This window comes from Cricetulus griseus, chromosome 3 (genome assembly GCF_003668045.3).
Source record: "Cricetulus griseus strain 17A/GY chromosome 3, alternate assembly CriGri-PICRH-1.0, whole genome shotgun sequence".
Classification (NCBI taxonomy): Eukaryota; Metazoa; Chordata; class Mammalia; order Rodentia; family Cricetidae; genus Cricetulus; species Cricetulus griseus.
The window spans coordinates 234,615,682-234,687,770 of record NC_048596.1 but is presented as its reverse complement, the minus strand read 5'-3'; positions in this window follow the sequence as shown (position 1 = coordinate 234,687,770).

Below are 72,089 nucleotides of genomic sequence, written 5' to 3'. Positions count from 1 at the left end.
ATGTTTAAACCATTTTTAAATCTTATTATGGAATTATAAATCTATAATTATAAATTCTATAGTAAATTTCTAGAGCTCTCCAATCTGAACAAAAGAAACAAATTTGCACAGGTTCTGGCTTATATGACCTGAGAGATGACTCACCTTGTCTCTGCCTCCTCTGGTCCTGTCCCTCCCTTCCAGTTCTGGGATAGTGGCTAGCGTCCTTCCCTTTGCTTTGATTCCCTAATGGTTGCTCTTCCTGCATGGTTCATAGTGGTATTAATTGGCTTCTCAGTTTGCAGCTTTCTTCCTCTGCCCCACTGAGCAGCTACCAAAATCTCTAAAGAACTGCACTATACATAAATTTCTGTTATTTGTATTGTTTTCATATCATAATTATCACAACAACTCTTAGTTGGAAATATATATATATATATATATATATTGGAAAAATATATATATATGTATACTCATTGTCCATTCGTACTAAAGAGAAAACTTTCTCTTTCTTTGGGTCCCAGTTTCTAGAAAAATAGAAGCATAATAAATGCCTTATAAATATTTGCTGATCAAACAAATGATTACTGAACCACATAGTTGCTATTCAAATAAGACAGAATAAACATTTCACTCCAGACCAGAATTAGTGAATTCTGTTTCTTGTGTCAGGTTATCTAATCTGGAACTAAGGCCATCTACCAACTTCATATGTTGTTTCTCGGTATTTAGATTTTAGGTTTCTTGAGACCATCTCTTTCAAGAATATTATAGAAGAATCTGTTAATTTCTGTTTTCTGCTCAGAGTATTAAGGACTGTTTCATTCTTGTTAGCTGTGAAATGTGCACAAATTATTTGCCTTCCCTAAACTTTAATTTCCTATAAACAATGATAATAACAATTATCTACAGAAGTAAGTACCTGGCACCCAAAGCCTCTCTGGGAACATTTGCTACTGTTTTTTTATTATGTACCAGTCTCTTCTGGTACTAATAACTGATGAGTTATAACCACTTTGGGGGGCACTGTTGAAATGCTAGATCTTCCCTGAGGCTTTTACTAATGTGATCATTTGCCTTTTTCTTTCATAATATTGTATTATTCCTTTAGTTAAAAAAAAACACCCAAGTACTGGATTATTTTATTTGATTTTAAGACACAGACCAGAGAATAATCATGACCTTTTATGCTTTGTTGCCTAGTAATGAAAATATAGAGAGTACTTAAAAACATTATCAATACATTAAATAATTGTGATTTCTTTATATCATCAGTTTCTTTACCTTTCCTCACAAAACTCATCTAAGACGTTCTTTCTTGCTCTCAGACTACAAGTGTGTATTTGCAAGATGTTCATCTACAGATAAAAACAAGGACCCCTGATATTAACTTCTTTATTGTTCTCTATTTCAGCCACCAAGACCTCTCTATTTGCTTCTATTTTTCTCTCTATGTAGAACACAATGTAGGTACTCAGTTTTAAAGCTTGGTCCTTTCCCATGCTTGGTTTAGTGGAGTAAATTAGCACCAAATATATTTGATTCATGTATACATACATATGAATTTAGTTCACTCAGTTAGTAAACATGGGCCAGTGTATAACTGAAAGAGCAATGAGCAATGTATACATAGAAGCCCTAAGTAAATCCACTGTCTTCCAATTCCTATTGGTCTTAACCTAAAAATACACTATTGCTTCAATTGTCTTTGTGTTAAGGGTTCACCTGTCCTAGGTTTATCTGGTTACAATAAAACAACTTGAGAAGGAAAGGGTTTGTTTCAGTTTATAAGTCACAGTCTGCCATTGAAGAAAGTCAAGTAGGAGCTCAAAGCAGAAAAACACTGCTTGCGGCCTCTTCCTCAGGTTCATCCTTACCTATTTTTCTCATACAACCCAAGAGCACCTGCCCAGGGAATGATGCCAACCAAAATTGGATGAAATAATAACTCCTCTACCAAATAACATTCATGGAAAACCACTACAGACATGCTCATGGGCCAATGTGATATGGGCAATCCCTTAATTGACATTTACTTCTGAGGTAACTCAAGGCTGTATCAAGTTGGCAAACAAAGCTAACTACGACATGAATGTTGAGGGCATCCCTTTTCTTTCACTCTTTAGCCTTCAATGATCCTACTTTCATCTTGTATGTACCAAACTGTACTTATACCAAAAGATCACACACACACAAGCACGAGAGCATGCGCACGCGCGCGCGCGCGCGCGCGCGCACACACACACACACACACACACACACACACACACACAAACACAGGAGACACAGAGACACAAAAATACACATACACAGAAATATATATACAAGGAGAGACAAGAGAAATAAAGAGAAAAAGAGGGAGAGTGACTAACTCAAATTAAAATCAAAGATTAAAAGAAAGTTTTCAATCAGAAAACACCACAACCAAATCACACATAGAGTGAAGCAAAGATATTGATACTGATAAGAGTGTTGATAACTATGAATCCATTATTGGATATATTAAAAACTGGAAGACAGTGAAGCAAACTCTTAAAGGAATTGGAAGAAAAAATTAATTAGCTTAATATTTTTGCTACGTTCATAGTGTAAAGTCAAAAGCACAACTGAGACTTTTTCAGAACAAGAAAACGGAATTTATTCATATCAGAACAGGCTGTAAGGCAGATGGAAGAAAATCCTTCAGGAGAAAGAGCATGGTGGTCTTGGGAGGTCTTCTATATCCTGGAAAGAGGAGCATCACAAAGAGTCACTAGGAATAAATCCAAGATCTTTCCTGCCATGAAGTATACATAAATACCTGCTGTTGAAGGTAAAAATATAAACAAGTTGTGAGCATTGTAACGTTCTTTTATAAGAAAAGTCTATAAATAGATGATAAAACCACAAAAGACAATGTGCTGATTAATTCTGGGTGTTGATGTATGGGTTGACCTAGAATCTTGAAGAAAGTGTTGTTTGATGTTTGTCTATGGGCATATGCATGGATAAAAAGGGTCTCCACGTCTGTGAGTGGTCACTGAGGTGTGTCTGTGAGGATGTGAACAGATAAGAAGGGTCTCCCTGTCCTGTGAGTGGTCAACTTTCAGGGGTTGTTAGGGTGGGGGACTTAGAAGGAATATAGAAGGTTAACTGACCTCTCTTCTGAGTATTGAGATTGATGACTTTTATTCTCTCTTTGATACTAGTACTTTAAATCTCTTGGCCTTTGGACTCCAAGATTTATCCCATATTCTTCCTTAGGGTTCTTGGGATTTGTAGTTTGGATTGAGAGTTACACCATTGGCTTTCTGCAGCCTTTTAGGGTGAGTTTTCAGCCTGTTCACAGCCCCATCATTGGACTGTGAACTACTGTGATTTCATGAGCCAGTTCTCCTAACAAATTCCTTCACTTAAATGAACATAGATGTCTTTCTTATTCTGTCTCTGTTAGAAACTGACTAATCTAAGCAGGGGAGGAAAATAGATGTCTACTCTTATAACACTGTTATCAGAAAATATGTCACTTTGTAGAAGTTTTATAAGTGAATTGAAAGGTGTACACAATAAATAGTTAAGCAAATGCTAATATGTCACAACTAAGAATGAGACTCAAAGCCAAAAGAACATATGAAATAGTATCATAAAAATGAATAGTGAATCCAAATGATATGGATAAAACATGAAATGTTGGAGGAAGAATATGTGTAACAAAATAGGAAACAAATGCTGGAAAAGCATAAATAACCTCAACCGTGCCAGTGCTCAGACAGAATGCAAATGGTCCACACACTCCATGCTGCTACTCACACAGAATGTCAAGGACATATATCCTCCAATGTTCTACACGTTCCATATCAATATTCACAGAAACTGTACATGGTCATATGCCATAATTGTCTACACACTTTATACTGATACTCACATAAAATATAAACTGTCTACAAACTCCATATCGGTACTCACATGGAATGTAAATATACTACACTCCAACTAAAATAGAATTTTTTGTAGAATAAAAGATCATCTATGCCACCTAGATTAAGTCCATTATATAGTGTGTCCCATAAGTGATTAAAGATAAGTGATAGAAAAAGAGATGAGTAAACCTAAATCCAAAGTAAAATTTGAATGTCTATAGGAATAGCAGATAAGATATGCTTCTGAGGAAAAGAATATAAGTCAATGCATTGAAAAAATCTTAAAAATAGCAAATGTGCATACAACAATATAGTTTCAAAATTCATAAAGCAAAATTTGATGGATCTGAAAAGAGAAATGGAAAAATAATCCATAATTATATTGAGACCCCAGTAACCCTTTCTTGATAATCAATCGAATAGATGGAAAAGTGACAAGGCCATAGAAATAGTGACCAAAATTTTCGACCAACCTTACCAGAATATACACCTTTTCAAATAAATATACTTGCAACATGTGAGAAAGGGTAACATACAATACATGTCCAAAAGAATCCTTCAGATGAAATTTCACTAAGAAAGTGTCCTCAACTGAGAAAAAATAATTTATTCCTGGTCACTTATTATACAATGTATTCAAACATTTACCTTAGCAGCTCTCCCTACCAACACTTCCATGGTGATATTGATTTTTTTCTACTTTCTTTTCACTGCCCTCAGTCCAGCATGCCATCCAATCCCTCTAGCGTCTCTTGAAATTTTCCAGTGACTGAGCTATACAATTTTGCCTGCTGGGGTCTGCTAGACTAAGATTGACTTGGAAAGGCTCTGCCTCATTTCTTTCTTTCTTTTTTAACCTTTTGGATCCAATTTTTTAAATTTAAATTAGAAACAAGCTTCTTTCTGACTCATTTCTTTTCATAGAAAAAGCAATGGTAGTTGGCCAGTCTTGTTAGAACTCTCAGCGGTGTTTGGCTGACACTATTACCTTCCTTCCTTGAGACAGATTTTGCTTACCTGGCTGATGAGACACCACTTGTGAGCTTTGAGCTTTGCCGTAACTGTTGGCTCCAGTTCTTTTTAGTTTTTATTTTTTAATTTTATTTTATGCACATTTGTGTTTTGCCTGCCTGTATGTCTATGTGAGGGTGTTGGATCCTGGAATTACTGTTCTGAGCTGTCATGTGGATACTACAAGCTGAACCTGGTCCTCTGGAAGAACAGTCAGTGTTCTTAAGCAATGAGCCATCTCTCAAGCCCTAAAGCACCTGCAGTATCATGCTTCTGAGTATGACAACCTTTTCCCTAAATTTAACTGGCTGGAAGAAATGAAGACATGCTAAAAAGGCACTTGTGTCTCTCAATCTGGCCTTCAGACTGTTGAAACACAGACACCCCCCCCAAATGGGAATTCCCCCAGGAATCTCATGCTGGGAGAAGAAAATGGTATCTGACAAAGGGGAAGCTTGTCTCCAGGAACTTGTCTTCACACAGTTCTAACAATTTGTCAGACCTCATTACTGGGTGACACTGAAGCCCCAACAAGGATGGGTTAATGGACAAGACCACACCTTGACCAGGACTACTGAAATGTGAACTCCCTTGGCCTTCTATTTAAAAATCAGGACCCTAGAAATGGACTTGGGGCATTTACAGAGTCTCTTTGTCCATCTCCCCATTGTGGCTGCACTGACTAAATCTCATCTTTCAGTTTTCCAATATTCATTTGGCTTTTTAGTTGGCTTTTTAAGGACGAATAACTGAACTTGGCTTGAAGCACAAACTGTGATGCCCATTATTAATAACACCTAGTGCTCAATTCTTTGAGTATTTTTAATTGTGTTCATTTTCAGCATTTTGCCATCTCTTCCAGTTCTGTGGCTCTGCAAATTGTCCATGTTTTGCCAAACCCCACATTTATATCTTCAGCAGTCTTCTCCCTGAACCACAGCCTTGTGGGTCTATCTGCCCCCTCAGGATTTCAAATTACATGCTTAAGAAGCATCCCAGGTCTTGCCTGTCCTGATGTGAACTCTGAGTCTTCCCTGCTTCCATATCTTCTTCTGACAGTCTTTCACATCTCAGCTGACTAATTCCAGACCTCCAGGCAATTCAAGAAGCATCCCCTAGAGTCACTTCAGACTCTCTGATGCAACCAGTCCATTAGCTGACCCTCTGACCTCCTTGGGCTGTACCCCAAACCCATCCACCTCCCACTTCCACCTCCCTTACTACCCTGGGGCCACCCTTTAGCTCTTCCCTGGATTCTCAAAGCTTCCCAGCTCTCTCAAAGCTATTGACCCAGTTTTCTTCAGGCTGCTCTCACACAGCCTCTAAAGCTATCCTGCTTCTCCAAGCCTTCCCCTGGCTTCACCATCCATTCAAACCAAATTCAAACATCCTAAAGGCATATAGGGTGGGATCTCAGGGTGCTATACCACATTGCAAACCTATTTACCTACTTCTTCCTTGCTTGTACTTGGATCCAGTCACTATTGTTCAAATATGGCAAAATATCTTTAATTCTTACTCTTGCCCCTGACAAGGACACTCTTCTCTTTGTTATCCATTAAGCTGTAGCATGTCTTGAATCAAACACCCTGCTAGTAATGCCTACTAACCTTCTGTAAGAAGGTGGGTTTTGTATTGATGCTGTACCTCCCTTCCATCTAGTTATTTTTCCCCATACAACTTTCACTTTACAGTATCTAATACACTGGAGTCATTTCTCTAATGTTCCCCTCCCTCATGACAGCCTAATAGAGTTGAGGCTATTTTCTTTGCTTTCTGTTCTTCTCTGGGCATCCAAAGTGCTGCTAAAAGCACACAATGAAGATATCAATAGAAATCATAAAATTATGAGACAAGTGGAGAAATATATATACCTATATCTTGCTGTATTCTGAAGTAGATAACTAGTGTGGGAAACATTGAAAAGCAACACTCAGAGAAATAGGACAGAGTTAAAATGAGGAAAGGGACAGTGAAGATGAATGGGAAGGACAAAAGTAATACACAATAATTCTCTTGTCTGGTATCCCCAGCTGATGTAGGGAAGGGGAATTGTTTTGGACAGCTTATGCTATACTATTTTTCAGCACAAGCGTTTTATTTTCTCATTCATTTTCAAGTTCCAGCCTGTCCACTTTCTTTACGTTTGTAAATAATAATGGTCCAGGCCTTAGCTGGCTGCTGCCAGCTATGGTGACCTCTGTTCCACTCTTATTTTGCTGTTTGACCTGCCTTGCCTTGCTCAAAAGACATTCAGATTTAAGTCTGTTAAACAAGTCAAAATAATACACCAGTCTCACTCAGAAGAGACTGCATATTGTTCCCTGGGAATAAGAGAAAAAAGCACTTAGATATTAGCAGAGACATAATTTGTTTTTTAACTTTTATATATAGTTTTGCTTTAGTCAAGTCAGGCTAGGAATATTTTTAAATATTTTTTGCTCACCACACTGAAGGGCAGTGAGGGATCTAACACAATGGGTGAGGGAATCTCCTGTACCATTTCGTTGTGGTTTGGAGACTTACATTATGAACACAAGGCTGCTGCAGATCTCTTCCATCATCTGCACTGACAGTCACTGAAAATTCTATCATTTCCTACCTGTCACTTTGTGACATAAGCAGACATGAGTAGTTCATCAACAGCCATCTCTTAACTGGAGTTTGCTTTCTCAAGGAGCTAATGATCCAGCAGAAAGACCAAAATGACATCCAGGAGTGTTCTGAGCATGTCCACAGAGCAGAGATTCAGAGCATAGGGATCATAGTGTAACCCACACATGAGTGGGCATGGAAGTGGCTGCCTTTGACTTGTAAGATGATAGCACTTCACTTCTTTCTGCTGAGTATGCAGTAAGAGACAGATCCATCCTGTTGAGAAAACAACAGGAAACAACATGTTGAGTGTTTTTTTTCTTCTAATATGGTGTGCTGCTTAGTTTTAATTGTCAAGTTGACATAACCTAAAATCACCTGAGAATCTAAATAAGGGACTGTGTATCACTCAGGTTGACCTGTGTCATCATTTCTTTGAGCAAGTGTCTTGATTATATTAATTGGTGTAGGAAAACCCAGCCCACTGTGGGTAGCATTATTCCCTAAATTTGAGTCATGGACTGCACAAAAGTAGAGAAAGTGATTATAGTACAAGTATGCATTAATTTATTTATATTTGCTTTTGACTTCGGATTTGAAGTGACTGCCTATTTCAAGTTCTTACCTAGACTTCTTCATTAGATTGGACTATAATTTGGAATTGTGAGTTAAAACAAACATTTTCTTCCTTAAATTAATCTTGTTCAGGCTTTTTAAAAAAAAATCACAGCAATGGAAAAGAACACACAGATACCAAAAACAAACAAGCAAAAAACAAACCTCTGGTCATCTAAAGTTCGTGATAACCGTGTGTACCAACTAACTACCTTTAACTGGCACCATTCCTACTCAATGAAGTATGATATGCAAATTTAAACTAGGTTTAGCAGAGTTAAAGACAAAATGAGATTAAAAGAATCAAGGTGACAGAAAGAAACAAATATTCTATAGTGCTGAGAAATGATGAGGTTTCATAGAAGGTGCTGATGCTCAGAAGGAGGACTCACCTAATGGACTGGCCTTCTGATGGTCACTACATAGCTTCCAATATTGTGGAAGTAGGGTCTGTGGTTTGGAAAACTCCAAGGAATTTGCAGGACACGAGGCTCTGTTTAATGCTTGATTTCTCATTACTTAGTTTTCACTTCGTCGGCTTTAAGTAGTATCTAACTGCATGACTGGATGGAGACACCCCAGAAACAATTGCCCACTACTGATACAGAGTGAGTCCTTATACTTCCAGTGACTGTAAATCTTTCTGCTATGAATTTCAGGACACAATCTTTGCTCTCAGATCCCTTCCCATCTCTTGTCTCCACTGCATCTCACAAAGGAATTTCCATTACCTATGATCCCTTATCCTCTGGCTCATGGCAAGCTTCAGTCATAGGAAATATGACTGGGCGAAAGAAAAGGTCCATGGATGGAGTATCACCCTGCCTTTCCTACCCCCAACCTTTGTGTTATCTTCTCAGACATATAATTGAATAGGATCCTCCTTGCAATCACTCTAAATCCCTCCCATGCCATTACTCCACAGAAGAACCATATGGATGTCCTTGGCATTTTCCTGTCTCCTATGGATCTTATGTTCAGGTTAACAAAACCTCATTGCACACCCTGGTCTTTCTGTGCAATAGCTTCATACTATAACTAGACTCTGAGTCACTCTACTGTTTGTCTTTGCCCTGGCAGATTCTCCATCATTTATATAAACAACTTCTGGTATTAAATGTAGTAAGGTTAATGCCCCAAAGTTGTGTCTGGGTACAAGTGGATTTATAGGCTGCCCATCAAGCTGTATCCCTTTCATCCTCTTTCTTGGCTCATTTTGTTAGACTGCAGAGCACTACACACCATTGTTTTCTCAATCAAGAAAATTGTATACTTGGTAAGCTGTAATCTTTGGTTCTGTAGCTTTTTTTTTCTTCTTCTAACTTCCTTTTTTTTAAAAAAAATCTTCATGTGTATTCTGTAAGAAGCTTGTGAGAGACAAAAATCTGAAAAGGAATGCTGGCCTGGAGCTACCTTGACCTGGATATAGAACAGAGTTGCACATGTGGCATTAATCAGACTTGTCTCTTTTCCCACAATTTTCATTCTTAATTTTAATTAACATTGCTAGGAATTCTACCCTAGAAGGATCATTCTTATGCTTTGCATGCTGCCGTACTGTTTCATAAATATAAACTGTGGCAGGTGGATTCCAGATTCCATCAATTCCATTCTGACCTTCCCATATGTACCCAGGGACCTGCCCCATGACCTCTGTCCTGTGACCTCTGCCCTGTAGCCTCAGCTTGTATTACCATGCTCTCCTTATTCAGGCTGGTATCTGGTCTGTGTTCTGAATCTCTTTAGCATTCTTTTTTTTCCTTTTTTAAAAATTTAAATTAGAAACAAATTTGTTTTACATGTCAATCCCAGTTCCATGTCCCTCCCCTTCTCCCCTGCCCCCCACCAACCCATTATCCCATCCCCTTTCTGCTCCCCAGGGAGGGTGAGGCCTTCCATGGGGTATCTTCAAAGACTGTCATGTAATTTAGAGCAGGGCCTATTCCCTCCCCTATGTGTCTAGGCTGAGAGAAGATCCCTCTGTGTGGAATGGGCTCCCAAAGTCCATTCGTATACTTGGGATAAATACTGATCCGCTACCAGAGGTCCCATAGATTGCCCAGGCCTCCTAACTGACACCCACATTCAGGGGGTCTGGATCAGTCCTATGCTGGCTTCCCAACTATCAGTCTAGGGTTCATGAGTTCCCCCTTGTTCAGGTAGGCTTTTACATTTATTTATCGGTTGGATATATGTGTGTATGGGTACATGTGTGCTAGAGCACACTTGTGGAGGCCAAAAGTTCAGAGGACAACTTTCAGGAATCAGTTCTCCTGTTCCTCTATATGGATTCAAGTGTTTGAACACGGGTTGACAGACATGGCAGCAAGTGGCTTTATGCACTCAGAAAAGAACTTTGTTTCTGAGCTGGTGTTATAGCCAACTGTCAGTCACAGGTGTGAGTCTTTGGAACCAAATGTGGGTCCTCTGGAAGAGCAGCAAGTATCCCTAACTCCTGAAGTATCTCTCCATCCCCCCAGTGCACTCTGAGCTTCATTTTCAAAGTTTCACCAATGGGTTAAACCAAAGTTTACCAGTCTGGTTTGAGGCAGAAGATTTCAGTGGGGAACTTTTCGAAGATTGGACCTCAGTAGAGGAAGTTGGCCCCTGTGGTGGGCTGTGAGGTTTATAGTCAGGCTTCACATGTGCTCCCTTCTTCCTGTGCAGTGGTGATGTGAGGCAGTGAGGAGTCCCAACTACACACATTTCTGTCATGAGAGCTCCTTGCTACCATGCTTTCTAGGTCACAGTGGACCAAATCCCTCAAACTTTAAGCTAAGGGTAAACTTTCCTCACTAAAATCGTGTCTTCTCAAGCATCAGTACAGTAAGGAGAAAAAGAACAAATCCATCAGTGAATGGCTCTAGGAAAATACAGCAGACATGCAGATATAAAGACTACCGAGGGACCACAGAGATGTGTCCTCTGGTGAGATGAGATTGCTTCACAACAGACTAGAGATATACCAAGGGCAATTGGATCCCATGTGTTGTAACTAAAATGCTATCATGTGGATTTTGTGCTTTTAGTGAGGCATGCACTAACAGCATCATTAGGCAGAATCCTGTTTAAGGCATCACAGAGATGACAGTGTCTCAGAAGGATTCCTGCATAGATTTGGACTAAATTCACTGCTGGGACTGGGGAGATGCTTAGTTAGTGAAGTGCCCACTGTTCATGCATGAGGAACTGAGATTGCATTCTTAGCACACAGGAAAAACAAAGGCTCGTAGAGTCACTCATATCTGCAACCCTAACACAGGGAGGCAGAGACAAAATCTCCAGAGTGCCCTGGCCAACTACTCTAGGCAGTTGGGGAGTGCTGGATTCAGTGAATGACCCTGTCTGGAAGGATAAGGTGGAGAACCATTGAAACAGGCACTATTAACTTCTGGCTTCCCCATACAGCCATGTGCATTGAAAAGCTAAACACACACACACACACACACACACACACACACACACACACACACACACACACACACACACACACCAAACAATGCAAAAATGTAATTGAATACTTCAGCAGCCTGTATGGGCAGGAATAACAGCCTGCCCATATTCATGTTGGAATATAAAATTGGCAAGTAGTCATGACAAAGACTGGGGTGGGGCAAGGTGGGATGTTGAAAAAGCACTGAGCTGGTACTTGAACATTCTCTGAAAACTTCAGCTGTCTTTAGCTAAGTGACAAATACCCCTAGACAAATGAAAGATTAAACAAGACCATTGTTCTGGACCACTAATGGGAAAGGAAAAGAAATCTAAAGTTTGAAAGTCTGATACAAGAAACTACAAAGTAAATACAACTCCTTTCAATCAATCTCATTGAAATATAAAAGTACAACAACAAAAAAAAAACTCTCTGGAAAAATATCTCTTCTTTATAAACAACTTCATTCCCTTTCACAAATGATAAGTCTATAACTAATCCAATTTGCAAAGAAAGAAATCTAGCTTCAAAAGATAATTGAATTTGTGCTATTATGGTCACAGCACTAATCTTGTTTTTCTTAAAGGTGTGATTAGCAGTAGGGAAATGAGGAGACAAAATTGAATTTTGGCTCAGGGAATATATAAAAAGTTGAGTCATAAAACTGGTGTGTTGTCCAGCATCACATTGCAGAAGAAACTTCAGAAAGTCACGAGGAGATCTTTTAGAATTTCTTTCTTTCTTCCTTTCTTCCTTTCTTTCTTTCTTTTTTCTTTTTCTTTCTTTTTTTTTTTTAGATTGATACCTATTATGTTTGGGTAGAAAACTTAGCTTTTCCTCTTTTTGCCACTGATGATTTAACCTAGGCCTTTGCATGAAAGGAAAGCACTATATCACAGATCTAACAGATTTAACCCCCCCCCCGCCCTTCTTCTACTTTTAGACACAGGTTTTCTATACTTTTTTGTTTTGTTTTGTTTTCTGAGACAGGGTTTCTCTGTGTAGACCTACCTTTCCTGGAACTAGCTTTTTTATACCAGGCAGGCCTTGAACTCTACCTGACTCTGCCTCCCGAGTGCTGAGATTAAAGGCATATGTCGTGTCTGCCTGGCTAGACACAGGTTTTCATTAAGTTGCCCAGGCTGGTCTCTGACTTTCTCTACAGCCCAGATAGGCCTTTGTGATCTTCCTACTTCAGTCTCTTGAGAATCTGGCATTATAGTCCACCCCCAGGCCCAGCTTAAAAAGTTCTGTTTTCAAACCTGAAATAAACTTATTAAATAAATTGTATTTATATTGATAAAGAAGAACTACTTTCATAGCATGTTTTATTTTACCAACTCCAGATATATATAAAGTGAAGATGTATCTAAAAATAAAAGTGACCCATTTCAAATTGCCCAAATGTGTTTTAAAAAGAAAACTCACAAGAGAGTACGCTATAAGTATTTCAAGATTATACCATGTTAAATTATTTTACTTCTCGTACAAAATACATATGATTTTTAATGTCTATCACTGACAATGGAGTTCACAAAATGCATAGTTGAACCTATAAATATTTGTAATATATTAAGTACGTATAATGACAAATTTGTACTAGGAGCTGGAGAGATGTCTCAGTGGTTAAGAGCACCACTCAGGTTCAGTTCCCAGCACCCAGCACCCAGCACAGTGGCTCCCTCAACTAACCATAATTCTAGTCCCAGGGGATTCAATGCCCGAAAGAATGAGGAATGTGTGTGGGTTGCAGACATACATGCAAGCAACACCCTTATATACATAAAATAATAATAAATATACTCAAGAATAATATAGTAAAATATGGGCATTTTAGTTTTTAGAAGTCTATATAAAAGGGGACCTGCTGTCCTCTGAAGATCTGACTAGAAGACTACCACAGTGCATAATTTTGTTTCAGATCCCTTGGGAGCATATTTCTGTGAAGCAGCTGTCCTCATTCCCAGCTTCCTTCTTCAGTGTCACAGTTTGGGTTAATGCACTACATCTTACTATCACTTCACAAACCAGTCTTCCCCTCAAGTACAGAGCGTGAGATTCCCATGCTTCTGTCAAGCTAGTGAAGAACATCCAGGAGAGCATGGTCCTTCCTCAGTTCCCATTCCCAGCATACCCTTCTATGAAGAGATTTAAAACCATTTATCCTTGAGCCAGCTAAGGATGTGCCATTGTTGGTAAAGGTGCCTGATGGGGAATGTACTTCTGTGTATGTTTATCTTATTGATTGTTGAATAAAATACTGTTTGGCCAATGACAGCAAGTTAGGCAGGACTAGGAGTCAAAGAGGATTCTGGGAAATTTGGTAGAGAAGTGGTGATCCAGGCCAGAAGTGACATAGCAAGGAGACTCATATTTAGCAAGGAGAAACAGGAAGTGTCCTCTTTTCCCCTCGGCTCTTCCTCCAGAGGCGTCATGTGAGCCACCAGCAAGGAGGGATGCCAATAAGGCATCCGATAAGTCTTATAAAATATATAGATTTATAATAAATAAGACTGAGCTAGCAGATGAGAATCCTAGTCATTGGCCAAGCAGCTTTGATCCTAATACAAGTTTCTGTGTATTAATTTGGACCCTAACTCAGGCAGGCGGCTAGCATAAAGCACACATGTGGCGGCGGGGCTCGGCGGCTTTTGGAGGAAAGATTTATTGTTAACAGGTGCCTGCTATCAAAGCTAGCCATCTGAGTTCTACAAGTTAATCTGCACACTTGTGCTGTAGTATTATTCAGATGTGTGCATATACACGCACATGTGAGGCCTGTGTATAAGTGCATACACACAGTAATAAAAATAAAGTTTGGACATAAAAAGACTGCTGTGGTATTTAGGAGACCCCTGTGATTGGGAAAATAGTGGATTTGACACAGGCAGGGCTATAAACCTCCCAGCATCCCTTCTTCCCAGTCTCTTGCCTCAGACTGTCCCATTTGTTTAGGAATATACGTTCTGTATGTGTGACAACTTATAGACTTCGTTGTCCTTGAAGATAATTGCAAACTGGCTGGTAACACCATATAACCACTTCAGGAGCTTCTGGAAATTTTCTTTTAACGAAACATGATTCCACTTAGGTGTGCTTTTTCTCTCTTTACCTCATTGCCCAAAATTCAGTGTGACACTGAAAATGAGTTTGAAGTCACAAGCAGAGGGACACTAGTCATCTGAGGATAAATCCTCAGAAAGTCTTCAGGTGACCCAGCAGACCTGAGCAGTCTCTCTCTGAACTACTTGCTCTACAGAACCAAACAAAATACAAACAAACAAACAATGTTGTCTTGTTGGAGGGCATACATATGCACCTGTGGACAGAGGCCAACTGTCCACTTCAGGTGTCTTCCTTACTATTCTTTCACTTTATCTTTCGAGACCAGGTTACCATTGAACCAGCTGCTCATTAATTGGCTAGTCTAATGACCTATGAATGAAAGGGATCTGTCTGTCACTGACTACCCCACCTCCACCAAAGTGATGGGATTGTAGATGCATATAATTATACCAAGCTTTTTGCAAGGTTATCTGGGAACAAATGCCAGGTGTTCGTGATTCACAGTAGGCACTTTCCCAACTGAGCTGTCTTCCCAGCACCAAGATTATCTTTCAAAAATGACTTTTAGCTAGTTTTGGGTTTTTTGTAGCTGAATCCAGTCTTTACTATGGGGATTTCAGTCTGTCCTACCTAATTGTATACAGTTATAAGTGCTCATTTTAATCCAGCCTAGAGAGTATGAACATTTTGACTTATAATAGGATGGAAATGCTAGAATTTTGTCACTATTATAAGGCTTTATTTTTATAGATGCACTGATCATTGTACATTCATCAGTGCTATAAACAGAAGCATTAAGGGAAAATTAGGAAAAACTGGAAAACTTACCTTTTACTATCAGCAGTTTATTGCTTTACATTTTAATGGCTACTAAATTATATGTTGTATAGATTTTTTTAACCATACATTATCCTGAAAGAATAAAGTATGAGACATTTGAACAGCCAAAATAAGCACAATTTAAATAAAGGGGAATAGTAGACTACTATAACTTAAAACATTGAAATCCAGCAACTTATCACACACCACTTGACTGTAGAACCTCAGTAAGAGCAACTGGAGACTGTTCTCCATGACCTCTTGGCCATCTACAGAATTCACTGTGAGACACAGAGTAGGAAATGTAGGTTTCATGTGAAAATCTGTTTCTATTTCTTCATTTGCTTCAGAAATGCTTCTTAACACTCCCAGAACATGCATTAAGATGTCTGCCATGGTGGTATGCATTTGCAACCCAGAGCTGGAGAAAAAGAGAGAGAAAGATCCCTGTGAGTCACTGGACAATCACCTTAACTGCAATCAAAAGTTCTAAGCTAATGAGAGATACCTTGTCTTAAAACAAATGAAGGAAGTAATTAAGTTGGATGCTGTGGTAGCTTAAGTGTAATTGTAATAAGTTCATAAAGAGTGGCACTATAAGGAGGTGTGGCCTTGTTGGAGTAGGTATGGCCTTGATGGAGGAAGTACGTCACTGTGAAGGCGGCCTTTGAGATTTCATATATGCCCAAGGCCTGACCAGTGTCTCGGTTTACTTCCTCTCACCTGCAGATTAAGATTTAACTTCTCCAGTCTCAGCTCCTTTTCCAGCACCATGACTGCCTGCATGCTACCATGTCCTGCCATGATGATAACACACTAAACCTCTGAAACTGTCATGCACTCAATTAAAATGTTTTCCTTTATAAGAGTTGCAGTGGCCATGATGTCTCTTCACAGCAACAGAAACCCTAACTAACACAGATGGTAAAAATGAAGAATGTCATGCAAAGTTGACCTCTGGCCTCCACACACTCACATATTTGCATACAAATAAAATAATTAGTGTAAAAAATAGACTTCTTTCAATCCAGAACTATTGTGAATGAATATTGAATTCCTATCTCAGTTGACAAAGCTATGAAAGATTAATATCACCAAGCATGGTTAAATTGGAAACAAATACACATAAATAAAACACATATACTCCTGTAACCAAACCACAAATTGATCTTAGGTTTTGTTCACCATAAATCAAACAAAACAAGTGAAACTATAATGACTCCTATTAAATCTGTATACATGTGCTTGAATCTTAGGTAATAAGATATTGACTGAATTTTTATAGTTGCTAAGTAACAAAAGAAAGGCAATTCCAACTCACCTTAAAGATTCTCAACACTGGATGAATGCCAATATCTTTAAAATAAAAAGTATTTAATGCTGTAGGGTACTAACCTTTTGGTTCCTTTTTCTTAAGCTTTAGTTTTGTTTTTATTTGTATATCTGTGTGTAGCTATGCCCACACTTAAATACAGTACCCAAGGATGCAGAAAGGGCATGGATCCCCTGAAGCTGAAATTACAGGTGGTTGTGAGCTGCCTGATACGGGGGCAGGAAACTAAATCTGGGTCCTCTGCAAGAACATCAAACATTCTTAACCAGTGAACCATCTCTCTAACCCCAAACTTTTAGTTTTAGATTGTATTATGATTAGAAAATTAACTTTTCTCCTTTTCTGGTCCTTCTTTCTCAATATGGAACTTTTTTTTTACATTAATCTCTTTCTCTTACATGAAAGCACACAAATACACATACACACACACACAAATACGCACACACATATATACATATATGTACACACATATCTATATATACATCCCTATATATGTATATACTCAGACACATTAAAGGTGTTTTTAACATGAAAATTTTGTCTGTCTTAGCTTTGGAAAGATTTTAAGAACAACAGTAACAATAGCTTTGTGAGAAAAAGTTGTCTTACCAATTATGTAAATGATTTTATTATGGTATTCAAAAATATTATTCATTATTAAATTTGATTTAATATTTTCTGGGTTGACAAGATAATTAAATATGTAAAAATGCTTGCCATATACATCTGATGACTTGAGTTCAATCTATGGAACTCACATCATGAACAGAAAGAACTGACTACTTCCACAGTTATTCTTTGGCCTCTGTATGTGACCTGTGGCATGTACACACACACACACACACACACACACACACACACACACACACACACGTAATAAATTTTTTTAAATCCTTTCTGTATTCAATGTGAGTATTTTTTCTCATTTTTTTTAACATGGAGAATCTTAGAACTTAAAACATTTGTGCCACAAAACTCAGCTCCATCATTAACTTCGGAAACATTCCAACACCATATTTAGAACAAGGCCTCTTGGATTCAACACTCTCATCACTAAATCCCTTACCTGTTTATACTGTCTCTTTAAAAGCCGTAAATCTCACAAAGATATGTTTTGTATTAGAAAAAATATTAAGGAAAGATAATAGTATGTCCACTCTCACACTGTCCCAAATGTATTTCGAGGAGCTAGGGCTAGTGTTGTATCTCCTGGTGAATCAATAGCACAAATACCTCTGGTGCTCTGTGGGCCCTGCAGACCTTGGTCAAACAGATGAACAATTACCATATTTACAGTGGGGAACAAAGAGCTCTGCATGGGGGCAGTGAAGCTGCTTTTAACTCAACTCGTTTGTTTGTTTTTTACAGAGTGCTTATGTCAAAGAAGTTTCTGGCCAGGAGAAAATACACCTGAACATTTTGGTTTTATTTCCTTGTGTTTTTAATCTTTGGTTTTGTATGAGGTTAGATTTTTTTTGTTTGTTTAAGCATTATGATTTTTAATGGAGGGAAAAGTATGTTTGTTTTCCAGGAACACGTTTTCATTCTATAATGAAACAGAAAGAACTGAAGACTGGGTTGCTTTAAAACATCAGTTGAGCGCTTTGCTCTGCTGAACATGTCTCTCCATGCCTTCACCTAGAAACTTAGGGCACAGCTGCTGTCTGAAGTCCAGAGTATATGTTTACTCTCACTCTCCTTGTCTTGACTTACCCTGCATACTTTAGGGGTAGTTAAGGCAGACACAAAGAGCAAGGTTTTCCTGGGTGCCCTGACTCCTCCTCTAGAATAGGGAGTGACGCCCTTTTATGAAATAGTTTAACTCTTTCCTGCCCCTAGTGAACTGCAGGAATGAAAACATGGTGCACTTAAACCAAATACAACTGACCATCTCTGCCTTGCCTGCCCATTGAATGGTAGCTCAGCAATCAAGAGCAACTTTCCAGTCTTCAAATCTGTGGTCAGTGCCTCTTCTGTCTTTTCCTTCCTCAGACTTCTGCATAGATTTATCCTTTCCTTGATAGCATTCTCTAAAACGTCTCTGCCCTGTCAACCACTCTTTCTCCTGATGTCACTAGGCAACAGCATTCCCAGGGTTCTGTATACCTTCTATCTTCTTAGGTCTTCCCTCCCTAAATGACATTCTTCCCACAAAATGCCAACAGTCTCCTGTGTGACAATGACTCTGGGACCTTGATCAAGCCTGGCCTGACTACTCCAGTGCTCAAAGACCACTTTACCATCTGCACACTAGTCCCTGTTCCTAATGTCCTAGCCAGATTCAACTTCATCACTGTCCTTGCAACGGCTCTTTAAAGTCTGTTCCCCACATTCTTCCACAACACAGAAGAAATTGATCTCAGAGGGCTTGATTCGGTCCAATGCTGTTTCCGAAGCTTTATGACTAGGGTCACCATGCTCTCACTATGTCAGGTCAACTGTTTCTGAGGGTTTCTGCAGCTTCTTTGCTCATCCCTCCTTCCTCTCCACAGTTGGATTCCAGGGGTATGGCTCAGTGCTCAGCTGTGGGTGCCTGTTTCTGCTTTGAACAGGAATTGATGAAGGCTCTAGGAATGGTAACCAAGTTAGACACCAATCTCATTATAGGGGAAGGGCATCAATGGCATTTTCTCCACCACTGCTTGGATTCTTAGCTGGGGTCATTCCTATGGATCCCCTAATATTTCCCCTGTCTGTGCCAGACCTCTCTCCATACCTGTATTGTCTCCTTCTATCAAGGCATCTCCTTTCTTGCCCTCCTTTATTCCTCCCCTCTCTCAGGCCTTGTGTTCTCATCTCCCCTCCCCTTCTTCCTTTCCCACCTCCTTCTTCTCCACCCACGCCCCATGATTCCACTTTGTTCAGGGGTTCTGCTTTTCTGACCACCCACCAAGGAGAGGAGAGTAACATAGTTATTTAAAACCAAAAGCTTTTTAATTCTTGGTTTAACAATAGCTAAATTATTATGAGAGATTGCACAACTTTATGATGTATAACTGCTTTTATAAAAATCCAGGCAGAAAAATCCTAAAACTATGCTTCTCTTATGTACTACTGAATTGTAACCAATATGGTGTTGCTTAAGACAATTTGATAAACATGTGGGTTTTTAATATTGAAGATAGACAGGTGGAGATTGCTCAGATGGTGAACACTGCTGCACCAACCTGAGTTCCTAACTTAAAACCCAGGACCCACTTAAAAAGCCAGATACAGATACATATGTAATTCCAGCATGCCTATGGCAAAATGGGAGACAGAAACAGGAAAGTCAGCACAAGAGGCAGCTCTCAGAGAAAGCAGTAAGGCAGAAACAAGAGAGAAAATGCTGTCTCAGCAAAGTGGATGGATTGAACAACTCCAGAAAGTTGCCCTTTGACCTCAATATGCATAGCTTGGCGTATGGGTTCCTACTCTCTCTCTCTCTCTCTCTCTCTCTCTCTCTCTCTCTCTCTCTCTCTCTCTATCACACACACACTCACACACACACACACACACACTCACACACTACAATAATAATAATAATTTAAGAAATTAAGAGTGTTATAAATGTTGAAAGTATTTATATGGCAATAATTCTCTTCACTTTCTATAGATAACTAAAAGTTTGTTTTCCAACCAAATTGTTACAAAATATTCAGCATCCTGAGGGATATTTACATACCTTCATTATATGACATACAAAATTCAAACATGTCTACAGTAATGTAATACAACACATTTGTTTCAAGTTTCACTAAGAACATAGTATCTAAAAAGATAAGCAAGGGGTCTAGTTCTTAAGAGAAAGTTACTAGATGATTACATTTATTATCAAGAATTTTGTTTCATATAATGTAGTCCACAATCCTTACAATGTACTGCATGATGCATTACTAATCAGAGTTCTTCCTTATGAGTCATAAATTTATTTTGATATTTCAAGTGTCCTAATTTTTTATAGCTAAGCTTTTTAAAAAGAAAATAACATGGCAGCAATGCATTTTCATGTTTCTCTCTCCAAAACAGTGGTCAACTTGGTCTTGGTTGAAGAAGAATTGAGCACTGATGACATGTTACTGGTATCTTTTGATTTACAGTAAAAGGAAGAAAACACAAGAGTAAGAGTAACTCACAGGAGAGATAGCAAGGGGCCTCATTCTTTGGCAAAGCAACTAACACCTGCTAAAGAAGGAGAATTAGCCTTGCCCAGAAATACTTCCCCTGAGTGGTTATCCAATACTATGTGTTCAAGCCTGAAATCATATGCATACAAGCAATACTAAATATAAATACTTATATATTTGTGTGAATATACATGTTACGATAATATTTAAAGAAAAAGAAACCATGGTGTTGGAGGGTCACATGAGAAATCCTAGCACTGAAAAGATGAGAATTAAAAGCAATTTCCCAGCTCTAGATGGCGCTCAAGAGTCTCCACCCACGTTCACATTCCTCCCCTCTCTAAGCAAAACAGTCACTGATTCAAACCAAACCGAAAGGTGTTATGTGTGAGCACCTCCAAGGAGAGCCTGTGGAGTTATAAATATCCAGTAGATGGGAATCCGCTCAAAGCACTTCTTATAGGATCTCTGCTCTGGGCACCATCCTGTCTAAAGCTTACCTCCTTTATGATTCTGTCTTCTTTCAGGTTGTTGCTATTTCCTCTGTGAATGTGTGGGGAGGAGTATTTCTTTCGTATATGGAGCCATGCAATACTTGTTTAGACTTTGTTTTGAGTAGGCATGTCTTTGGGTTAATATTACTTGCTGTTTAAAGATTTGTTTTATGTGTGAGTGTTTTGCTAAAATATATGTATGTATATCATATGCACGCCTGGGGCCTGTAGGGAAAAGGGGTGTATTGGAGCCCCTAGAACTGCAGGAACTGTAGTGATAGAAGATTGTAAGCTGCCACTTAAGTGCCAGAATTGAACTTGGTACTCTGGAAGGGTACCTTAACTTCTGAAGTATCCCACACATGCACAAAGGACTGACATGCTATGAATATGTCAAGGATCGGTTTGTGCATTCACAGCTTGCTATTGGGAAACAGTGGAAACTTCAGGAAATGGGCTTAGCAGGTGGTCCTTAGGTCACTGGGGAAATGTCAGCGAGGCCTTGTCTCTTCTTCCTATGCAATTCTGCTTCTTGGATCATGATGCAATCAGTTAGCTCTACTATGTTCTCTGACTTTCATGTGCTCCTCTGAGTGGCAGAGACCCATCACAAAAGGTTAGTGGATCCTAGACAGGAACCTCCCCTAAACATGAGTCAAAATAGACCTTTTTCCTTCATAAGTAAGAAGTGCAGGTACTTTGTTATAGTGACAGAATGTTAACTAATATGGCAACTAAAATCTGTTTTAAAATATTCCCACTTGTTCACGAAAAGAACAAGAATGAAATTTAATAGAATCTGGTAGAAAGTAACCATGGAGAAAACAAGATTGGATTCCAGATGTTAAAGAGATGAAAGCCAGGAGGGAGTATTACTGATTTTTTTTCTTAATTTGAAATAAATATTTTCAATAAATTCATTTATTTATTTATGAATCAATACTATCTATTTATTTGAATATCTCAAAACTTGAGGTATTCCAGGCAGTGCAGTTTGATTTTAATTAGACTAGACTCCTCATGTTCGTGCAATGTGATCCCCATTTTGTCACATGAGCTGTAGAGAATGAATGGAAGAGCCTTAAATAGTCTCCAATTTCTGATTCTCTATGTCCTTGAGTACTTTCCCTGCTATAACTGAGGACCCCAGCAGTTTCCATGCCTGAGCAGAGACTCACACCCAAATTTCTAAATCTCCTTAGCTAAACTTTAAAGAGGTTTTCCATGTCGGCACCATAAGAACAATCCAGACTCTAGTAAAATAAATCTAGAGATCCAATTTATCTCATGCCATACCAGCTCTCTCCATTGCAGGACCACTCCTCGTTGCCTGATATGAATGTGCATCCTAGAAGGAAAGAAACCTTCATGTTGGTACCAGAATCCATCACAAAAGATTGCCAATGAGCACTTGGTTATCAGTGAGCCTCTGTTGAGTTCAAAGTCTGTATTCCATAACCTGGAGGATCCATATAAGAAGCTCCAAAAAGAATGAATTAAAAATGCTCATAGTCTAGTATGAATTTTATGTTATAAATACCCATTTTTATGGAGTTTGTTTCCTTACCTCCAAAGAAACATCTGCTGATTTTATGAATTTCGTTTTAGCAAAAAAGACCCCTACATTTCCATACAGATAATTTTACTCTTGTACAATGTACAATGATCAATGCAAAGAAAAACAAAGCATTTCCCTCTGAACACTTCAACAACTATGAGTTGCCATGCTGTTTTCTGAATGAGACTCATCATGTGTCTGGCAACAGGAAATGAAGTAATGATATGTGGGTGTGATGGATTGAGTGTTCCCTCTAAAGCCAAGGTTGAAATTGAATCCTCAGTGTAGCAATGTTAAGAGGGGAACTTTACGAGATTATGAGGTCATCAGGGAGTACACTCATGAATAAATTAAAGCCATTAAGTGGGAGTAATGGGAGTGGGCTTCTGATACAAGAGTAGAGTGACCCAATTTTCTCTGTGTCACCAGCATTCCTTTTCACTGTAGGCCTTCCTCCTCGTGCCTCACTGTTTCCCAAGCTGTACGAAACAGGTGTGCTCTTTATAAATTACTCAGTCTCTGAGTATTCTGCTCTCTAAAGAAAAAAGTGAGACATTTCTGATTTGTCAGATAAAATATAATTGACTTCCTTTCCTATTGTATGTTATTTACTTGATGTCATTCAGTCATTTATTTCCTATGGACTCATCACCTTTGACTGGAAAACTTTCCATTGTACTTGTTAGCTGAAAAGGTTGAGACTTTATTTAAAAATGATAAAATGTTTTAAATATGACACTTGGACTTATGAATCTATAATGACATCTCCCTTGTTTTCATAAATCTTCCTCCTTGTAGAGAATTTACCCCATAATGAATTAAGAGTCACTAAAGACATCTAGTTTTCCTCTTTAAAATTAAACCTAGGTGTAAGGATAAACTTTCAGCTACAGGATGGAATAGAAAGATTCAACTGTAAGTAATGTCTGAGTGGACAAGCTCATTTCCTTAAATTACTGCTCTTAGCTCCATAAGAGAAAGCATAGCCTTTTGACATGCAATTTAAGCATTACATCTTTGCCCATCAAAGGCCATTTGTTTGATGCTTAGAATAAAGTGAGCAGGGAATTACTTTCACTTTAAATAACTGTCCCACACAGTACTGACCTGATAACTCAGTTACTGAAAGCCACAGGTCTGCGCTATTAACAATTAACTAAGGTAAGCTGGGTTTGTGACAAGCGATAAGAATGACCTTGTTTAATAATCTAGTTCACAGATGAGCAATGAAGTCAAAGCAGCTTTATGCCTCCAATTAGACCTAAATGTTCACACAGAAAATGAGAGTCTTCATCAACTTTCTTCTAATATTTGCAGACAATCTTATTATTCTCTGGAAGTCTAGTTGTAAGGAAGTTTAGTTTGTGTGCTTGGACTCACAAAATGGAATCATTTGAAGTACTTCCTTTTAAGGGAAGGGAGGCTCCTTTGAAATTTCAGGAACACCATCAAAAATTTCAAATCATATCTATGAGATTTGGTCTTCAAATGACTTTTTCACATTCCACACTAAGCATTCAGTTGATCATTTCCAACCAGCTATGATACTTATTTTTACTAACATTGAAGCAGAATGAAATCCATAAATATTACAGTATTTTTGCAAACTGAACTGTCCATACTGATGTTTTCTTTCCTTTAATTCTTCTTCTTATTGGTCTGTGTTCAGTAATTATTCATATATAAATCATTTAGTTATTTTGACCTATAGTACAAAAATTTAACTGCCAAAATAAACATAAATGGAACAATGCATGGGTGGATTGAGAAATAGAAATATTAGTACATAGTCTTTCCCTGAAACATAAGCAACTAGAAAGGACACTAACTCAATATGGACTATCCATAAACCAGGAAATATGTTAATGGTGCTTATGAAGGACTCATGGGCAGGTAGGTAGGTACACAAAATCCATGACAGTACCCAATGAGTCCTTGAGACACTACAAAAATCGGATTTCTCTATTGTAAGATTCTCCTAAATACTTAAGATGCACAGAGTACTTCCTTTGTCCTTCACATGAGTGGACCGAGAAAGGGGATTCCCAGCCTTTACTACAAGTAGAGCTGTGTTTAGAGGAGTTGTACCCAGAAACATAGTTGAGAGAATGATGAGCTGTAGATTTACATTTGAGAACAATCAATATTTTAGCAGTAATTAAGCTTGTGGGACTGTATAAGAAAGATTGATCTTGGAAATAAGGAGGGGAGGAAGTGAATTTGTAAAGGAACGCCACATGTGACAGGACAGGCAGAGTGTTATATTTAGACCATTGTGCATGTCATTGACTCGGATTTTTTCAATTAGGAGACTAGAGATCACACAGTTCAACTACCACCCTTCATAGCAAAGCAATTAAGCACTGAGGAATTAGATGGCTTATTTAAAATTTCCCAGCTTGTTTCCTGCCGCTCATCAAAATGAAGAGAAAATACATTTAAAACAAGAAGCATTGCCTTAAACAAAAGCAGCAATTTCTGGCCATGGGACATTAAAAATGTTAAAAATAATTTCTTAATATAGACAATGAAGGAACTCTCTTGGGCCCCTTCCTTCCTGTGATTTTTCTTAATGAGGAAGGAACTTTCGGGGTTGACAAAGAATCCTTGCTGGAAGCAGACACAAGAGCATGTTCCATGAAAAGGAGAAAAAGGAAGGAGGGGGATCTCAGTGGTTCAGAGTTTTATGAACCCATTCCATTTTCTGCTTGGGTATATCTTATGTGGAAAGGAGGGAGTTGTTCAATTACTTTCTTTGACTCCTGAACAATCCTGGCCATCTTAAACAGCAGGGATGTTTTTCTCTGCAAGTAAAAGAGTGTAAACCATATATATATGGTTTCAAAGGTCAGGGAGATGATTCAGGGGTTAAGAGCACTGGCTGGACTTCCAGAGGACCCAAGTTCAATTCCCAGCACCCATATGGTACCTTACAATTGTCTGTAACTCTAGTAACATTATTTTCTGTCCTCCACAGGCAACAGGCACACATGTATTATGGATATTCATACAAGCAGAATGCCCAATATTCTTTAAAAAATCAAAATTGGCCAGCCTCATAATTCAAATAGACCAGAAAACATTGACAATTGGTGTTTTAATAGAGTGGCTTGAATTTTTCTTTCTTGACTAAAAGTTACCAGTGTTTGCTCATATAGAACAGGCCAGTGCCCCTTTGATTACTGCACAACTGTACCTTTGATCTGTTCTCATCTGCTTCCTAATTAAATGTAAATATTATTTCAAAATATAAGGCAGTGGACTAGGTGTCTCTACATATCTACTTCATTGGTCAGGTGCCACAATGATAATTAAATAGAAACCCTTGTAAAAGGGGAAGAACCCAAATATTCCCTTCCAGTTCTTATCAAGAGACCAAAGTGAGATAGTTTATTTGAGCACCATTTGCAAACAATGGCACTCTGTTAAATGGTATGAGTTATTATCATCATACTCATATAGATTACCAGCACTGCTGTAATTATTAACATGACATTGCACCAAACACTGTGATTAATAGAAGAAAAATCAACAGCTGGAGAGGCTCAGTGGCATAAATATTTATTATGCAAGTATGAGGACTTAAGTTCATATCACCAGGACCAATGCACAAAGCTAGATATTGTGGTGGATGCTAATAATCCCAGTTCTGAGAGTTAAAGACAGAAGAAATAGTGGGGGCTCACAAGCCAGTCAGTCTGGCCAATCAGTGAGCTCCAGGTTCAGTGAGAGAGATCTAGTCTCAAAAGTAAGGTAGACAGTGACTGAGAGAGAGATATCTCAGTGTCAATCTTACTTTCACAAGCACTCTCTTTCTCTTTTCTCTCATTCTCTCTAGTGCATGCATGCATGAGCATTTGTGTGCACAAGGGCACACATGCACACACACACACACACACACACAGAGAGAGAGAGAGAGAGAGAGAGAGAGAGAGAGAGAGAGAGAGAGAGAGAAGCATAATTAGGAAGAGCATTGAAAAAGCAATGAGGCAAAAATATTACCATATAGTAATTATTCAAAATATTATCTAATCAAGTGTAAAATTCCTATAAAATTTCAAAAGAAATGCAGATGGAGATGAGTACAGAAAAGGATGGGATAACACATCTTGAAAGTAATGTGAGAAGTGACTGCTAAATTAATTCTAAAGAGGATAGACATGGAACCCTAGTTTGGCAGAGAATACAGCCTACATAAGTTCATAGTGGCAACACTAACATGCCAACAGTCATGAGCAAGGGGTGATAAGCCTACTACTAGAGATAATGAGGTGAACTTTAATCTGAGGGTAGGTAATTATTTTGATTATATTCCCCAAGACATGTTCCCACATGTAAATCATCCACATGTCTCAACTTCATTACACTGATACCCATTGTATCATCTTTCCACTAAACAGTGGAAAGAAGCTGCTCATGGGAGAAAAGGCTTATTTATGCTCTTAGATCCATCATTTTTTCTATGTTCTTGTATTCAGTATGTCAGTATTTTATTGAGTATTTTTGCATCAATGTTCATGAGGGAGATTGGTCTATAATTCCAATTATAGACCAATGGAAGTGTTTGGAAGTGTTCCTTCTGATTCTATTGTTTGGAACAATTTGAGAAGCATCAGTATTAGCTCTTCTTTGAAATTCTGATAGAATTCTGAACTGAAGCCATCTGGCCCTGGGCTTTTGGGGGATGGGAGACTGATTTACGTTTACATGGATCTAAGTTTTGTTACATCAACTATTATGAACATATATAAAGTAGGTAGTTTGGTGTCTAATTGGCATTCCAAGAAGAGAGAAGACTGGAGAACTCATGAGGTGTTAGATTTGGGATGCTAAATGATCCCTGCTCCCTTTGTGTTTGACACTTGGTCCCAAGACAGTGGTTTTGTTTTGAAAGGATGTAGGAGCTTTAGGATGGGAGACATTAGTCACTGGGGGCAGGATTTGAGAGCAGGCACTAGCCAGCCCAGCTTCCAGTCCTATCTTTGCTCTATCCCCCACAGTATGAGCAAGAATAAAATTATCCACCGGGCTGACTCACAGGGCTCTGTATTCTAGAAATGGCTTGCTGCCTCTCCACTACAGTGCACCTTTCTAAGAAGATGTATTCTCTACAGTCACACAAGTATAGGCACATAGCAAGCTTCTGTTCCTATGAACCTGCATACCAAACAAGAGGAGCCTCCAGAGCCGTGGTCAGTCTACAGACCACAAGGTTTGATAAGATGAGCAGAACCAATCCTTTACAGTTTAAAAGAGGGAACTGTTTGTAAATGTAATCAGTTAAGTGGCATTTTCGAGAATGGGGCAGCTAGTATTTGTGAGCTAAAGACAAAGAAAGATAATTAAAACATATGTCCTGAGACATTGAGAGTTCCCAGGAAAACTTCTAGTAGAGTGCTAGAAAAAGAGGAAGAAGACACCCCCATACATACAACTTCTCACTTTAGTCTCCTCTCCATTAGACACTGAAAACAAAATCTATTGTTGCTGCAAGAGACTGGGATGGACAAAGTTTTCCTGCACCTGAGAGAATTATTACACCATAAGTCCAATTTCACCCAGCGTTTCCTATGAGCTCAACTGAGAGCAACCATGGAGGTTGAGTGCCTGAGTTCTAGGGATGGCCTATAGAGTTCATACAATTTTGTATCTAGTCAAAGGCTTTCAAGACACTTTATCTACTTCCAATTAGAAGCATATTTTATTATGTTTTTATGGGGAAAGTATGATACCAAAATAATAAAATATGATTCTAATAAATGTTCCAGGACACATGTTTATGTTGGAATCTGAAGGCCTACTTGCTGCCTGGAGCCTTGCAGAGGATTGTGTTGTGACTCCGAAGTATAGCACTGGTTGAATATGCGTGAGACTCTGTACAGCGAAAATATATAAAATTCACTATTGGTAACATTATAACCATCAAAGAAAAGCATTAAAATATGCTTTCCATTAATTTGTTGGTTTTCTATACTTAGAAAAATATGTTCCAAGGGCCCACTCCAAACTCATGGTCACACATATGCCCTGGTAAAGCTCAATGGTTCAAAAACAAAACAAAACAAAATAAATGATTGTGAGAAAAGAAATTTTAGGAGGTGGCTTTAAGGGATGTATATAATGAGAAATACATACATCTATATGCAGAAATTATCAAAGACTAAATTTAATATGCTGTTAAAATATTTTTGTTCCTTTCTCTAATGTTAGCTATATGGGAGGAGAAAGAAGAGATCTTTTAAGTACAAATAATTGGGACCTAAAGGGATGGTTCAGCTGTTAAGAGTACTTGATTCTGTTATAGAGGACCCTGGTTTGGCATCTAGCACCCACATTAGGAAGTTCACAACCATCTGTAACACCAGCTCCTGGAAACCAGATGCCCTCTTGTCCTGACCTGCAGGACATCAACCTGGAGCAAGAGAGTCAGGGGTAGGGAATGGGAACAAGAGACACAGAAAGAAGACCACAAGACAGGATTCTGATCAAGTGGCAAACTTTATTTTTCCCAGGCTAGCTTATATAGTTAGTAGAGCAGGGTAGAGGGAGGGGTAGAATGGGTTGTTTGTGCACCAGGTGTTAGTGTAGGCAGGATATTAGGGAGCCACAAAAAGGATGTTTGGCAGAGTAAAGAGTTTATGAGTAAGAGGTCCAGGAAGGGTTGCCTAGGTGACTGGGCCTGTGGGTGGAGGACTGGGTCAAGTTGTTTCTTTTCTTGAGCTGAGGTTCTAAGGAGCTGCTATGTAAAGGTTAATATACAACTATGTGGCCGGCCAAGAATGGCCTAGGATCTCATGCCAAGCCCTGAGATCTTTGGCTCCTAACACCCTCTCTGGCCTCTAAAGGTACACATACTCATACATATACACATGATTAGGTACATATACATAATGAAAAATAAATATAAATGATCATGTTTTGCTAAAAATAGTAATATTACTAAAAATAAGAGCATTGGTGAAATATTGACTCTATATAAGTTTCTTTAAATAAGTAGTCAGAATAATATGTGATGATTTTGAACATTTATGTTATAGAGGTTATAATTAAATTATGGTTTATGATTTATTCATTCAAATAGTTTTTATAATACATCAGCAACTTGAGAAGCAGCACCCTTCCACACATATGAACTCATGCATTTATTTGAACTTTGAAGCAAGTTATAAATCCTCACTGAATCTTGCCAGGGGTAACTTCAGTTTCTTTTTCTAAAACCATACTTTCTAGGTTAAAAGAAAATAAAAAACCCAATCCAAACAGCAATATTAGGTGAATTAGTATCAGACATCTGTCCACACTTGACTAATGACTATATTTGCCATTCCTTGCAATTAGTTGTTTGTGTTTATTTAAGTTCCCCTTACTAAAACTTGTAACTCTATCTCTTTATTACAAAATCAACACCACACTTTGTGTTCTGTCAATGGTGAAAATTATTATTTATAATTTTGCTCAAAAGTCTTCTAAACATATGAGTCCAGTGATTCCATTTAACCAGTTTTATAAAACCAGTTTGCTTTTATAGAAAAAAATTTAAAGAGTAGTGAAGAAAGTTATTTGGAATTAACTGAATTTCTGTTTTGATTTATTAAGTTACTTTTGCTTCTATTTTTATTTACATTTTAAAACATGCTGTAGATGGAAATATGCATTGACCACATATGCATAGAATCTAAATATATTTTTCCTTTTGAATAAATTTGTTCAAGTTACCAGTGTGGTTCAGCTTTTATTCTCATATACTGGGTTCAATATTGAAGATGTGACTTTTCAATTTTGTGTTCCCAGTGAATACATACCAGCTCAGATATCAACACTTTGTGAACCAACTATCCAAGGTCATACAAACTGCCGCCAAGTCAGGAAAGAAAACCTTATCAGAGTACATCAGGAAGGCGAGCAAAGGTGAACTTATGTAACAGGGGGCAGATGCTTACAAATAATAGATCTTCCAACTGAGGTCTAGATGAGATAAGAAAAGCACCCTGTTCAGCACTTTTTGCTTAGAAGTCTTCCATGATCATTCCCTTCTCTTTACATCCAAGAGATACACAACCTTCCACCTAGATGATCCAGGAAAGAAGTCTGTGGGCTGCATGAAGGACTTTGAGGCTGGATTAACTTATGAATAATAGAGATGGCAGGGAACTGGCAGGTGTTACTGACTCTCCCATTGTAACCCTATGCATGTGTCTGTATCTTGCTGAGAAATGGTTAATCAAACTGGTGACTTGACTGGATTTAGAATCACCTTGTGGGTTTCACCAGCCTGGTCTGGACCCCTGTGCTCGTCCTTCTCTGAATCTGGGTTTCAGTTCAGTTCCGTGATTAGTTGTGGGTGTCTGCTTCTACATCCACCAGCTGCTGGATGAAGGCTATAGGATGGCATATAATTTAGTCATCAATCTCATTATCAGGGGAGGGCATTTAAGGTAGCCTCTCCTCTGTTGCTTAGATTGTTAGCTGGTGTCATCTTTGTAGATCTCCAGATATTTCCGTAGTGCCTGATTTCTCTGTAAACCAAAAATGTCTCCCTCCATTATGATTTCTCCATTCTTGTTATCATCTATTCATCCCCTGACTCAACCTTTCTGCTCCCTCATGTCCTCTTCATCCCTCCTCTTCTCCCCTTCTCATTCCCCTAGCTCCCTCACCCCCTCTTCCCGCGCTCCCACTTTGCTCAGCATATCTTGACCCTTTCCCCTTCTCCAGGGACCCACAGAAACAGCTGAACTGAACATCGGGGAACTCTTACACCCCAGACTGATAGCTGGAACACCAGCATGGGACTGATCCAGATCCCAGGAACATAGGTTTCTGTGAGGAAACCTCGGAAATCTACGGGACCTCCTGTAGAAGTTCAGTACTTATCCCTAGCATAGGTGTGGACTTTGGGAGCCCATTCCATATAGAGGAATACTCCCTGAGCCAACCCACACGGGGGTGGGCCTAGGCCCTATTCCAAAGGATACAATAGACACTGATGACACCTTATGGAAGGCCTCATCATACAGGGGGAGCAGAAAAGATATGTGATAGGGTTTTAGTTGGGGTGGTGGTGGTAGGGGAGGACAGGTAAGAGAAGGGAACTGGGATTGTCATGTAAATCAATCCTGTTTCTAATTCAAATAAAAGAAGTTGAAAAATAAAAATAAATAGAATCACCTTGGAGATTAAATCACTGCTCTTGGTAATGTCTGTGCATGTGTTTCCAGAGAATTAACCAATAAGAAAAGATTTACACGATATTGAAAGAGGGACACATTATGGGATTAACAAGAAACCTAGCACTAGGTAAATTCCCAGGATAACCCCAGATAAAAATCTAAGCAGCAGTGGAGAGGGTGCCTGTAATCAAATTGAGGATGACTGTAATTGTCAGCATAGAACCTTCAACCAGTAACTGTTGGAAGCAGATACAGAGATCCACAACTAACCACTAGGCCAAGCTCCCAGAGTCTAATTGGAGAGAGGGAGGAGGAATAATATAAGTAAAAGAATCGAGATTGCCAGGCGTTGGTGGCACACACCTTTAATCCCAGCACTCAGGAGGCAAAGGCAGGCAGATCTCTGTGAATTCGAGGCCAGCCTGGTCTCCAGAGCGAGTGCCAGGATAGGCTCCAAAGCTACACAGAGAAATCCTGTCTCAAAAACCCACTCCCCCAAAAAGGAAGAAGAATCAAGACAATATTTGGGAAACCAACAGAAACAGCTGACCCAAGCTAGTAGGAACTCACTGACTCCAGACTGACAGCTGGGGAACCTGAATGTAGGTGACAGTAGATAGCTTGGGCAGTTTGTGGGACCACTGGCAATGGAACCAAGATCTATATCCCCTAGTGCATGAACTGGATTTTGTGAGCCCATTTCCTAAGGAGAGACACCTTGATCAGCCTAGTCAGAGCAGGGAGAGCCTTGCTCCTGCCTCAAAGTACTGATAGGACAGACTTGGTAGACTCTCTCTGTGAGGGCTTACACTCTCTGAGGAGCAGATGAGGAGTGGAGTAAGGGGTGGTGGTGGTGTGGCTGCTGAGGAGGAGAAGGAGGAACTGGGATTGGTATGTAAAATTAAAAAAAAAGTGTTAGAAAAAAAAGATTTATAGTCAGCCTGGTGATATATGCTTTTAATCCCAGTACTTGGGAGGCAGAGGTAAGCAGATCTCTTGAGTTAGAGGCCAGCCTGGTTTATAGAGCTAGGTGCAGGACAGCCAGGGCTATACAAGAAAACCATGTCTTAAAAAAAAAAAGAAAGGAAGAAAAAGAAAGGAAGGAAGCAAGAAAACAAGGAAGGATTTATTTGCAGTACCATTTCATGACTGGATCCTCAGAATAATAAGGGGGGGTAGGAAAACCAAACAGAGCCCTAGCCCTGCTCTCATTTTCTTGACTGGCCATGATGTTGAGAGGTTGACATAGATAGTTCTTCTTTGTCACCCTGTCCTCACCCTGGTAAACTGGCACCTCTGAGATGCTGTGTTAAAAGAAAACTTCCTCCCATGTTTCTGTGTTTCTATCAGGTGTTTGGTGACAATCAATCAAAAGTATCCCCTGCCCTTGAACACACTGCTGGTATATATACTACTTTCCAGATGTTTGCAACACCAAAGTCACAGCATTATATTGTGAGGCCAGACCAAGAGGTCTAAAGGGAAGGCAACATTCCACTTGGCTCCAGCAAGACATACATTTGTTCTTAGATTATTATTTTAACTTCTCTGCCTGTTGGAGGGGAAGTTGGGTGACATTTTATTTATTTTAAGTTGCCTTTTTATTTTTTTGAGAATGACAAAAAAGAGAATGTTTTTGTGAATAGTATTTTTTAGAGGCTGGTTTCTACCAGATGAAACTTTTTCATATTTTTGAATAATTCCTTATGTAAAATGGATTATTTATCTTTGCAATACAGCTACTGTATGTATTTATTAACCACTAGTTTCAGCATTTATCTATTTGCTAGGCTATCCCAGTAGTAAACATTATCCCATAAAAGCACAATGTTTCACCAAAGCCAAATGATAAGAATTAAATCTTGAGGTCCCAGAACTCAAGGTCTACACTGGATGTTATGGAAACTAAATATCATTCATAAACTCTGTATCTTTAGATCTCCAAAATATTGTATAATTGTAAATGCAGAGGAACAAGACAGAAGAAGATAACTTCTGATAGGACAAGATGAAGAACACCCAGAGAGAGCATGAGTCTTAACAAGAGAATGGCAAGAACTTCTACCCATGGCATTAGAACTTGGCATCCAAAGCAAGGAGCATGGATGAAGTCAAAGAGGATGGGGTTGCATAAGAACTCACTGGCATTGTTGGCCTAAAAAGATGACTTAGCTGTTAGGAGCAGTTAGCTGTTGCAAAGAACTAGAGTTTGGTCCCCAACACCCACACTGAGCAGCTCACAATTCCTCATAACTTCAGCTCCAGGGGTCCAACATCCTCTCTGACCTATATTGGCATTACACTCATGTAAGCAGACCCACATGCAGACACAGATATCTGCCAATAATTAATAAAAATATATAAATAAGATGAAAACAAATCACTGTGATGCCACAGTTTTTTATGACATCATGGGGAACTGGTCTGACTGAGGAAGAAAGTTTGCACTTTATCCAGGGTTTATAAGGGCATCCTGGAGGGGAATCTTGGATTGACACACCTTATTAGATGCTCTATAAACTACAAGGAGGCACCAACCACAGGCAATTGAAAACTCTGTAGGCTACTTCTATATTCTAGGAAAGACTAATCTGATGGAATCTTGAACAACTTGATTAGGGAAGGATAAAGGGCAGGTAAATTAAGAGAACATTCTGAAGACCAAACTGAAAGGCTTATAAGTGAACCTCTTGCAGAGTGTAGGAATAAGGCTAGTTCAATGTCTAAAGAACCAGGTAAACAAGACGTCATTCTCCAAGACAGTAAACACCATGGGAAATATTAAGAAGAATGAAAAATGAGAAACAAACATGGGTTTAGTTTGGAGTGGACATGTTAAGTTTCAAACACCATTAGATCTTTGTAAACAGAATCCTAATGGAATCTGAGTTTGGGGTTGAGATTGAGATAAAGGATAATAATTAGCTGGGAGGAGATGATGGGACATAGGAAGACAGTAGCCTCAGCACTTCTCCAGTAGCAAGTGACCTTATTTATTTTCATTGCACAATCTGTAATGAGCTAACCATAGGTTTGACTTATGAGCAGGAAAATATGACACATATTCCACTTCTGGATTTCCAGTTAGAATCAAACAGAATAGATGGAGCAGCTGGCACAATTCTGGTCTTGCTTAAACAGTTTTTGGTGCAACTGTAGCTTGTAGAAATACTTCCTCTGTTCTGTATCACTTTCAGTTGGGTTGATACTATGTCCCAACTGAAGAACAATTCCATGGATTAGAAAGTTCTGCAGCTTGCCACGAATTTCTGACCCACATGATTCATGAGCTACAATCTTCAAGTGATGACTAACTGGACTCTGAATGACATAATATAGTACAGAAATCTGAGGAAGATTCCAGAAGGATTGCAGTGTATTTTACAAAACCAAATATACCCAACCTTCCAAACAGACTGTGAAACATTTCTTTTCTTTTAATTTTTTATTTAAATTAAAAACAAGATTGTTTTACATGTCAATCCCCATTCCCTCTCCTTCCCCTCCTCCCCTGCCCCCCACTAACAACCTACCTATCCAATACCATTTCTGCTCCCCAGGGAGAGTGAAGCCTTCCATTGGGGGTATCTTCAGAGTCTGTCATATCCTTTGGGATAGGGTCTAGGCCCTCACTCGTTTGTCTAGGCTGAGGGAGTATCCCTTTATGTGAAATGGGATCCCAAAGTCCATTCGTATACTAGGGATAAGTACTGATCTACTACAAGAGGCCCCATATATTTCTGAGGCCTCCTCACTGACACCCACATTTATGAGGTCTGGCTCAGTTCCATGCTGGTTTCCCAGTGATCAGTCTGGGGGCCAAGAGCTCCTAATGGGCAGAGTGCTGATCAATAGTAAGTAAGTGCTACAACTAGAATTACCAAAAAGAAATCACTATAATCTTGTTAGAGTGGCATAAAAGAAAACACACACTAAGCCACGCCTAACCCAACCGAAGAAGTATAGAAACCTACATCAGGCTACAAGTTGGGCTGGGGAACAAAAGAATGTCCCTTTCATATTAGCAACAAAAGACATAAGAAGATAGACACTGTCAAGTAGAGTCCACAACAGGATGATATGTCAACTGTTGATTTCTGAGAAAACTCTGATGCTATCAGCTCTCAGGGAACAAAACACTTGTTCACTTGCTTACTGTTAACTAATTAATTTAATGCCCTAATAGACAGCTATTGTGGATTTACTGCTGATTAGATACTGTCCAGGACACTAAGGATGGAACAATCCTCAGGAAATACACACATGCTTGCAGTTTTGTAACCCCTGTCTATTTCCATTGGCATATATTCATCATAACTAGTATATAGAAAATCTCCTTCATGACTATCATGTATTCTGACCTTACTTACTCCTGCCCATTCCTTCCTTTCCTCTCGTGTTATTATACTTTCTATTTTCATATATGATGTGCATACACACACACATACACACACACACACACACACACACACATATATATATATTGTGTATCTATATATAATTCTAGTACCCATAAATGAGAGAAAATATGCAATAATTTGTCTTCCTATTTATGATTCATTTCATTTAATAAAATGATCTCAAGCTTTTTTCCACAAATAACATAACTTTGTTCTTCTTTATAAATAAGTGAAACTCCATTGTGTCTCTATACCATATGCATCTACTCCTTTATTGGTGTACTCACAGGTTCAATTTATAAATTCTCTCTTATTAAAACTGCTACAGCAAAGATAAACTTGAAGGTATCACTGCAGTATGCTGCCTTGGAGTTTGTTGGGCGAACAACTAAAAGTGCTACAGATGAATCATATCATAGCTTTATTTTTAGTTTTTGTTGTTGTTTTTAAAAAACATCCATACTGATTTCCATAGTGGCTGGGCCAATTTACATCCCCACTAGAAGTTTCTAAGTTGAAACCCTTATGGTAATGAGAAGAGACAAGTAATATACAGAACAAGTACAGGCATCACATAATACGTTAGAGGAATTAGTGCTGTGGAGAAATCAGAGCAGGCAAGGCTGAAATGATGAAGCTGGGCTAAAGAGAAATTACTTTTGGGAATATAAGAGTTGTAGGTCTTGTTGAGCAGAAGATGTTTAATCAAAGACTTGAAGCAGGAGATGAAGCATGCAAAGCGTTCTAACAGATTTTCTTGTTATTATTTTCTTCTTTTGTTATTTTAGGCTATTTTTATTTGCTGAATACATATTGTTGGAAAACATTATCATCTCATTCCTATGAGATGAAATGAAAGGAGACCATTGTGATGTCATATGGCAAAGACCATGGCTATCGTATAGACACAGTTGACCCTGACATAGGTTTTGGATGTTTAAGTTGGATTCGGTTTGAAAAGTCTCAGATTAGGGGGAGGTACATCTGAGGTTGCTTACAAACTTATGAGGCAATGTTGGACAGAGGCACCGTTGAAATATCTTGGGGGCTGGAAAATAGGTAAAATGGCAACCCAAATACCAGTGGAAATGACACCTAACCTACTTCTCAGGAATGTGCTCCTGGGGCCTTGAGGCAGAGTTCTCAATAGTAGCAGCTGAGCAGACAGAGACAACAATGTAGTTCCAGCTGCTTCCTCAGAATCAATTCAGGAATTTTGATCTAGGGTATCTCTTCAGGGAACTTAACTTAAGGATTTATTTATAGAATCCAGATCCATAAAGTTGTTGTATTAGGTGAAAGAAAATATAATGTGTCCATATGATTTCAAGAAGAATGTCTTTTTAGTTCTAGCTCCTTTCAAAGCATGGATCATACCCCACCTTACACAAGTCTGGGAGACCACTGTGTTTTTTAAATAGCACCGTTTTGTGTTATAACGCCCCCTTTCTTTTATTTTCTCATGGCATTTAGGCTTTTTGCTTAACTTACAAATAAAAAGACATAAAAAAGATTCAAGTCAACCATGAACATATTTTTTTCTTTTTCTGCATTACTGGTAAAGATTGAAAGATAAATTAAGAAAAACTAACATGATCTCTATTGACTAAGGAAGGAGAGATATTCAGAACATTTTATGTTATGAAGAGTTCAGCCTTCATGATCAAATTCATACTCTAAGTATTTTGGAATCGGTAAAAGCCAAACACAATCTCTGAAAGTTGACATCATTTTTATAATGCTCCTATGTTAGCTCTCTGTTGTTATAACCAGTTAGACAACTAATTTATAAACATAAAAGTTTACTTTAGCTCACAGTTCTAGGGACTTCCATTCGTGCCAAGAAGGCCCATTCCTTTTACCTCTGCTGGCATGCCAGGAGTTCATAGACATGGGACTGCATGAGAGAGCAATTTGTTTGCCTGGTAACCAGAAGCTTAAAAGAAGAAAAAAAAAAGGTCCAGGAATCCATAATCAACTTCAAGGGTAAATCTTCAGGTACTTAAGGATATTATACTATGTTCCATCTTGTTAAAGTCCCATTGCCTCAGAAAAATGCCACCTAGGGACCAAGCTTTTCATAATTTCCCACTGGAGACCATCCCAAGTCCAAACTATTGTATTCTTCTCTGGTCTCAAAAGTTGCAGTCCATCTCACAATTCAAAATGCAATTTAATTCATCATTAATATTCTCCAAAGATGAAAGTCTTCTAGCACCACTTGAAACTCAGAACCCCAAATCTGAGCCAAAATTGAAGGCAAATTTATCTGTAGAATCTTACAATTTTAAGCCTTATATATGATGGCTGGACAGTTAGAGGGGCAAACATTCCCAATGAAAAGGAGTGGTAGAGGGGCTGGAGAGATGCCCTCTGTTTAAGTGAACTGCCTGTGTTCTTGCAGAGGACCTGGGTTTTGTTCTCAGAACCCTCATGGTAACCATTCACAACTGTCTGTAACTACAATTCCAGAGGATTCAATGCTCTCTTATAGTCTCTACATCTTCTGGCCTCTGTAGGCACCAGGCATACATGTGATGTACATAGGTGCATGCAAGCAAATATTGATACACGTAAAAATAAATATGTTTTTAAAATAATAGAAGAGGAAAATAATAAATAATTCATCCTAAGCAAGAATAAAACATAATAAGGCAAATATTAACCCCTAAATAATTATGTCCAGAATCCAGGGTGCATTATAACAACATGGTGTCTCTCAAGGCCTTGGGAAGCTCAGTTGTTTTGGGTTTGCTGGCTGCAGCCTACGTGGTCCACATGCCTTGCAGAGAAGGAGTTTGCCCACTGTTTTCAGTTTCCTTCAGGTGTTACATGCTGCTGATATCTCCATCTTCATGTGGTCTCCACTGAAGCTCTAGTTTCACTTCCATAGTTCCACATACGACCTTGTGAGTGAGTGCAACTCTACTGCTAGTGGTTTTGAAATCTCTTCAGAGGCCTCTAGGATTCTTTCATTCTGTAAGCATCATAGAGACAATGTCAAAGGCTCCCACCAAAGCTAACTACTTTACTATTAGTTATAACAGCCTCTGAGCCTCTTGGCAGCTGAATACAGAGAAACAAGTCCAAATATTTAGGCAAAGCTGGGTGCATAAGACACCCTTCTACTCTCCTCTCTTCCAAGTGGACATTCCCTAGAATGTTTTTTAAGCAAATATATATGTGATATATATACTTATATATGTGATATATATATATATATATATATATATATATATATATATATATATATAATATTTGTGTGTGTATTTCCCTCATTGCTGTGTCCAAAATATCTGACAGGAAGGAATTTAAGAGACTGGAGAGAGGCACTTTCTGTACAAGCACTTTCTTCATATCATGAAGACCTGAGTTTGGATCTCTAGCCAACTAAGAGGTTATGTCTTTAATCACAACACTAGGTAGATCCCTATAACCCATTGGCTATCCAAGTGCAGCCAAATCAATCAGCTCTTGGTTCATTGAGAGACCCTGTCTCTGAAAAGTATGGTGGCAATTGATTGGAGAAGACTCCTGAAATCAACTTCTTTCTTTCAGAGCAGGCACATGAAGACACATACATGTGATAAGCACAGATACAAACACCCACACAAACATGTACATATGCTAACAGGAAGGAAGGAGGGAGGGAGGGAGGGAGGGAGGGAGGGAGGGAGGGAGGGAGGGAGGGAGAGAGGGAGAGGAGATAGAAAAGGAAGCAAAGGGAAGGAGAGGAAAGGAAAGAGAGGAGAGGAGAGGAGAGGAGAGGACAGGAGGGGAGGGGAAGGGGAGGGGAAGGGAGGTGAGGGGAGGGGAAGGGAGGGGAGAGGAGGGGAGGGGAGAGGATCAGAAGCTAAGGGAAGAGAAGGGAAGGGAAGGGAAGGGAAGAACTTCAGTAGGCAAAGGCTTATTTAGACTTACAGCTCCATGGGGTACAGTCCACCACAGGAGAGGAGGTATGGCAGCAGGAGCCATTTGGTCATGTTGCATAGACAATTGGGAAGCAGAGAGAGAACAGGAAGTGGGGCCAGTCTATAAAATCCTCCCCCAACTTCTTTCAGTGATGAATCACCCTTTTATAGGCCATATAATCTTCCCAAACAGCCCTGTCTCCAGCAGGGCAACCAAAGTGTTCAAACACATAAACCTTTTGGAACATTTCGCATCAAGACCACAAGAATCTCCAAGCTTGTGATGCTGTGCTTTGGTACCAACATTCAAATTTCAAACCTTAGCAGCACACATTTAAAGAAGGAAACAGTTCCCAAATGCATCCTTGATTAGCAAAATCAAAACCAGGATTTGCTGCCACTTAAGCTGTTTAAACTCAACTCCATGCTACATTAGCACCATACAGACAACACAACTTAAAGCAGCACCCCTATTTCATAGAGTATTTACCAGTAAATCAGAGGCAAGGGCAGTATCTAATAAAACAGGTTTAATAAAACATTCCAAGTGACTCTGATACAGGGAGGTCTCTGAGTTAGTCCTTAAAAGCTATGACATGGAAGGAATTATCTTAGTGGGCAGCAAGGGGTAACAGAATACTCGCTGATCTGGGCTTCATAAATTACAGAATCTCCAGATTGTTAATTCCTTTAAGAACTGTGAATAGCCCCTTCCTGCAATGGACTGTGCAGGGAGGAGGAGCTTGACCCTGCCTCAACTTATTATGCCAGGTTTTTTGACTCCCCATGGGAGACCGTACCCTCTCTGAAGAGTGAATAGGGATGGGGGGATGGGGGGGGAACAGGAGGAGGAGAGGGATGGAGTACTGTGGTTGGTATGCAAAATAAATTTTAAAAATTTTAAAAAAAGAAAGATGCATCTGATGGGGTATGTCCTCCATATGATGTGACTATGTGTTTCTCTTATTGGTTGATGAATTAAGCTGTTTCAGCCAATGGACAGGCGGAATTGGACAGGAAGAATTTAGCTAGGTGGGAATTCCAAACAAAGAAGCAGGAAGAAGGAAACAGAGTGAGGATGACATATAGCCACCAGGGAGCAAGATGTCAGAACATCACCTAGGTAAGCCACACTTATGTGGAAATATTTATATTAATAGTAATGGGTTAATATTTAAGAGAGAGTTAGCCAATAAGAAACCTAAGTCATTGGCCAATTATTTATAAATATATATTAAGTCTGTGATTGGTTATTTCATAAGTGGCTGAGGGGACCCATTGGGCAGAGAGAAATTGGTCCAGTGGGACCTAGATAGATGCAGAAAGTCTCCCCTCTACATAAATCTCTCTTACAAAGTCTTCCTTGGGCCCACTGAAGTCCTATGGGTCTCTTCCAGACCAACCTCAAAGGTAGAAATATTCTTTATCTCTTCCATGAATTTATATCCTGCTTCAAACTTCATGTTGTCTATACTTCCCTATGACTCCATTTTTGAATCCAAGATTTCCTGGTAAGGCAACATCACTACACTCTAGTGTCTTACAGCTAGAATATTCCCTCTATTAATCAATGACATCAATAACTTCATTGTCTAAAGAGAGACATCTTGTGTACATCCTCCACCAAAGAAAACAATAAATTCCATTCTTTGTCTTTTTTCTCTAGTGTTTCCCTAGCTAGCTTGTCTTTTCTATCTTTGGGTATAATAAAATAGAAATGAGTAACTAGAATACCTACAATGTCTAGGTGTTTGTTGCTTCTTTGCTGCCAGGACACCTCATGCACACTTCTGCATTCATTTTATTGCCTCTCTGTTGTTGCCAGTCTTTCTCAGCTCCTAACAGACACTCTGGTAGCTGCTACAAAGTGCTTCAAGAGATCTTCCCAGCATCCTCAGTTGGCTCAATAATGTCAGTTGTGAACTCTGCTCATGTGTCTATTGTTGTAATTAGTACATGTTCGAAGTTTGCCTGTGTAAGTTACACATTAAACTACAAACACTATGATGATCTAAGCAGGGTGTTTCAGAGTGTCTTTTATTGTCCCACCAGACAGTGAAATGCCACATCAAAGAACAACCATGTGCTATATATAAAAATCCTCCCTTCTGATAGTAAAAAGATGGTCCTTAAAGATGTGGTCCTTAAAGCCGAGGAGGAGCTCCCCTGCCCAAAAGCAAGGGCAAAAACTGATCTAAAAGTGAATAGGATTTTGAGAGGCAACGAAAATTATATGTGCTGCCTCAGAATGGTGAAGAGAAGCCCAGGCTGCCAAAGGATCATGGAAGGATTTTGTGTGACCACATGTATTTTGTGTTTGCTACAAAAGGAAGTAGCAATGAGTCTTTGAATGATAAGGAAAATGGATAAGAACCTTGATTGTTTTTAGCGCTGACTATATTTAAGAAATTGGTCTGGAGGCAGGTACAATATACATAGTCTCTATTAAATCATCAAGGTATTTAAATATTTAGTAGAACAACAACAAAAAACCTCATCCAGGAATTTCAGCAAGAAAGATTAGACACCATCATAGCAAGAAGAGTTGAACAAAATTAAATTAAATTAAAGAGGCCAACAAATGCCTCTTCCTAGATTCATCAGAGAAATTAGGTCATAGGGCAACCACCATTCTGAAAACTGGAGAAAAGGGTGACTACAAAGTGTCTCACCTACCTGTTAGAACACTTGAGCAGAACTTCCAAGAGGCAGGTCAGCACCAAGAAGATATGAACTATAGAGGATCAGATCATGATCCTCATGAGCCACTGTGGACAGCTTGAGAATTAAGAAGAGGGAGGCCTCAGGCATGGGTGGCTTGACACTATAAGCTTGAGCTCCAGCAGCTCAGACAAATTTTCACAATGAACCCTGGGGAAAATGTCCCCTCCTTCCTTCAGCAGGTGGAGGGAAATGGATATATTGGTGACACACCAGAACACAGTGTTCTTAACCACGTTTGCCCTCGGGGAAAACAAGTACCCAGAGTCTCCTCAGATGCAGTTTATCAGCATTTGCCTGGCCTGGGAGAAATGGATTATCTAACTCCCAGCAGCTGTAGACTTCCTCATGGAGAAGAGAAAGAGTTGCCTGGTCTGGGAGAAAGAGATTACCTAACTCCCCAGCATCTGTAGCATTTTCCTCAGGGAGAAGAGAAAGGCTTCACTGAAACTCCTCTCTGTCACTTTGACCTACCCCAGAGAAAAGACAAACCTGCAAATGACAGTCCCAGTCCAGGGACAAGGCTCAGTAGAGGCAGAGGCTGAATTGATCAGGGTTCTCTAGAGTAGTGAAGCCAATACTGTGAATCTATATTAGAAAGCAGTTTGTTAGACTGATTTAACCAATACAGTTTGGGTAGTCCAACAATGGTAGTCTCACACTGGAGAGACTGGGAAGCTGATTGCTGCTCAATTCAAGAGGCTGGCTCCCTGGGACTTACTTGCCAGCCAGTCTAACCTAATTGCCCAGCTCTGGGCCACTGACCGAAACATGCATACATCTGCATACACACACACACACACACACACACACACACACACACACACACACACACACACAAAATTGGGAAGATAAGAATTTAAACAAAGAATAGGATATATATATATATATATATTATATATATATATATATATATATGTGAAAATACATTCAAAGTGCTTGATCTCTGATCTCCATGTGCTTGCATACACAAGTACATATACACTTACACAAACATGCATACTTAATACCCACAAACATGCATACAAATGTGAACACACACATGAGTACACACACACACACACATACACACACACACACACACACACACACACACACAATTGGAAAGATAAGAATGTAAAGAACAGAAGCAATAAATAGAAAACAGTAGCAAGTGTAGTAGATAGTAATACAAATATATCCAACTATAACTGAACTGAGTGTGTTCACTCAATCCTTATATAAAATTTTCATAGATGCATATACTGTACTCTGATTATCATCACCCCTTGGATGCTCTTATTCCTCTCTCCACTCTCATGATTCTCATCTTCTCTAACAATCCCCTCTACTTCTATATCCATCTATGGAAGCAAAAAAGGTTATCAACATTGTCAACAGTATTAATAGATATTATGTATGTAACTTTTATTTTTCAATTCCCTTATATTTGTTTGCTAGGTATAATATTTATACCCTCAAATGCATACTCTAAGAAATAGAAAATAAACTCAAAATAAAGAACATTAGAAGATACCCAAACTCTTCAAAGGTGTCACGATTATAAATGTAAAAGAAAGACTAACCCTTCCTAGTTCCACAATCTCTCAAGGCTTGTGAGAAGTAAAGACAATGACAGGATTTAGAATCCTTAATCAAAAAGAAAAAATTATATAAAGGGCTGTACTGGGACATCCTTGAGATTTCAATAAGGTGTTGACATATCTTGGTCTAGAGGGGGACCTTTCTGAGACTGCATGGGGTATGCACATGAACACTTTTCAAGCATTGAAGCACAAATCCTGCAACTCACCTCAGAGTCAGGGCTCAGGAAGAGAATAAAGCAAACAGAAAATGCTGCTTGTGGCCAAGTGGCATGGAGAGGCCACAGAATTTTTTAATCATTCCTACAATACTTCTGCATATTGGAATAAAGATTTTTTAAGACATTCAGACAATTATTGAAAAAATAGATCACAGTTATGGACAAAAGTCATTTGAATGTTGAGTAGAGGAAGTTAAACAATAAAGAACATATATTGTGAGACAGCCTTCATATAAATTCTGAAAAAGTGAAACTATAGTGACATAAATAAGAACAATGTTTTCTGGTTGCAGTGGGGACTTGCAGGAAGGGGACATGGAGGAACCACAGGGATGTAAAAGGGTCATTGCAGTTGGCAGAGATGCCAGTGAGGCCTGCTGCTCTCTGGCTCCACCTTAACCAGGTCAACCAGTCATCAACCTGAGTAGATCAGCCCTCTCCCACATGTAGCAGAGTGTCTGAAAACAATGAAGAATTTTTAATACTTCTTTGCTTACTAGTATCCTTTAATTAATTTATTAGGCAGTTATAAAAACTTGTTTGGGAAGCTATTTTATTATTTTTAATTTATGCTTTGAAAATTCTGGTCCTATATAATGTATTTTGACTATATTCATTCCCCATTATTCTCTCTTTTTCCTATCCAAGTCTCAAGGAACCCCTTTTTGTTCCCTACAAGTCCCTCTTATTTTTGTGGGGTACTTGTTTGTGTGTGTGTGTGTGTGTGTGTGTGTGTGCACGCGCGTGTGTAGAATTGAGTTTAAGTGGGGTTGTTTGTGTGAACCTGTATTTCTTGCAGGAATACAGGCTCAATTTCTGAGCCATCTCTAACCATGAAAATTTGCACACTAGATATCCCAAAGGTTATTTACTATTGTGGGCTTGTTACATAAATCATTGAAGAACACTTTTGAATCAAAGTAATGTCTGTTTTATAAAGACTTCATAGGAATAGCACCCTCTAGACCAGTTTTAATTATTAAATGTTTTATCACCTTAAATATTGGGAGAATTTTACCTGGTTTGGAGTGAATGTCTATAGCTGCTATTTTTTTTTCATTACAATAAATGGCTCATTTTCTTATTAACACAAGAGAAACTACACGTTAGCCACCCTCCATAAATAGGGTCAAAGATTACCATGATGCCCCCTGCCTTTCTCCTTCAAACATGGTTTTGTTGGCAAATCAGCAAGTTACACTATACTTTGGTGTGGACACAGCTCCATAGATAAAATTTGGCATGATATCCTTAGATGGGAGAAGGAGATACAGGTTGAAAAGATTTTAACGTTTTTTAATAAAGAATTTTGACATTGTGTGAATGAATTAATTCCTAGAGGTTGATACATCTGCTAAAGCTAATTATGAGGCCTATTAGTCAGTGGGTATTTTACACACTGTGATGGTTTGAATAACAAAAGTCTCCTATAGACTCGTGTATTTGAATACTTGGTTGCTATTTGGTGGTGCTGCTAAGAAGGATATGGAGCTCCTAGGATAGGGATCTTATTGAAGGAGGTACATCACTGAGTGTGGGGGCTCTATGGTGTTTATAATTTTACCCAACTCCTACTTCATTGTCTGTGTCCTGCTTGTGAATGGAGATGTGCTATCAGCTTCTTACTTTGGTTGCTTCTGTGCCTCCTCTGCCATTATGGACTCTCCCTCTGGAATCAATCTAAAATAAAATCTATCTTCTAAATGTCACTTTGGGTCATGGTAATTTATCATAGCAATGAAAAGTCACTAACATATGCACCTTCCCATGATATCAGTCCCTAAAAACAACCAAATCAGATCATCTCATGTTTAAGTATTTAGGAAGAGTAAAACTGGATACCTTGACACCTAGTTCTTCATGTCTTGATTGATAAAGTGGCTTCTTTTTAATGATCATTGAAACTGGTATGATGGTACTTGTTATCATTTTGAGATTCCCTTGAGCAGTGTAATGGTAGAGGAGGAATATGGGACAGTGGAAAGGAGAAAAAGAATGTAGACTAGGGGTGAGGAGCACATGGAAGTGCACAGGAGCCATTCACCTGTCACTGAACTGAGCTTTCCCTGTAGGCTAGGATGGCTGGTAAGCATGCCTGAGGGACCTGCCGATCTCTACCACCCCAGCTCTGAGACTACAAGTGAATACCATCATGCCTGGGTTTTTAAATTTTCATTCACATAATTTCTTCTCTTTCTCCTCCCTTCCAACCCTTGTGTATTCCCTTACTCCCTATCAAACTCATGCCCCTTTTTGTTTAATTAAAAAATTGCACACGTGTGCGTGTGTGCACACACACACACAGACACACACACAGACACACAGACACACACAGACACACACACAGACACACACACACACACACACACACACACACACACACACACACGCACAGTCTTTGAAGACAGACAGATTGGGCTTAAATTGTGTGTCTGTCACTTACTAGTAAATCTCTCTTTGAACCTCAGTTTCTGCAACTGCAAAATGGGATTTAGGCTACAGACCCCGTGTGTTTTTTAAGAATTAAAATCATGAAGAAATCTAAAGGAGCAATTTTAATTTTCCTCCCTATTTGAAACTGAGGACAGGTTATCAGTCCTTATGAGTCTTTTTTATTCAGGTGGAATTAGATCATATCCTCCAGTCCCCAAACTGGTTGTTTTCAGTCCTTGATTTCAACCTATTTGTTCTACAACTCAAATCATGGCCATGTTAATTTCCCTGGGTAGATGGAATAAATTATCACAAACCACACAGCCTGGGACAACAGAAATGTATTCTTTCACAGTTAATGAATATTAGAAGTTCAACATCATGGCATTGAGGGAGGCATGCTCCCTCCAGAGACTCCAGGGAAAAACAGCCTTTTGCTAGTAGCTGTTAGCCTTCCTGTGATTTAAGGCCAGTCTCATCTTTGCCTGTGTAATTCACTGCTCTGTCTGTCTGTCTGTCTGTCTATCATCTATTCATTTTTATCCCTCTCTCCTTTCCTTCCTTTCTCCATCCCTCCCTCTCTCTTTCATTTCCTTATTTTCCCATCCTTTCTTGTAACACAGTTAATAAAAACCCAGAGACAGATATTGGGGTTCAGAGAAGGAAAGCAGCCAGGCACTAACTATTAACTCTACCTGAGACCAAAATGGGTGATCCTGGCTCCACAAATCCCCAGAGTATAATGCAGACTGCACTGCTCTCCACCAAGCTTCAGACTGCAATCCCCTGATTTCCTTTCCGGTCCTGCCTTGTATTCTTCTCTCCGCCCAGCCACATCACTCCTCCAGGTCCCTAGTGCTGGGATTAAAGGCATGTGATCCCAAGTGCTGAGATCACCTTTGTGTGAGCTGTTTCTCTTTTAGACTGGATCAATTTTGAGTAGTTTAGTGTGGCCTTGAATTAACAGAGATATATCTGCCTTTGTCTTTCAAGTCCTGGGATAAAAGGTGTATACCACTACCACCCGGCCAATATGGCTAGCTAGCATGGCTGCTGGGATTAAACATGTGCCTGGCTCTATGGCTGTGGCTAGCTTTGCATTTTGATCTACTGTTGCTTTATTATCTCATGAACAATATATCACTCCAATTCCCCTTTTTTGCCCAATTCAAAAAGGAACACTAAAACCAACATGAGGAAAACTATATACAATAAGAACAATAAGTATATACAATATATGCAGGCAATAAGTACACCAATAATGTCTAGTCCATTTGCATTTGACAAATTCAGAGAAAATATTTCATTATGCATCCTGTCTTGGTGAGTCCAACGACTTGTATCTAATTTTCTTTCTATTCTAATTTGCATTATAAAATTATCTTTTAATGTCTCTCAACCTTTTACACTTTACAACTCTTTAGTGAGTTTCTTTTCTAAGTCTGGTAAACAAGGAAAACTGTAACTATACCTATCTAGTCTTCAACTCCCTCAGAGATACAAGAAGGAAATAATATTAACTGAGTAAACAGGAAGTGCAAGCAAGTGACTTGCAAAAAAAATGTAAGAAATGACAAAAACAGCTGACTTCCTGGAAAGTCACCCAGGGTTCCTCTGCAATGTTGGAGTATCTGCCTTCTGCCTATAGACCTAGCATATCTGACAGACTTTCCTGTGAAGTAGCTTTTTTGAAGGACTGTCCCCTCTTGTCTTGGCAAGGATTGCAATCACTCCCTTTTATGTCCTGCATGCCAAATTCTTACAGCATACTGTCAAGATTCAAGGCAAGGGCACTTTCTTGCCCAGTGGCTACTTTTGCCACAAAGAAAGTAAACTCCATGTGGAGTTTCTTCAATGTCCATCATCTTCTCTGTAGTAGATTGGTGCTGCCAGGAGTAGACATGTCTTATTGACATTTTTAAAAAGAAACTATGTAATTTAAATATCTTAAATGCCATATTCTGTAGATCTCTGAAGTGGATGAAGACAACCTGTCTTTCTAAAATATATGTCTTTTGATTTTGAAAACATACCTAATGTGACTATACTTCCTTTCTTTTTTTCCATCACTTTTTGCTGTTAATGGCTACTTGGTTTTCATTTACTGGGACAGAATGACCCTCTGTAGTTCAGACTAGCTTACAGTCATGTTCTTCCTGTCTCAGGTTCCTAGTGCTGTGATGACAGGCATATGGCACCACATTTAGATGTGAAAATCCTTTCCTCTGTGTCATTTATTCTCTGTGCCTCCTCTTAATGCAACTGTTATTGTACCTATCTAGATAATCCTGGACAGGATCTTCATCCCAAAATACTCAATTTAATGGTCATTTCCTAAATAAGGTATTATTTGTGGGTTCCATGGGAGGAGAGAGAAAACATATCTTTTCAAGGGCTCTTTCCTTGGCCCACTATGTAGTGGAACCAGGATGTATCCCTAGTGCACAAACAGACTTTGGGAGCAAATTCCCCATGGATGGATACTCTTTAGCCTGGATACATGGGGGAGGGCCTAGGCCCTGCCCCAAATGACTTAACAGATTTTTTTGGTGATCCCTCATGGAAGGTCTCACCCTCCCTGGGGAGTGGATGGGGGATGGGATGGGGGGTCGATGGGGGTACGGGAGGATGGGAGTAAGAGGGAATTGGGATTGATATGTAAAATAAGATTGTTTCCAATGTAAATAAAATTTATAAAAAATAAAAATAAAAAGTCTTGAAAATTCATAATTTCAGAATTATATAACCCATTTTATTAATGTAATTTGACATCCTCCTCCTATTTGGCCTCAAATTATCATGGCTTCGTCCTTGACCTTGGCATGTAGAGTCTTTCCCACTCTTTAAGTTCTTGTATTCCTCCTTTCTATGGTGCATCTTTTTACCTGCTAGCAAACAGCCAGACCTATGTCTTTGTCTTTCCACAGGGTGTGCAGTAATCTAACTCTTCCTTCCTAAAAGAGTTAACCTTAATTCTGGTCACAGTAAACACTCTCACCAAATAGTTTAGATTATGTGTTCATCTTTTTAAACTTTGATGCCATAAGAATTACATTGTGGGCTGGTGAAACCCACAGAAACAGCTGACCTGAACATCGGGGAACTCTTGCTCCCCAGACTGATAGCTTGGATACCAGCATGGGACTGATCCACACCCCAGGAACATGGGGTTTAAGTGAGGAAACCTCAGAAATCTATGGGACTTCCTATAGTAGTTCAGTACTTATCCCTAGCATAGGTGTGGACTTTAAGAGCCCATTCCACATAGAGGAATACTCCCTGAGCCAAGACACACAGGGGTGGGGGAGTGGGGGGTGCTAGGCCCTATCCCAAAGGATACAATAGACTCTGATGACACCCTATGGAAGGCCTCACCATCTAGGGGGAGCAGAAAGGATATGTGATAGGTAGGGTTTTAGTTGGGGGAGGGGGAGGTTGGGGAGGAGGGGAGGGAGATAGAACTGAGATTGTCATGTAAAACAATCTTGTTTCTAATTCAAATTTTAAAAATCTGCAGGAAAAAAAAGAATTACATTGTGAACCATTAATGGTGGCACTAATCTAATCTCTAATTCCTTCTGGAATGTGGTGTTGCTTCTGATGAACTATGTTGAACTAGAACTGAATCATTTGATTCTTCTTGCAAAATCTTCTCTTGTTTTACTAGCTATGGGCTAATACTAGTTAACCCATACTTGTAATTATTTTATATTCCTCAACTATATTGACAGTACTAGGTAAAGGGTTTATATTCACTGACCTTTTGGACCCACTGTAAATTGGAATTAGCCAAAATAGTTATCATTATTTTCCTCTCACATAGGAAGATGAGGACAGTACGCTGTGTATCCTGGTCTAAATTTAAGCTCATATTTGCATTAATTGTCCTTGAAATCCTTTGTTCTTATTCTCCATTGTATTTTAGTCTTCACAAAAGGTTTCAAATCTATCTGCTGAAGCCTTAATATGTTTTATTTCTCCTCAAGATGTCATATGTGCAGTAAATTCTAAAATGTCAGATTAGCAAATGAGAATCACTGTTTTCTTCCATGATTTCGTTTTTTTATCAAATATATTTGGAGGCATTTGGCCAGAACCTTCCTGTATATGATACTTCCTGGCCCCTCCACTCCCTCTTTAAGTTATTTCCCCCAAGTTTGTGAACTGACCTAGATCTGAATACTTGAAGATAACAATGTTTTACTGGAGCAGTGGCAGGGATTTTTTAACTGCAGAGTCAGCAGGAAACTTTCCTGGGCCCATTCTGGTCAGGAATCAATGCTGAGAATTGTAGCGACCAGTGAACCTACACTGAGTAGTTCACAGACTGGACCTACCTGTCAAGTCTTCAAGTCTGAGTTAATCAGAAATGTGACCTAGAGTTTTCCTGCCACCCACTCTCCAGCCACGTGAGTGCTCTAGTTTGGTCATTCTTCATTGAATTATTTCTCTCCAGTATGTTCCTCAGGTTGCAGATCTCTTGTCAGGGAAGCTGTCACAGAGTGTGCATCTAGTCCTATGCACTTACCTAGATTGGTTACCCATAATCCCCTGGAAGTTCTTGAACATCTCCTGGATGCTCTCACCTCTGTGTGACCTTAGCCTCCACCCACACTTCATCTTGTTTTCAGTTTACCCAATATGCTATCATGGGCTCTGATCATGCAAGACAGGTCTACTTTGCCTGCCTGTGAGGTGGCTAAGTTGCACTGAGAGCGCAAGCTCCCAAAATATTTTCTTACCAGGACCTATAACTTGTTCCTGGGAAATCATAAAAATGAAAGAAACTCACAGACCCATGTTCAAGTCTGTGATGCATCAAAATGTTCTGTTTTCCCTTCAAGCAGGCTAACATGCATATCAAGTTTATTTCTTCTGACTTCCACACAACTTTATTTCCCCCATTCTCTCTGCAGTCATCTTTGGACACATGGTGAAATATTCAGCACTTTGGCCTTTTGCTATTTCTTGGTAACATGCATGCCACACACAGATTTTTGCCTACTCCTGAACAATCCCACTGCTCTTCTGACAGGCTAACCATTTCATTATAGTACCTGGCAGGAATGCCTTGAATTTTATGTGCTAAAGTGGGTGTCCCAGTTCTGCATAACTGTGAAAGAATGTGAAGACAGGAGTGAGGGATGGTATGACTTGGAACAACATGAAGTGGTGTTCTCTGTTCACTGCTTCTCTCTTCCAACTCTTGTTACTGCCCTAGGAAAGTGAGGTCACTGGATGCTGTGGGAGAAAACAAAAAACAAAAAACAAAAAAAAAACAAAAAACAAACAAACAAAAAAAACAGGTGAAGCCAAGACTCAGCTGTGACTGAGGTGCTGATCCAGTATTGGAACAGCTTGCTCCAAGCTTTCTGAAACTGGAGGGAGCAAAAAGGCTGAAGACTCTCAATAGACATCCAGTTGGTTTTGATCCAACCCTTTTCTAATATAGTGTCTCTTTCATAGTCTCTTTAATTCTTGCCTACTAACGTGTGTGTGTGTGTGTGTGTGTGTGTGTGTGTGTGTGTGTATGGTGTCTCCCTCTCTCTCTCTCTCTCTCTCTCTATATATATATATATATATATATATATATATATATATATATGATATGATATATATCTTATTATTTTAAACTTTATTTCACATTTCAACCACAGTTCTCCCGCCCACCCCTCTTCCTGCCCTCCTCACTTACTCCCCAGTCCACTCCTCCTCACAGGTAAGGGCTGTCATGAGGAGTCAACAAAGGCTTACATATTAGGTTGGGGCAGAGCCAAGACCCTCTCTCATGCATTAAGGCTGAACAGTACATCCTACCATATGGAATGGGCTCCAACAAACTAGCTCATGTACCAGGTTTGTGTCATGATCCTACTGCCAGGGGCACTCTAATAGTCTAAGCTTCACAACTGTCTCCCACATAAGGAGGGCCTAGTTTGGTCCCCTGGAGTCGCCACTTGTAGGTCTAGAGTTCATGAGTTTCCAACAGCTTGGTTCATCTGTCTCTATAGATTTCTCCATCATGATCTTGACCTCCCTTGCTCATATATTTCCTCCTAACTCTCTTTGACCATATTCTGAGAATTAGACCTGGTTCTTGGCTATGGATCTCTGTGTCTGGTTCCAAAAATTGATAGATGAGGGCTCTATGATGATAGTTGGGGTATTCACCAATCTGATTACAGGGGAAGGCTAGTTCGGGCACCCTCTCCACTATTGCTAGGAGTCTTATCTGAGGTCATCCTTGTGGATTCTTGGAAATTAACCCGTACCAGGTTTCTCCCTAGCCCCATATTGACCCTCTCTATTAAGATGTCTCTTTAATTGCTCTTCTACTGTGTGTCTCCCCGCTCGATCATCCCATTCATTGCCTCATGTTCTCATCCCTCCTCCCCTCTCCCTTACTACACCTGCTCTGTCCCCAGTTTACCCAGTAGATAAATTTCCCTTCCTAGGGCAATCCATGTGTCCCTGTTAGGGTCCTCCTTGTTACTTAGCTTCTTTGGAACTGTGGATATTAGTCTGGTTAGCTGTTGCTTTACATATAATATCCACTTGTGAATGAATGCATACCATTTTTATCTTTTGAGTCTAGGTTACTTCACTCAGGAGGGTTTTTTCTAGTTCCATTCATTTGCCTGCAAATTTCACTATGTCATCATTTTTTACAGCTGAATAGTATTCCATTGTGTAAATGTACCACATTTTCCTTATCCATTCTATAGTTGAAGGGCATTTAGGCTGTTTTCTGGCTATTATGAATAATGCTGCTATGAACATTGTTGAGTAAGTGTCCTTGTGGTATGATTCAGCATCCTTTGGGTATATGCCCAAGAGTAGTATTGCTAAGTCTTAAGGTAGACTGATTCCCAATTTTCTTAGAAACTGACATACTGATTTCCAAAGTGGTTGTACAAGTTTGCACTCCCACCAGCAGTGGAAGAGTGTTCCCCTGACTCCACATCCTCTCCAACATAAGCTCCCTCAGTATTTTTTATCTTAGTCATTCTGCCAGGTGTAAGATGGTATCTCAGGGTCATTTTGATATGCATTTCCCTGATGATTAAGGATGATGAACACTTCCTTAAATGAATTTTGGCCATTTGAGATTCTTCTGATGAGAATTCTCTGTTTTGCTCTGTACCCCATTTTCCAGGTGGGTTATTTTGTATTTTGATATCTAGTTTTTGTGTTCTTTCATATTTTGGAGATCAGCCCTCTGTCATATATGGAGTTGGTGAATATATTTTCCCATTCTGTAAGCTGTCATTTTGTCTTATTGACAGTGTCCTTTACCTTGCAGAAGCTTTTCAATTTCAGGAGGTCCCATTTATTGATTATTGCTTTCACTGTCTGTGATACTGGTGTTATATTTAGGAAGTGTTCTCCTGTGCCAATGCATTCAAGGCTACTTCCCACTTTCTCTTCTATCAGGGTCAAAGTATATGCATTTATGGTGAGGTACTTGATCCACTTGGATTTGAATTTTGTTCATGGCGATAGATATGGATCTATTTTCTGTCTTTTGCATGTTGACATTCAGATATGCCAACACCATTTGATAAAGACTAACACCACTTTCTAAAATATTCTCCTTTTCCCAAAATACTAGCAGTTTAAATGACCTCATTTTATACAAGTGACATTACTGAATACAAGCACATCAGGAAACCAATAAATGGTTATAGACACATTCCTTCTTAACTTCATTTCCAGTTTAGTGTTTGCATATATGTGATGACACCTATCTATATACTCCTCCCTTTGGTCATTAATTAAATTATCCCTTATATGGCTAAACCTAACTTGTGCTTCATTGTGTCTCTCTCAGCTAGGATAAAACATGCCCATTTCCAGGGCTTTCCACAGTTAGCTAATGTTAATTCCCTATGAGCTTCTTTGTCTATATCCTCATATTTCTCATGATTGTATTATTCTGAAAAATCAATTATTGAACATCTTTCTGTTTTCAAATAATTAAAAAAATCTGACATTTTCATTTCCTCATTCTGTCATTATCTCTTTCAATTAGAACTCATATTTGGCTTTTCAATTAATAAGTATTTGCATTACCCAATCCATTGACTCCTGCTTTCCACATTTCCCCTCCTCCCTCAGTGACCATGAGCTATAATGTAAAGCTTCCACATGCAGCTCCCAGGACATCCCTTTGGTTTTTCTTTCTTTTCCTCTGACTTGCTTTCCATCTCTCTCAAAATATTTGCATTCCATGTATTCAATCCCCCTGCCTTCTTCTCTCCATGATGTTTACTTTGGGGATGTTTCTTTCATGTTGGCTGTCAGGACATCAGTTTGATGAAAATGTAAGCAGACAGGAAGTCAGGACCAAATCCTGAACCCAATTCCCAGGACTGGCTAACCAGCTTCTCAGAATAGTTACTCATTGGACCATAAGTAGCCTTGGTTAATTTTTGTTTTGCATTACTTTGGTGTTTGCTTGTTGTTGTCATGTTGGGGATTGAACTCAGGATCTAGTGTATCGCAGGCATGTGCTCTACTGTTGCTCCACATCTCCAGTCTTAAGAAGCTATATTTAAGGTACTATTTGACTCTGCAATATTAAGTTAAAGGCTAGGGGGATGACTTAGAGGTAAATCTTTGCCTTGCAAGTGTGAGGATCTGAGTTTAGATTTCTAGAACCTGTGTAAAAAAGCTATGTGTCCTGGTACTTGTTTGTTATATGCCTATGTTAGCACAGGCAGATTCTGGAACTCACTGGCCAATCAACTGAGCCTCCTTGGTGAAGTCCCAAGCCAATGGGAGATGTTGTCCCAAACAAAGTGAGGAAGGTACCTCAGGAATGATACCTGTTTGTTACCTGATTTCTTACAGTTCCATGGGAAGCAAAATAGGTCCTAAATTTAGTTTTGATATGTATTGATTATTTTTCTTGTTGGTGTGATTGAAATAACTGGCAAGAAGCAACCAAAGGCATAAAGGGATTATTTTGATGGCATACAGTACATCATGGCAGGCAGGAAGTATGATAGCAGGATCAGGAAGTTGCTGATCACTTTGTATCCATGATCATGAAGCAGGAGCATTATATTTTATTTAGAAGTTCTTTTTTTGGTTTATATCTTCATTTTTGGTTTATTCTGAGGATTGGTATTGATAACACAAAATTATCTTGTTTTGTACTTGACTGTAGTGGGTAGTGAAGATATGGAGTTTGGAGATTATTCATTCCATACTGGTCTCTACAAGAATAAAGATAGGAAGAGACACACCAGAGGGGAACCACTGTATACAGTCCTAGCATGGGCACACGATGAGACCAGTCAGCTCTCTGTGTGTCCTTACTCAAAATGATCAAACCTTCAATTTTTAACTAAACAACTCAATTTATACAATTAATAACTTCGTTGAAGCAAAGGAAATGGAAGTGAATTTAGGCTCAAGGATCATAACCTTCACTCCCTTGAGAAACAAGTCATAATATAAATGATCTGTTTATTCATTTACATCAATTATCATTGCAGGTTTGTTCTATGGCAAACACTGTATATCATGCTATGGTTGGAGAACAGAAGTTAGTCTGGACCTTGCCCTCCATGATTTCACAAGTTAGATGGGCAATTCAACACTAAATTACAATGTTCCATGCTCTACGGAGGTAACACAACTAAAAAGATCAGATCCCCAAGGATAAGAAGGTTCCCCGGGAGAGCTGAGATTTGAATTGAGCATTACTCAGGATGAAAGATGCTAACAAGAGCTGGCTGACATTTCATAGTCAAGTACATGCACTGTGGGATGGCTTCAGATACAGTCTCCATTACCATGGTGCCAAGCTCAGTGTGTCAGGCCCAAAGTGCTTAAAAATCATCTTCTAAAACCTGACACAGTGATGTATTTAATGCCTTAGAACCTGAGACTTACACATGTATTTGCACAATGGGAAAACGAAGCACTTGTGATAACAACATATTTGGAGTGTCTATTATAACTCTCAAGACAGTTTACTGTAAATTCTCAGGAACAATGTTGAATGAGCAATTATCAAAGGAACCAAAATATCATTGTGAAGATAGTGGCAAACCATCAAATTATATACCACCATTCAGATCCTGAGAGGCCATTTAAAAGCCAGGTGAATGTGGTAGCCACCTAGAATCCAGCTGATGGGAAAGAAACAGGATCCTCTGTGTAAATTTTCCAGCAAGACTAGCAGAAAAGATGAGCTCCATACTTAGGGAGAGAAGCTGCCTCAGTATATAGACTGGAGAGCAGCTAGGAAAGACACCCAATGTCAACATTAGACCTCCACATGCATATACAACTGTACACAATGCACCCATACACATATGAACATGCATACTCTTAAGCATGCACAACACACACACACACACACACACACACACACACACACACACACACACACACACACATATATATATATATATATATATATATATATATATATATATATGCACCAAAGTTTTGAGGTTCTTAGCAATTATGATGAAATGTAGAATTTGAATTGATTATCAGAAGGCTGAAATGAAATACCAAGTATGTCACTAACAAGATTCAAGACTGTGGCAATATCACTTTACATGACAGCTTCCTTCTAGTTAAAATAATATACTACCTCATGCCAGAGTTATATAGAAAGGGACAGGGGAGATAAATATAACTTACATTTTACACTTCATCTCTTTTTTCAAACCTTGGAGAAATTAAAAATATTAATTTTCTTATCCTAAAACTTTATGGTATTTTTAGAACAAATTATTTTTCCAGATGAAGTGTTCACAAGTCTTTTTCATTAAGTAAAGTTTCACACTCCATTAAGTATTTTTGCCAAACATTTAAGGTATGATTTGTTTATAATTGAACATATAAGCAGCTGTGTAGGCCATTTTAATGACAAACAGAGGACAATAATAAAAGCCTCTGTGCTCATTTCTTTAGTGTTCTCCCACAGTTGGGACTGTCCACCTTCAGGTTGAGCAGAGTGTGGAAGCTGAGTTTTCACCCCAGACACAGATGCAAATTATGGGTAAATGGCCAAGGCAGAAGGAACATTCAAGCTGAGAACAAATATTTGTTCTGAAAACTAGATTTAAGACAGTGTAGTAGATGCCTCAATATTGATGAATCTTTAATTATTACATTCAAAGTCAAAGCCTACTCAAATTGAAAGTCAGATGTAAAAACAGAGCACAAAAGTAACAAGTGCCTGCTGTTCAACCATATGAACCCATATACTTTAGATGTTGTCTTGGGGCTTTTTGTATTCAAGACACAAACACTAGGATTTCATTAATAACACTCAAGTTCTCTGGTGAGGGGTCACAAGGCAGAGCTCAAGCACACTTTATGTAGTTGGCTTGTCACTGCTGTAACATTATCAGAAGCCTTGAGGCTCCTTGCCAAGACTGTAGCTGATATCAAAACTACATGCAATGAAAATTCAGTCATTAGAACATGGAGAATTCTCTGTGACCATAATTTATCTCAAAACAGAAATGATATGCTTAAGACTTTTCCTGAATAAATATACTCACAAAATACTTTCCTTATCTAGGCAACCATGCTATACTTGTTTAAAACTTAGCCATAGCGAAACTCACAGAGAATGGAAGAAAAAAAACAACTAAAAATTAATTTATTTCCATTCTAAATATTAACTATAAGTCTTACATACAATCACCCAGTGTTGAGACAAAAATGTATATAAATCTTATGACTACTAAGGCCAAGGTTGTCAATAAAATTAGCACAAAAATAAAGCTTTACCAGTATGAAGGATGGCTTACATTTCAATTTGCTAATGCATAGGAAGTCCTACATGCTTTCAAAAAATTTCTTAAAATTGTGTAGGTGAGTACTTGTGTGTGGTGGGGAATGTAGGTGTTCAGTGCACATAAGTGCAGGTGCCTTCAGAGTACAGAACAAGTTGTTGCATCCCTGGAGTTATATACACTTGAGAGTTTCCTAAAATGGGTGCTGAAACTGAACTCTGGTCCTCTGCAAGAGCAGTATTCACTCTTAACCACTGAGCCATCTCTCTATCTTCCTAAGGTTAATTTTTCCTAAGGTTAATTTCAGTGGGTTTTCTTGGAAAATTTGTTCTTCTCAGTTCTAAATGCTGTTCCTTACAAGACATTATATTATTGATAAGATAGAAAAAATATAATCAATTATTCACCAAAATACTGAGATCCATAATCTATTACAAAACAGTGAACAGTTGATGAAATGGGTCAAAATTTCTTACCAAAGTATACATCTATCACTGTAGCTAAGTATAACTAAAAGGAAAGTGAAATTAAATAAAAAATACAATGTTTCCACAAATTTTGCTGTCTGAAAACAGGGCTGAATCTCAAGGACATGAGTAGAATATGAGTTATTACCAAAGTGGCCTCAGAATGGAAGTGTGTGCTCTTTGGGCATATTTTAAGAAATTTAAAAGGTAAGTTGATATTGAAAATGTTAAAAGAAAAAAATATTGTATAATAATCATAGCCAAAATCTAACATTCAAATGTAACAATGAAAATGAAAGAAATTAAGCAATTAAGAAAATAATTCTGTGTTCTTGATAATGCTGAAGACATGGGTGAGTCATTCATTCAAGACCAGACCTCTTAGATCAGCTAGAGGACTTTCCACATTTCTCCCACTGGTTAAGATGAATTCTGAGTGTCACAATACACCTGCTCACTCCTATTTACTCAGTTAGAATGCTGACTTCCTCTAAGATGATTTACTCTTCTGCGGGCTACCGTTTTGTCTTGCTGACTGTGTCTTTTGTATTACAGAAGCTTCTTACTTTCAGGAGGTCCCATTTATTAATTGTCAATCTAAATATCTGTGCTACTGGCGTTAAGTTCAGGAAGTGGTCTCCTGTGCCAGTTCATTCAATGGTACCTCCCACTTTCTCTTCTAAGAGGTTCTGTGTGGCTGGATTTATGTTGAGGCCTTTGATCCATTTTTCCCACAGAATGGGAAAAGATCTTCACCAACCCCACATCAGACAGAGGGCTGATCTCCAAAATATACAAAGAACTCAAGAAGCTAGTCTCCAAAACACCAAATAATTCAACTAAAAAATGGGTTACAGAACTAAACAGAGAATTCACAATAGAAGAATCTAAAATGGCTGAAAGACATTTAAGAAAGTGCTCAACATCCTTAGCCATCAGGGAAATGCAACTCAAAACCACCCTGAGACATCATCTTACACCTGTCAGAATGGCTAAAAATCAAAATCACGAGCTACAGTCTATGTTGGAGAGGATGTGGAGAAAAGGGAACACTTCCCCATTGCTGGTGGGAGTGCAAACTGTACAACCACTTTGGAAATCAGTATGGCAATTTCTCCGGAAAATGGAACCAGTCTACCTCAAGATCCAGCAATTCCTCTCTTAGGCATATACCCAAAGGATGCACATTCACACAACAAGGACATCTGTTCAACTATGTTCAAAGAAGCATTATTTGTAATAGCCAGAACCTGGAAGGAACCTAGATGCCCCTCAACTGAAGAATGAATACAGAAAATGTAGTACATTTACACAGTGGAGTACTACTCAGCAGAAGAAAAAAAAAAAACTGGAATCTTGAAATTTGAAGGCAAATGGAGGGAACTAGAAGAATCCTTCCTAAGTGAGGTAACCCAGTCATAGAAAGACAAACATGGTATGTACTCACTCATATATGGATATTAGACATAGAGCAAAGGATTACCAACCTACAATCCACACCTCCAGAGAAGCTAGGAAACAAGGAAGACCATAAGAGAGACATACACGTTCCACCCCACCCTTGAAGCAGAAAGGAACAAGAGCCCCTGAACAAATGGGGAGCTTGGGGAATGGGGAGGGAGGGAGGAGAAAAAGGGGGGTAGAAAAGGAGGTGGAGAACAACAAGAGGGATCAGGAAGAATGAGTGGGAAGAGAAATAGAAGAGAGCAAGAAAAGAGACATATCAATAGAGAGCCACTATAGGTTTAAAGAGAAATCAGGCACTAGGGAACTTTACAAAGATCCACAAGGATGATCCCAACTAGGATCCTAAGAAATAGTGGAGAGGCTACCTTAAATGTCCTTCCATTATAATGAGAATGATGACTACCTTTAATATCATCCTAGAGCCTTCATCCAGTAGCTGATGGAAGCCTAACTAGAGATCCACAGCCAAGCACTGAGCCAAACTCCTGGAATCCAGTTTCAGAGAGGGAGGAGTGACCAACAAAGGGGTCAAGACCATGCTGGGAAAAGCCACAGAAACAGCTGACATGAGCAAGTGGGAACTCATGGACCCCAGACTGATAGCTGGGGAACCAACATAGGACCAAACCAGGCCCCCTGAACGTGGGTGTCAGCTACGAGCACTAGGCAGTCTATGGGCCTCTGGCAGTGGAACCAGGATGTATCCCAAGCATAGGAACAGTCTTCGGGAGCCCATTTTCCATGGAGGGATACTCTCTTAGCCTAGATACACAGGGGATGGCCTAGGCCATACCCCAAATGACTGAACAGATTTTGATGATCCCTCATGGATGGCTTCAACCTCTCAGGGGAGTGGATGGCAGGGTATAGGAGAGAGAGGGAACTGGGATTGATATGTAAAATAAATTGCTTCTAATTTAAATAAAATCTACTAAAAAGAAAAAATAAAAATAAATTTTAAAAAGTTGATTTACTCTACATTCAGATGTGAAGGATGCTGTTTCTATGGTCAATATTGAGAACACTGACCTATATTTCTGAAGGCCAACCAGACCTACAAACTTTCCTCCCATATAGAACAAGTGTGCTGCATACATATGGGAATGAAAATCCCAAGGGTAAGGTAGAAAGCAATTATTTTTCTGCAACATTCTTGTGTTGGAAAGATTCTGCTTTCTGGTGAGAACTTTGTCATGGCGCTTTCTGTTACAAACTGTCATAATATCATTTTAATTACATACGAGAATTGAATTAGAAGAGCAATCTCCTTGGCCTATAATTAATGGAAAGCCTGCCTCCTTCCCTAACCACTGAACAAGTCAGTGACTTTTACATAACAGAGCAAGATACATAATTGAAATTACTCTTTGCTTTCACACAAATGGCAAGGGGGAAAAGCAGGCAGCATATTCTTTGTAGTGCGTGGTTTGGTTTATAGAAGTTGGCTTCCTTTCTGTACTTTGTGTAACTGTTGCTGAAGCTTTTAGCCTTCCTGTGATCCTACAAGGAAATGCCATTTTTCAATTTAATAGAGGTGTAATTCTATTTTAGCCCCATGCAGTCTGGTGGAAACATACACAGGTCTGATCAGCCATTCAGCCCTCTACTTTGTTCCTCCCTCAAGAAACAAGATTGCTAAAGCCAAGTTGTTGATAAGCTGCTGTTCTAATGTACCACTTAGAAGAGTTAATTGCATACCACTGGAAAGTTAGTCATTTTCACAGGTTAGTGAGTGAAGGAGCTCCTGCTGCATACCAAGCACTGGTCCATACACCTTCATGTTTACTCATCACCGAGTGCTCATTGCTCTGTTCATAGTTCAGAAGTACAGAAGGTAAGCAGCATTACACCACTGCATGGTACAGCTAAGGTCAACCCGTGTACCTGTACCTACATTCTAGAATGACCACTGTGGAGGCTGAAGTGAGAAATTCAAGGCAAGTGTCAGCATCTCAGGGTCTAAAATTATTGTCCCAGCATTATAACTAACTTTCAAGCGGGTATTTTCAGCTGAGGATGAAGCAAACATGTAATAAACATTTTTAGAAAATGAATATGCTTACTTTTATGGATTTTTGAGAGGAAAGAAAAGATCAGGAGTGGATGGAGAGATAGTTCATTCCATGTGCACACACAACACACAACACACAACACACAACACACACACACACACACACACACACACACACACACACACACACACACACACACTGGCTTGAAGGAATAGCTGTTGTAAAGTGTTTGCTATAAAACATTAAGGCTTAAATTCACATTCCTAGCACTCATGTAAAAGCACTCATCTGTTACACTAGCACTGCAAAGACACAGACAGGAGGTTCCCTGAGGCTTGCCAGCCATGTAGTCCAGGTGAAATGGTGAGCTTCAAGTTCAGTGAGAGCCTGTGACTCAAAAAGAATGATGAAAAGGAACTAGAGAAACGATTCATCCATTAACAGCCCTTGTGATCTTCCAGATGACCTAGGTTTGGTTCCCAGCACCCACATGGTAGCTTATCACCAGTCTGTAACTCCAGTTCCAGAGAACCAAATGCACTCTTATGCCCTCTAAGAGCACCAGGATGCACATGGCATACAAACATGCCTGCAGACAAACTACCTGTAGACATAAAATAATAATAGTAAAACAATGTGAAGAAAGACATATTCATTTACCTCTAGCTAGCATTCATATGCATGTGCATACACACCTGAACATGCATATTCACACACAGGAAAAAGTATGCACATAAGTTCATGCACAACATGTAGCATACACATGAACATTAAAAGGCAAGACCAGCAATGTTAGGATTCTGATAGACTTGGACTTCCCATATGTAGTTTAAAAGCAAAACATTAATCTTTAAATAATTCCAAAACATAGGTTCATGAGAGCTTTTGTCCACTATTACTCAGGTTCTGTTTCTTTGGCTTTTCTTATAACATCAGTATTGCAGCATCTTTATCTTGGGAGATTACATGGTTTTTAACTAACTCAGACCTTTTGTTCTGTTATCTTAATGCAATGTGGGGTAGCATGTCTAACATAGGTCCTCTTCATAATCAACATAGCAATTTTTCATACCCATCATCTACAGTTCAGAGTTTCACATTAGACTTCTGCCATAGTTTACATACTTTTCCCTGTTTGTATCTTTTACTTCAGCTGTGACAAATATAGAGGAAAAATATACAAAATAAGCCAATTCACGCTTCGTTTCTAACATCAATTGCAACTCTTCCTGAGTTGAAATTGAGTTAAGTAAATGAGCATATAAAGTGAAAAGATCTACAAAATGATTTTTGGGAAATTAAATTATTTATTAAAGGTCTATAATGAAGGAAATTAAAATCATGACAACTAGGAATTTGAGTGAGGAGAGGGATCACATGTTTGGCAGTAGCCTTGTCTAATAGAGTACACCTGTTTGAGTGAGCAGTCAAAATCTGTAATTGGTAAATTTCGATTGTTTGGTGATTGCCTTTGCAGGTAGGAAAGCAAATTATAACAAAAGCCTCCAAAAGTTGAAGTCTAGTGAAGTAATAAGGAGATTTGCTCCCTACCTGTCATGCTGGCCAAGTGAGGTGAGATGTTTTATGCTAAATCACATTTGCATTATTCCTGACTTAGCATAAACATAGTCAAGCTCTCTCTCTCTCTCTCTCTCTCTCTCTCTCTCTCTCTCTCTCTCTCTCTCTCTCTCTTTCAACAAGTTTGTATTCAGGTAATTTAAAAATTCCCTTATACTCCTTCCTGCCCCTAAACAAAACACAAAAACCATGAAAAATTAAACAAATTTCCCATTTGATGATTTTTTAAATTTTGGATTTTATTGTTTATGTAAAAGTAGCTAAAATATGCTGTTGCCATTCATGCAGGTAGAAATTAGAGAAAAAAGTAGAATGAGTAACAATCTTATTAATCTAACATATTCTTATGCTCTGTAACTTAACAAAGACTTCTTCTGCCATGACTACTAGAGGAACAATGACATTGCTTAATGAACTAGGGATACACAAGACAAGAGTATACTATGATGTATTTAGTAAGATGCATTTATGAGAATCATGGGATATTTCATGTGGATAAGCCCAACAGTGGAGCTCCTGCATCCTAAAGTAACTATAAAATAATGTCAAGAATAAATATTAACTGGTATTTATAAACCAAATGGAAAGTCTGTCCTTATAAGGGCCTGCTCAGAAAGTGCTGTGGACTTTTAGAAAATGAGACCTTATGGGTTGCCTTTACATCATTGAGAGTCTGCTCTTGAAGGAGATTGGAAACTCTGGGCATCTTCTAGGATAAGTGTTTCCCATACTCTGATGCTAGCATTCCTTCTTTTTCAAATACTCTTTCCAAGGATGTATTGCCCTTGACAGAAATTCCAAACAGTGGGTTTCCTGAATCCCTGGAGCCTCCAGAACCACAAGATAAAATAAACTGCTGGGACTGGGATATGATTAGCTGAGTAAAAGCTCTTGCCACACAAGCATGAGGAATGGAATTTAGATCCCCGGAACCCAAGTAAACTCAGACCAGGTATTGCATTTCCACAATCCCAGTGTTCCTACTAAGATAGGAGATAAAGAGAAAGGAGCCTGAAGAGGCTGAAGAGGCTGTTGAGCCAGCTGGTCAGGCCTGGCTTATTCAGTGGAGATGAGACCTGATCTCAAATAAGTGATAAGTGAGGATCAATACCTAGATATTTGGCACATATGCACTACACACACACACACACACACACACACACACACACACACACACACACACACACACACTATGTATATATATCCTATACAGAGATGTACACACAGAGATTATATATGCATAGATAAATAAGCCTTCTTTGTTAATGTCTTTACAAGTATTTTGTTTAGCAACAGGAAGCTGACTAAAATCAGTTCATTCAGCAGTCTGACTTAAGCAAAACCAGAAAGGTACCCCAACACTTTCAGTGGCCTGAAACAATCCATTTAATTAAATATTCTGCAGGTCAGGTATACGTCGACCCAAAAATCATAATTCAATGTACAAATTCCTGATCTTCAGTATTGCACATAATCATAAAGATATCTGTATAAGAAATTCAACATGCTGCATAGTGACTCACCATGGCTTTATAAATAACCTTTGATTATGTTACATTTCCCACTTTACTAGCAACCAAGGATGCAAATCAGAAGTGAGAAAACAGAATCCAACCATCCACTCTTTCTGGAAGAGCTAATGGTCAATAATTTCCACAGACGACACATTGAAACCTTTGGGATTTCTTACACATGAACACAGGAAAGTCTAAAGTCCACAAGCCACACAAGAAAAAAAGATAATGACAAGCATTCCTCACTGCAGGCTCAGGATTCAAAGCACATTGTTTCTCAATATTCAAAAGACCCCGATCCTTCAGACTTCTCCATGGAGGTGAAAGAAACAGAAATGAGTAGAAGGTGGTCCTCTTTTTTGTTCAAACATTATGACCTAATCTCAGGATTGTGTCAATAAAGTTAGTCCATCCTACTTCATTGTTTTTTAGTTTTTAAAAATTTAAAAATTTTATGTTTATAGGTGTTTTATATGAATGTATGTCTGTATGCCACTGGTATGCTTGGTACTCACAGAGGACTTGAGTTACAAACACTTGTGAGCCACCATGTGGGTGCTGGAAATTGAATCTGTATCCTCACTTGTTGAGAAAGGGTCTCACTTTATAGTTTTTGGATGATCTAGAGCTCACTATATAGACCAGACTAGGCTTGAACTCATAGAGATCTACCTGCCTCAGCCTCCTAAATACTGGGATTAAAACTATGTGCAACTATTCCAGTCAGTTAGTACTCTTAAAATCACTGAGTGATCTCCCTAACCACCCCCATTTAAAATTTTTAAAATGTTATTACACTTATTTATTTGTGTTTATTGTGTGTTCATGTAAGTGTATGGGTGCACAAATACCATCGTGTTCCTACAGAGATCAGAACAGTTTTGTGGAGTCAATTCTTCACTACCATGTGGGTCCTGGAAATGGAACTTGGATTTCAGGATTGCCTGTAGGGACTTTTACCTACTGAATTATTTCACCATTGCAATATCCTATTTGCTACTATAGTAACCTAAGGTAACAGTAAAACACAAGGAGAAAGAAGGACCACAAATGTCCCAAACTGGACACATCTGATGATGGAGAATAGAATCCAAGGAAATTATGTTTCCAGGGAACTGATGTGATCTCATCTGAGAGAAAAATCTGTCCCCAAACTTAATGACCTAAAATAATAGTCACTTATTTGGCCATGAGTCTGTGTGTGTAGGCTGTTGCCACTAGGCTCTGCTGGGAAGGAATGCTGGTATTCAGTCATGCCCTCAGCGGGGACAGAGTGTCTCCAACTCCCTCCCTATGCTCACTGGGCCTCTGAATGTTCAAGGGGATGCTTGTTTCCTTGCATTTTTGGTTTTATTTAATGTCTGTGTTTATTTTCCAAGTTATAGAGTGGAATAGAGTGCAATCTGGCCTTACCTTTTCAAGTATGTCCTGGCTATGCATGACTGACTGCATCTGTCCAGCCAATAGGGAATGCATAGGAGAGCCCAGGACCACAGGAGGTGAGAGAAGTATGAGTCACCAGCACTAGTTTGCTCATGATCTGTCCCCCCAGTGATAGGGACCACTTTGTCATGGGCTGGAGAAGAAGCTTTAAAAGAAGTCTGGGACATGGATATCAAAATTAGTTCTTGGAGACAAAATCAAGAGGGGGTGGTTAAGAGCGGATTTCCTGAGTTGAGAATACATTCTCCTCTTGTTAGTAATTTTGCAGGGTAAGAAAGAAGAGAGGCAGAGCAACAGTAAGGAAAGTTTGTCAGTGTTTGACTCTTATTATTTATTTCAGTTGGTGGAAATGTGTGCAGCCGTGCTGTTGTCTGAGAACAATCCTTGAAGAGGAAAGTATGAGACCCATGAACCACAAGACTCAGCTATTTCTGGGGCAGAAGATTGGTAGGTGGAAGAGAAAGCCAACATTCCTGATTCTCTGAATAGTGAGAGCAGGGTGTGAAAACCAGGAAGGTTTACATCTACGTGTTAATGATTACACAAGGTAATAGTACAGGAAGGTGTTTATTTACACAATGTAACCTGCACTCAAATAAACTTCCTTGGAAATCTCCTTCCTCATATCTCTCTGAAGGCTTGGAGCTCTCAGAAGTTCTGGGAGAATTGCCGACTTAGCACCTGCCATAATTGATTATCAAGAACCATGCTGCCATTGGGCCCCTAATCTTCAGAACTAGTTCTCTGAGAGTCTTAACACACTATCTTCCAGACAGAGAGAAAAGAGGACATTGTCCACATTTCAGGTCTGAATCCTTGAGACATTAAAATAGTTCTCTATGTTTAAAAATCATATGATGCTTATGTAGTTCAGTTAAATGATTTAAAAAGTCAAGTAAAATATCATTAGCAATAAAAATGTGTTTGATGTTCATTATAGATTAATATCCAGGCTTTCCTAGTGTGACAAGCATTTATCCCGTCAGACACTATTGACACTAGCGCTCATAAAAACCAGATTCAGGGCTCAGAGATAGTACAAATAACATGTTAGTCTTGTCCTTTGATGACTTAGAGTGTTAAAAATAGGGTAGGGTGTTGGTTGGTTTATCACCTGACATGGAATTTATATCAATGGTTTCCCACACTTCCTGTGAAGTTGGTGATAAAACAGCTTCAGGAATAATCTAAATCCTGGCTAATAATCGAAATCCTAGCCAAGAGTTTTCAGATTTTGTTGTTGTTGTTGTTGTTTTGGTTGGTTGGTTTGGGACTTTTGAGGGTTTTGATTGATTTTGCAAAATCAATAAGATAATATAAACAACATAATCACTTTGCTTTGAGATAGGGATGAAACTAATGATAAAGCTGTGCTTCTGTCTGCATGACTGTGGAAACCCACTTACTACCATCATCTTCATTCTATAACCAGAGATGCTCAGGAAAAACCTAGTCTACACCTGAAGTGACAGAAAACAAAGTAGTATGGTAATATTAAAAAGAAAAGCCCAGGTCATCTGTTGGGGAATGGAGAAGTCACTTCTCACAGATGATTAAGACAAAAGAAGATGTTCTTTGTGTTTAAAAAGAAATGCCAATCACAAAAAGACAAACATGATATGTACTCACTCATATGTGGAGCTGCTTTATGATATATAGTAGTGACCATGCTTTATCAGAGCTGTTTTTAACGATGTTGCTCAGAATGGTTTTCTCCCAGATGATGACTGAGAAACTAATTTTAAAAAAAAAAAAATGGTGCCAAGTACCACAAGAGTAACAGAACTGTTCTGTTTTCTGGGATTTTGTTTTTTACTTTTTTTTGTTGTTGTTGTTTGTTTGTATTTATGTTTTTGTTTGTTTTTTGTTTTTTTAAATTAGAGTGTGCTGGATGTCTCTACAATTTTGTTCAAAGAACTGCAGAACCTGGAAAAGCTGTTGCTGCTATTGATACATAACATATTGCCATTATTGCTCTCTCTCTCTCTCTCTCTCTCTCCTATATATATATATATATATATATATATATATATATGCTAATTGAAACTCAAATATGTGATGAATCCAAGGTGTTTCAGTGAGTGCTCACCTGTGCATGCAAATCTGATTTCATCTTTAGTAAGCAATAAAGTTGTATACTTGCCAAAAAAAAGTGGCACACTGGAAGACAAATGTCACACAATTTCAATTTTATATGTAACCTAGAAATGATGAACTTATGGGAACAGAGAGCAGAATTGTGGCTATTAGGCTTGAATGTGGGTCTTTTAACAATGGGGAAACGATTGGTTTAAAGATATAAAACTGCAGTTGGACAAGAGCCATGGACTCTCTGAAGTCTTGAGGTCTACTGAGAGCATGATAAATATGGTTGATAACAATATACCATATTTTAAAAGTTGTGAGATAGTATACTTTAAGTGTTTCAAAACAAAAATGATGAATATGTGTGATATAACATGTTAATTGGTTTAATTTAGCCATGTCATTGTGAACATACGGTATTCTGCATCATAATTGTGCATGACTTTATTTATGAGCTAAATAAATGAATGAAAAAAACTAAAAAAAAAGAAAGAAATGCCAAGAGGAATACTATACAGCTAGCAAAGTTTTCCAGAATTGATATGGGTGTCATTATTATGTAGGAATTGCATTTTAAAAACTGTATGTAACTCAGAGGTTAGCTCGGGAGAGTGTCTAGTGAAATCTAAATAAACACTTTTGTCAGTTAACAGTATTATAGGAAGTCTAATTTAATAGCTTTGCCAGGTTTTCATTGATTGTTAAAACTTCCCTATTAGAAAGGCTGAGCAAGTATATGGAGATATTCTATCTTCTTTTTTCTAAACTCAAAATGTTTAAAGTATTTTAAAAAAAATCATTGCATATAGGTAAACGTCCCTTGATCACAATATTTTCCAAAACTCTGGAGCAATCAACTAGATGTTCAGGGAATGATCAGAGTTAGTTTTTTGAAAAGCATGATGCTAAATGGGAAAAATGCTAGTCACCAGGTTGAGACCTGAAGTGTGACATAAAGGCTATGTAAGCTAATTAGCTACTCATCAGAGGGAAAGAACTGTGTGCATGCAGAAGCACATGCAAATAGAAAATGTACTGCTTGGGCTGTGTCCTAGGATGGTGCTGTGGTTGAATATACAGACACTGAGTTAAGGGTCTTGAAACATGTAAATAATTGTAACAAAATACAAAGGAACAAGCAGAGTGGAGTGTGCAAAGATCAAATCTGACAATGTCTGAGAGCCAAGAGTACGATGAGGACAGTTCACTGTGCCTAAGGTTAACAAAACTTGACCATGGGCTGGTGAATGGCACAGTCTTAAAGTACTTACAAAGCAGGTGTGAGGATCAGGGTTTGGATTCCAAGAAACCCAAGGAAAAGCAGGGTGAGCATGGTGGTCCAACTGTCACTTCAGTCTTTGAAAGTAGAAACAATAGATCCCCACAGCAAGGTGACTAAGTAGACTAGCAGCATGGGTAGGCTTTTGGTTTGACTGAAAAATCTTGTCTCAATAAAATAGGAAAGTGTCCAGGGTTATTCCTAGCATCAACTCTCAGCCTTCACATGAATGTGCACACATGTGCACACACCCACAAACAAATAAAAGGTCTTCCTGTCACATTGACATTGGCTAGATCACATTTCTGCAGCTCATGGCATCCTTGAACTAAGAGTCCTCCTGCCCCAGCTTCCCAAGTGCTAGGTGTTACAGTTATGCACCACCATGACTGGCTTCACCACTCCACTTTTAACTCTATACATGTTACTTTCTGTTAAACATGTGTTCTAATTTAATTTTGTGAATGTAAGAACATGCTGACAAAAAGCCACATATGGGAGAAAGTGTTTATTTCAACTCACAGTTAGAGGTTATGGTTCATCATAGCAGGGGATTTGAGGCAACAGGATTTCTGTCACATCATGCCCACAGTCAACATCAGGTTGAAATAAATGTATACATACTTAATATCAGCTCCCCTTCTCTTCTTTTGTACAGTCTAGAACCCAAGTCCAGGAAATGAATGGTTACCACCCACAGTGGTAACCTGAATTCTGTGCCTTCCTGAATTCTTTAACATAATCAATACAATCCCATGGACATACCCATCGGCCAACCTGTTCTAAATAATCAGCATTGAGACTGTCCTTCCCAGGTGATTCTAGACTGTATCAAATTGGCAATTAAAACAATCGAAGCATATAATAAGTGATAGCAATTCAGATAAAATTATTTTGGAACTACTTCAAAATTTAAAATCATGAGAGGAAAGCTCTATATTTCATATTTTGCTCAGTGACAGATAGAACTTTTACAATATAAATGATAGAAAGTGAGCTGTGTGAGCTTCTGATTTTATGCATTCCTCATGGCTAAGAACTGTTTCAACTCCCCAGTACAAGTCCACAGAGACTTTTTAGGACTATATGTAAGTGGAAGATAATATACATTTTCCTGCATTAAAGG